The following is a 72,089-nucleotide window of genomic DNA, read 5'->3' as shown; positions in this document are numbered from 1 at the left end:
AAAACTCGAATAAACGCGAATGCACAATACATATTTAGGCTTTTCCAAATAACCCCAAATTTCATATGTGATCATATTATACCAATTTTGAGTTCCCCACAAAATTTCATAAGTTTTCAAGCATTTTAAGTATATTTCCCAAATAAACGCCCCAAATCGGTAATAAATTCGCCAAATATTCTCGTATGGTCGAAATATTACCAAATTTGGATAGGGACTCACTCATATGGTCCCATGATGTCCTTGCAAAATTTATAACCTAACATTATGCACATCACAGTCGAATCCTAAACAGCCCGTAATCGAGCAATTCGGCATTACCGTTGCGGGTTTCATCCGTTTTTCCCCTCTAATCAAGTTTCCGGGTTTGAGTGTTTCTATGTAATCTAGGTACAGGTACTATATCACAAAACAAACATGTTTCATCAATATGGAATCTTTGAAACTTAGGGTTTCGGCTAGGGTATTAAATCGAACTTTTGAACCGTAAAAACGTCGTTTAAACCCTTTAATCCGTGTTTATTGCCAAAAAAAGAATATGATTCTAATTCCTAACCATGTGTATGATCAAAATATGTTTTTGCACGATTTTTAGGAATTTTTCATGCTTAGGAATGATTTTTGGTAATCAAAATATGTTTATATGAATTTAAACATAATTAACAAGTTGAAAAACTTGATTAAAAGGAAGATTTACCTAGGTTTTAATCTTGGATGAAGAAGACAGATGATATTGTCCAGATTTTGTGGAAAATGATGTATTAAATATCTAGAAAAGCTTCTAAAGGAAGTTAACCAAAATAATAACAATCTAGGGGGTTGGCAGCCAGATCTTTATGCCCCCCCCCACCCTTGGGCTTTATTTGGTCCAATTTTATTGATTTTCTTGCTTGTACGTCAAAATTCCGAGTCCAAATTTATTTTGGGTTCGGTTTTCGGCGCAAAAAATATACTGGGTTCAACAAACAATGCGAAAACGAGTGTTTTTCGGCTATTTTTGTGTAAATTTATAAAAATATATTATTTGTTGGTTAAAATCAAACATATTTTCGCGGATCGCTTAAAACATTCCCACTAAGTGTTTTGTAAATCTTTTTCGGCTTAACGGATGATACAATGCTTGTTTTGTAACTATGTTTCGCGTTTAAATCCATAGCGGGTAGTTAAACGAGCATGTTTTCGTTTAACCGGTTTGCTATCGTACTAAGGCAATAACATTAATATGTTAGCTTATATTAAACGTATATCACTTATAGATGCCCCCCCCCGGGACATCTGGGTCATAACCAGACCTGTTCAGTTAATCGTTTGTTCGCTACGTAATTAACGTTTAATTGCTTAATCGGTAAATACGTACTGAGGTGTACCTGGTTTTGTATCAAATGTCACAAAATATTAACAAAGTTTATTGGTTTGGTTCATGGCCCGTTAGTGTGTCGGTTTATTAATTAAAGGTTTTAACTTCATGGTTATGTTATACCCGATTTTAACATATTCTTCGTTATATTTTTAGGTTGCATATTAATACTTTTTTCTTTCGGTTTGCTGGTTGAGTTTCACATGGATTTAATACGGATTAAAAGCTTAGAATAAATATGAAAACACAACAAATACGGGTTGCAGTACCTGCTACACTATAGGGTTTCACGAGTAGAATCGAGCTCTGATTCAAGACGATTCCACAAGCAGAAACAGAAATCTCAGGTTGTAATTCGTTATAGGTTCATTAGAAAATCAAGGGAATAAGGTTAGAGAATGGATTAAAAAACATTTGAATGGTGATTACCCGGTTTTCTTGGTGTTCCCGGGGCTGGTTCGTGAGTGCAGAGACAGGTTTAGGGCTATTGTTTTTTTTCTTATTATTGGGTTGGGTCGATTCTTCAAGCGGGAGCAGAGAGTTGCAAATTATTTGCAAATATGAAGAATGAGAATATTGATTAAGGAAATAGGGACAGGAGATGAAGTAATAAGAGGTTTCTTGGAATAATGGACATACAATTGATTTGGTTGGAGGACAGACTAATCAAACAGGAATAGGGTAGGGGTGGTGGTTCGATGGATTGCAATTGGGGAGTAGAGATTTGATCAGATTATTTGGATATTTGCAAGATATAATAATATCTTGTATTATTATTAGAATTTTGTTATTTTTATAAGCTTCTTCAATTACTTTATTTAGACTAGATAAGAGAGCCATAGGGTTATGAAATTTAGATAATATCTAGGGTGCCACATATTCTTTTTTTCCGGTTTTTGTTTCAGACAATAATATAATAAATCGTTTGATATCTTCGTTGAGAAAATTTGGATACCCGGTAAACTTAAATAAATATTATATGGTTTGTATAATTTTTGAAGTTATCGAGTTCGGGTTCGTTTCAATTAAACGAGTGTCGGTTTCGTTTGATTACTTTGGATCGAGCCCATGTTATAGATTAAGTTATTGTTATTAGACTTATCCGTTTCTCTATCGAGGTCTACATAATCACCGGGTCGAGCCCACCAGTTATCATAACGATGGTTCAGGCCAATCCCATTAATGTACAGTTCGCTTCAATTATTTGACTAACATGACACTCGATATCTACGATGATTTTTTTTTAAATTCTAGCCCTATTTTTGAGGTTGTTACACATTATATTCATGTGCAATCTATCACGCTTTGGCATGTACTACCACCTTTGGTAGGGGTGCGACAGTAGTACTATTTGGGTCTGACACTCCCTCATTTGGATTGGTCGTATAAGTGCTTCTAAGTGTACGCTATTTAAACGAGGCTTATTATGGTATGGAAAATTTGAAGCATATTGAGAGTCAAAAATTGCGACTGGACTTATCAGTATTAATGGTTTGTTTGCATATATGAATTAAAGATATGTTCTATTTGAACATACATACATATAGGGTGGCGTTATAATAAGAAGCGGAGTGTGTCTAAAAAGCGTAGCAAGAAATTTGGTGCGTTAGATTGGATGATCTAAGGGTCTCAATGGAAAGTGGGTTTTTTTGATGGTTTGTTTTATTTGAGTGGCAATAGAACTAGGGGTAAAAAAAAAGTCAGTATCATGATAATAACATGCAAGCCGTCAACTATTTCTTTATGGCAAGCCCTACTAATTTGCTATATCTATGTTTATTATTCTCTCTCTCAATTGTTTTAATTTGTAATGTAGGAGAGCCATTCGTAAGAATAATAACAAAACACAATCTTCATTAATATAAACTACAACACAATATAAATAAAGCCGTAAATTACAATATTTGGAAATGAAAGTTACAACTAATTTGACGTAAACAAGGAAATGAAATAAATGAAACAAGTAAAGCGGCGCTGAGGATTCGAGTTTAACACGGTTCCCTTAAAACAGATTGCAGGTCTCCTAAGAGAATCCGTCTATTTCTCAGGATACAACAGCCGAAGCAGTTAGTACTTCCGAGGAGGACCGAGCTCCCGAATTAAACTCGAAACTTCAAAGAAAGGAGTAGAAATAGAAACATGACAACCTTCATGAGTATTTATATTTTGATGTAAGTTGGTGATCTTGCAAAAGTGAGAGTATGTGTGCACTTGCAAGAATCATCTTGCTCATATATATAGTGAAAGGGGGCTCTTTAGTTGGACAAAAATTGATATTAAACGTCTTTAATGTATTTTATTAGTTTAATCAATTCAATCACAACTCCCAGCCTTTCTTATGATGCATTCAATAGTGATACTCAACAGTCACGTAATCGTTACTGACAAGTAGTGCATACTAGCGCGTGACCTGTACATGGACCAGCGGAACGTGCGTACCAACAACACAACACAAGCAGTGAATTCTGGACCGAGCCCAGTGCACCAGGTTAAAAACAAAAACGGTCAGCTTGCTGTAGGGTCGCGCGTGCGTGCATTTTTAAAGGATTCACATGACTGTTATCTCTAAAGGAATACATCAAGTGAGGAGTGCTCCTCCCTTATAAATCATTCAAGGTTTTGTCTCTCCACCAATGTGGGACAAGTTCCAACTTATTTCACTTTATTTGATAAAGTTGACAGCCTTAACATTCCAAACACCCAACTTCGTACATCGATATCTCATTCATCTTATGCCCGTTTTGAACAAGGTTTGGTTCGTTGCGAAGATCTCACAATATAGAACGCAAAAAAAATATTTAATAATTATATTAATCGCAGTTACATATATTTTAACTATGTCTAAAATGCGAAAAAACACATTTTTTTACTTAATGAAAAAACTCATTTTTTTCCTATTAATCAAAATTTTTCCAACAATACCCCACATTAATGGAGATCGATAACCGTTGAGTATTGCAAGATAGGTAACGTTAGCTTTGAGCCTTCCTTTGTGAAGCATACTTAGTCTCCTAGTGGCGAGTAGACGCGATGTCTTTGAACAAACCACCATTTGTGTAGACAATATCCTAGTCTGGTCAACCCCTCATTGTCGTGTCTGTTATGGTCATGGAATACTAGCTTGGTTCTGCGAGAGCTCTATGAATTACGCGCCCCACAATTACATTAGAAGCAACCCCACTTCTCTCTCACATAGGTGATTTTACACAAATAATTAAAATCCATATGCTTAACCTTGTCGATATCACTGATTTGTTATAGGAATGGACAAGGAAATATAAAACTCCCTTTTTTTGTTTGAGGTACTCTCCCAATGTGACCTTAGTTCATGCAGTTAGGTTGTCCTATTAAACCTAGATCTTGGGATCTCCAATCTCATAGGTTAGGTTTTCCTTTGCACTCACTTACTTCATGGGCTTTTGTAACACCGTGAAAATACCCCATCTAGTTTTGGGCCAAAAATGTCAAGATTAGAAGTTAAAGGGCTAAAAATGTCAAATCCAGAATTAGAAGGACTGAAAATGAAATTCTGCACCTTCGCGTATCGCGAAAATGCAAAGAAGGAACATCTACGTGTATCACGAAGATGCTGGCACATATTTCAACGTTATCCAGTGACGTGGTGACACGTGGCAGCCTGGGGTTGACATGCAGAATTGCGGCGCCAACTTAAGCAACTTTGCGTATCGCGAAGATGCACAAAAACAGGTATAAATAGGGCAGCCACGAGCTCAGTCGTTTTCATCCCATTTTCACACTTATCTCACACACATAACCTAGGGAGTCGTGCCAAGAGAGTTCTGGTGGTTCCAAGGCGGTTCTAGCAAAGAATCGGGTGTTGTTACGCTGCCGAACGAGCTGTTAATCTTGAAAACGAAGTGCAAGTCGAAGTGCTATTGATTTCTTAAGTTCTTAAGTCCCGTTGAGCCGTTTAAGGTAGGATTAAGGTTAAGTTACTTTACTAGTTACTTTAAATACATAAGATATAGCTTAGTTAAGGATATAGTCGTTAAACTGTAATTATTTTCCAAGTAATGTTTTATAAAGAAAAGACGTTGCTACGTGAAGTAATGTTATCAAAACTATTATTTTGACGGGCATGTAGTAACTGGAAGGGGGGTATCATTAGTAGACTCTTCTTGCCTAAGGAAAGCAATTCGTACAAATCCCAATCAACCGCGGGACACGTTTGTTTACCTGGAGAAGTTTGCCAACGTGATATCCTTTATTAGGCCAAAGCGTGATATTCCAAACGTCATATGTAAATTTAAAGTATTTTGATAAAACGACTATAACCATACTAAGGTTAGGTCATACTTAAGAGTCTGCTGATCAGACCCCGAGTCTGCTAAACTGAATCAGACTTCAAGTCTACTGATCAGACCTCGAGTCTGCTGAAACTGTAATAGACTTAAAGTCTGCTGAGTAATACCAACTAGGTACTTATGCATACCTATTATGAATATAGGTTAATAGCATACTGAAGCCAAGGAGGTTGATATTTTTGACTGATAATATAAGGTGAACACGTTAACCTTTTACTGTCTGAACTGATTTTACTCTTGTAATAGACTGATTGTTTATTACAAAGAGTCTGATAAATGTTTGCATGAGATTTAATCTCTAAAATCGTTACAATACAAAATAGAAAATAAAAAGCAACTCAGACCAAATACACATGTGTCTGGATCCAAGCATAACTGATAATTGGCATATAAAACCAAGTCACTCATAACCGGTTCTCCAACAGGGTTACATAGCCTAGGGGAAGGTTGTCTCTGAACAGGGGCTATGTACTCGGGGAACCTTTGAATTGTGTGTGTAGGGCAGTGGTACAAATCCTGGGAATGGACAGGCATTCCTGCTGAGATTGTGAACAGAAAACTATGTTTGTATTTAACGACTGTTATAAACTGTTTTATCGAGTCAACGTTTCACCAGCATATAGCTAACGTGTTTTTCCCACCCTTGTAGGTAATTAGATAATAATAGACAATATACAAGGATTGGAGTCATAGAAGATCGCTCGAGATGACTCGTTTTTGAATATTACAAATCCTTGTATTATTAATATCACGGTTTTGTAAAACTGAAACTTGGGTGCTTAATTCCCGAGCAGTTTTGATAATGCAAATTAATATTTTAATGTTTAAAGAGTTCCGCTAAAATAAACCCGCTACTCTGATATATTTACAAAACAGGTACCAACTGATAGTCACACTCCTAGGCCTTGGATTGGGGTGTGACAGGTTGGTATCAGAGCCATCGGTTTCAGCGAATTAGGTATTAAAATTAGTACATAAGCTTTAACCATTTATCTGATAAGTAGGGATAAGTTATGATTGGTAGTCTGCCTATCTCTAAGTTATTATATATGCAGATGTCTTACACTAACTACTACAGACAAAAACGTCGGGTCGCAAGGCGATCTAATCCTGCCCCCGATGCTGAGCCGTCTGACCGAGTTAGTATAAATTTTGGTCCTAGGTGGCCAACTGTTTCGGAAATTCCGACTGAACCGGTGCACGTGAACCCGGCTGATCTGAATATGATGAATCCAAACCAGCTACACCCTGTTGATCAAATCGATCCTTACTTGGCTTACGGAAGCCAACCAATTTATGCTCCGGGAAGTCCAGAAATGCCAATCGAAATATCTAGTGACACTTCCGAAAGTGTTCCAATGACCGGTACCCCGAACTATTATCCATATGATCTGGAAGTTCAAAGTAGAGTCAAACAAGAAACCAGTACTGAATCTTCGAGTTGGATGAACTGTCATTCCAACCAGAGTTTCTGGCATTTTGGATCACCCCCACCAGGTGCTCAAACTTTAGCTGAACCAAGTCGAAGATCGGTTTATTATTCTGATAATCCTAATTTTCCACCGTATCACGGACCTGTACCAACCATAGCTGAACAAGCAAACGAGATACGGAAAGAAATCCGCTTGATTGAAGAATTTTATACAACCAACCTTCCTGATGAGGAAATGCAGACCTATATAGCAAATCCTCACCTGTATCCGAGAGAAAACGCTTATCTTTTTCCTTCGGCATCCGTACCGGTAGAGTATCCCAACCCACCCAACTCGGTGATGGATGAATTAAGAAACGAAAGGATCAAGAAGAAAAAGATGGGTGATAAGATCATAAAAAAATGTGATAAGATGAAGAAGATGGTTAAGAAATGGGCCAAAGATTAGGATTATATAACTACTGTTGTTGTATTTCTATCTTTTGTAATATTATGAATAAAAGTTTGGGTGCTATGTTTTAAATTCGTATATTCATATGATTTACAGAATGTCTGAACAACGAGAAACTCGAGTCAGTCAAGGGAGTCAAGCTGACAAAGCGAAGACCCCTGAAAATAATAATTCACTTCCTGAAGAATATATTGGAGATATACGTGATATGATAAAAGAAACAGTTTACCCACTAATCAAGGAAGCTGTAACTCCTCTAATAAAGATGGTGCAAGACCACACGGTTAATTCTAAAAGTTTAGCCAAGTCAAAATCGGTAAAAAAAACGCAACCAAGCCATAGCGTATCAGTGCATTTAAAAAGAAAAGAAACTGAAAAGACAAAAGAAAAGAAACAAGAAGATTGTGAAAGTTCCACTGCTGAACACATTCTGAGCAAAACAAAAGGAGCAAAAGTTAGCGATGTACCTTCAAAGATTTTCAAGTATATATACCGAAAGAATTCTATGGGGATAAGGGCGCTATTGTTACTCTTCGTTGGCTCGAGGAAATGGAGTCAATAATTATTATCAGTAAGTGTACCGAAGAGGAGAGTATCCAGTACTCGTCCCAGATGTTTAAGGGAGAGGCACTGGAATGGTGTAATACGTTGATAGACGTGAAAGGAAGAAACAATTTGTATAATCTCAAATGGGAAACTTTTAAGGAACTGGTCAAACAAAGATTCTATCCTATCCACGAGGTTGATCAGATTCAAACAAAGCTTTGTAATCATAAGGTCATCGGCACTAATCTCAAGGAAGACAACACGATGTTCCTTGAATACTGTAAACTTGTACCGCATCTGGTTACACCGGAGTACAACAAAGTAACCAGATACATTTATGAGTTGCCAAAAGAAATTCGTGATCATGTAAGATCACACATGCCTGCTAGTATTGAATCTGCAATTGAATTAGCATGATATCTGATGGAAAGTATGATTCGAAATAAGGATGAAGAGAAAAAGATGGTGGTAGAAAGGAGGAGAGAGAATGATGGTAGACAGAAGTTTGGAAAAGGTATAGAAGGGTCAAGTGTGTTTAATCGACCGCTGTGAAAGAATTGTGGTAAAAAGAATGATGGTAGATGTTTGAAACCCACCCCCAAAGTTGATGTTTGCAAGTTTGATCCACATTCAACTTGCAACTTTTGTAAATGACCGGGACACAAGGAGGAGGATTGTAGGAAGAATTTAATCGTTTGTTTTGATTGTGGTGAGAAAGGGCACTTTAGTGCGGAATGCACTAAGAAGAAACTGACAGTTGGAGGCGCCAGTGGTAATGGTGCTAGGAATGAAGCCAAGAGGGGAAATGCCCATGCATTCATGCTTAACACTCAAAAGGCGGGAGAATTACCAGATGTGATTACTGGTACGTTTCTTATCAATAAAGTTTATGCTAAAGTATTGCTTGATTCAGGCGCAAATCAAAGTTTTATAGATTATAAATTCTGTGATTTACTAAATGAACCTCTAGCTAAATTAAGTAAGCAATATGAAGTAGAAACGGCTAATGGGTCATTAACCAAAATATCTGAGGTATTAAATAGTTATATTACCTTAGCCGGATATGAAATGCTAGTACAATTGTTACCAATTGAGTTAGCTGGATTTGATGTTATTTTAGGGATGGACTGGTTAGCCGTCAACCAAGCCCGAATACTATGTAACGAAAAGGCTATTGAAATTCTAACTCCAAATAAGAAAATGATTTGTATATCTGGTGATAAAGATTCTGGTAAAATAGGAATCATTTCAAAAATAAAGGCTAGTTATTGTTTGGGAAAAGGTTGCTTAGCATTCATGGGTTGTATAACCAAGGAGCCCGAGCCTAAGAAACTAGAAGAGGTCCCAATTATCGCCGAATTCAAGGATGTATTTCCTGATGAATTGCCTGGAATTCCGCCCAATCGAGAAGTTGAGTTTAGAATCGACCTAGTTTCGGGAACAGCTCCAATTGCTAAATCTCCTTATAGATTAGCACCAACTGAGATGAAGGAACTGAAAAGGCAGTTGGATGAGTTATTGGAAAAAGGATTCATACGACCAAGTTCTTCACCCTGGGGAACTCCAATATTGTTTGTTAAGAAGAAAGACGGATCAATGAGGATGTGTATTGATTACCGGGAATTGAATAAAGTCACGATCAAGAATCGATATCCGTTGCCAAGGATTAATGATCTATTCGATCAATTACAAGGAGCAAATTGTTTTTCAAAAATTGATCTAAGATCCGGGTATCTCAATTGAAGGTTCAAGAAGAAGATATATACTGCATTTAGAACCCGTTATGGACATTATGAGTTTACTGTTATGCCTTTCGGACTCACTAATGCTCCGGCATCATTTATGGATATGATGAACCGAATCTGCAAGCCTTATTTAGATAAGTTTGTTATTGTTTTCATTGAAGACATTCTTATCTATTCCAAAACAAAGGAGGATCATCAGACCAATCTAAGGATCATACTGGAAACATTAAGAAAGGAAAAGTTGTATGCTAAATTCTCTAAATGTGAGTTCTGGCTGCCTGAAGTCCAATTTCTTGGGCATATTGTTAATGAGAAGGGTATTCAAGTTGATCAAGTGAAGATTGAAGCTATTACCAAATGGGAGAAACCCAAAACTCCGACTCAAGTAAGAAAGTTTTCTGGGGTTAACTGGCTATTATCGAAGATTTATACAAAATTTCTCACGAATAGCGGTTCCATTGACATCATTGACCCGCAAATCTGTTAAATTTGAATGGGGATCGAAGCTAGAAGAGGCATTTGAAACTCTTAAACAGAAACTAACAAATGCACCTGTCTTAGCCTTGCCTGAAGGACAAGATGACTTCATTGTATATTCTGATGCTTCACATACAGGAATGGGATGCCTTTTGATGCAAAGGAAGAAGGTAATTGCATATGCCTCACGACAGTTAAAGATTCATGTAAAGAATTACACCATACATGATCTTGAACTTGGAGCTATAATTTTTGCGTTAAAGTTATGGCGACACTATTTATATGGTGTAAAATTTATCGTCAACACTGATCACAAAAGTCTGAAGCACATATTTGATCAGAAAGAATTGAACATGAGACAGAGGCGATGGATGGAGACATTGAATGATTATGATTGTGAGATAGTTTACCATGAAGGTAAAGCTAATGTGGTAGCTGATGCTTTAAGTAGAAAAGAGCACGAAAAGCCAAAAAGAGTATGAGCTTTGAGGTTAGAACTCAAAATTGATCTATTAATTGAAATCAAGGAAGCTCAGAAGTTGGCATTAGAAGAAAATAACATAAAGGTTGAAAAAGAAAATGTAACAATAGATCAATTAGTTAAGGGTGGTGACGACAATATACTCAGATTAGGGAAAAGAATCTGGATACCAATGGTAGGAAACTTGCGGGAGAAGATATTGGAAGAAGCTCACAAATCTAAGTTTATGATGCATCCGGAAAGTGATAAGATGTATCATAATCTCAAGGATGAGTATTGGTGGATCGGAATGAAGAAGGAGATTGCCTTGTATGTGGCTAAATGTCTGACATGTTCAAAGGTTAAAGCCGAGCATCAAAAGCCTCTGGGATTGTTAACACAACCCGAGATTCCGATATGGAAATGGGATATGATTACCATGGATTTTATTATGAAATTACCTAAGACGTCTCGACAAAATGATGCTGTCTGGGTCGTTGTTGATAGACTAACCAAATCAGCCCATTTCATTCCAATTCAAGAAACATATAGCATGGATAAATTGGCGCAACTATATGTGGAAAACATTGTATCATTGCATGGTGTGCCGTTGTCAATCATATCCGATAGAGATAATCGTTTCACTTCCAACTTCTGGAGAAGTTTTCAAAAAGCAATGGGTACGAGGTTAAATTTGAGTACTGCTTATCATCCACAGACAGATGGACAAAGTGACAGAACAATTCAAACATTGGAAGATATGCTTCGCGTTTGTGTTATAGATCTAGGTGGAAGCTGGGATACTCACCTAGCATTGATGGAATTCTCATATAATAATAGCTATCACACAAGCATACAAATGGCTCCATATGAAGCACTATACGGACGGAAATGTAGAACACCTGTATGTTGGTCTGAAATTGGTGATAATCAGTTATCAGGTCCCGAGATTGTTCAAAGAACAACTGACCAAGTAATACAAATCCGAGAAAGATTGAAAGCAGTACGTAACAGACAGAAGAGTTATGCTGATGTAAGACGAAAACCGTTAGAATTCAAAGAAGGAGACAAAGTGTTGCTCAAAGTATCACTTTGGAAAGGTGTGGTTCGTTTTGGAAAAAAAGGGAAGTTAAGTCCGCGTTTTGTTGGACAAAATTGTTGAAAGAATAGGTCCCGTAGCCTATCGACTTGAGTTACCTGAAGAAATGCAAGGAATTCATGACGTGTTTCATGTATCAAATCTATGAAAATTTTTAGCTGATGAAACACTTGCTATGCCACTAAAGGATGTACAAGTGAATGAGAAACTCAAATTTGTAGAAGAGCCGATACGGATTGAAGATAGTCAAACCAAGTTCCTAAAACATAAAAGACTGAAATTGGTAAAAGTAAGATGAAATTCGCAGCGTGGTCCGGAATTCACTTGGGAACTTGAATCCGAGATAAAGCGAAAATATCCACATCTGTTTACATAAATCTCGAGGATGAGATTTTCCTGAAGGTGGGGAGGATGTAACACCGTGAAAAATACCTCATCTAGTTTTGGGCTAAAAATGTCAAGATTAGAAGTTAAAGGGCTAAAAATGTCAAATCCAGAATTAGAAGGACTGAAAATGAAATTCTGCACCTTCGCGTATCGCGAAAATGCAAAGAAGGAACATCTTCGCGTATCGCGAAGATGCTGGCACATATTTCAACGTTATCCAGTGACATTGTGACACGTGGCAGCCTAGGGTTGACATGCAGAATTGCGGCGCCGACTTAAGCAACTTCGCATATCGCGAAGATGCTCATAGAAGATTGGAGTCAAAACTAACTAGATGATATACAAGGATTGGAGTCATAGAAGATCGCTCGAGATGGCTCGTTTTTGAATATTACAAATCCTTGTATTATTAATATCACGGTTTTGTAAAACTGAAACTCGGGTGCTTAATTCCCGAGTAGTTTTGATAATATAAATTAATATTTTAATATTTAAAGACTTCCCCTAAAATAAACCCGCTACTCTGATATATTTACAAAACAGATACCAATTGATGGTCACACTCCTAGGCCCTGGATTGGGGTGTGACAGCTTTAGTCCCGTTCCTCTTGACGACTTGTGAAATAACTCTTTGCTTAAGCCTTTCGTTAACGGGTCAGCATTGTTATCCTTTGACTTCACATAATCAAGCGTGATAACACCCTTTGAGAGTAGTTGTCGTATCGTGTTCGCTGTCACAATCGCTGATTGGCTGTCACAATGTATGCAAAGAGCCGACAAAGGCTTTAGCCATCTTGGAATATTATCCACAAATTGACGTAGCCACTCTGCCTTTTCTCCGGACTTATCCAAGGCAATAAACTCAGATTCCATCGTAGATATAGCTATAACAATTTACTTTGAAGACTTCCAAGCTATGGCCGCTCCTCCAAGTGTGAAAACATACCCACTTGTAGATTTGGAATCTTTTATATCTAATATCTAGTTTGCATCAGTGTATCCTTCTACCACTGTTGGATTGCGATTATAATGCAGTCCATAATCTCTTGTGTATCTCAAGTATCTTAGTACCCCCCCCTCCCCCGGTTATACTTTTCCAATATTCAGAAGTTGGATTGCTAATATATGTGCTTAATCTGCTAACAGCATAAGCCAAGTCGGGTCTAGTACAAGTCATAAGATACATTAGACTACCAATGATCCTTAAGTACCTTAATTGATCCACACCCTCTCCTCGATTTTTACATAATGTTGGGTGGTGTCAACCGTAGTATGAGCAACCCACATGTCCTCATAATTGAATTTCTCAAGTATCTTGTTCACATAATAAGGTTGACTTAAGACAATACAGTTTTGGGTTCTAGTGATAATTACTCCAATAATAGCAAAACTAGTCCTATATGTTTAAACATTTTTTTCAATTGATGTCCTTTAGAAAAAGAAATGACAAAAAACATACTTTATGTTTTAAATTCCTTTCATTGAATTTTTCTTTTAAATCTAATAATGTGCAATACAAAATAATGTATTAGTCATTTCACCATTTTTATTGAAATTTTACAAACAAAATAAAACACAGGCCCATCTCTATCTTTCCCCGTTGAACTTCATCCCCACAAATCTCCGGCTACCATCCTCCTCTTCTCTAGTCTCCGATGGTATTTCGGCACCCAAGCATCTAATTTTTATCAGGAAATTTGCAGACCACGACCTGCCTTTGTTGCGTCTCCTTCACCGACGACCGATTTCACCTCCCAATCTATTGTAGGGGCTATGAAGCCCTAGATAAGTTGTACACCGGTTGGTTACCACCCCTAAATAGATAGGTAAATTTTCTAAAATGGCTTGCAACTCGATTGGAGAAGACTTGTAAATCGAAATCGTTTCTGAAATAAATGCACCATATTATTTTCAGCAAACCGATAAAAGAAATAGTTTGTTGGTGGTGGTGTATTGAATTACCGGAAAAGAGATTGGAAAATCACTACCAGCTCTTACCTCTTTGTTCTCCCATTTTTTCGGCGATATTAATGGTGGGGAAGATGATGTTGGTACCCCGCGTAATTGACTAACCACTCACAAACCCTAATCAGATTTTGAACACCCAAATTCAATGTTCACGAAGCCCTAATTTTATTTGAACACGCAAAATTCAACGTTTGCGAAGCCCTAATTGGATTTCTAAAACCCAAATCTCACTGTTTTGGTCGCGCCTACGTTTCAGTCAAATTCAACGTTCCTCAAAATTGAAGAGACACTCGGTGATGGTCACAGATTCCTACTGCACAGTTGGATTTTTTCGACGATTGCTCTAACATAGGTGGGTGTTGGTGGTATAATAATAAAAATTAGGCTTCTGTGAAGAAAAAGAGGAAGTAGGAGGAGGTGGTGTTGTGATGGTAAGGCTCATATGTTGAGGGGTGGTGCGGTGGGAGAGGTGATGGTGGCAGGTGTTGGTGGTTCTCTAGTAGCAGGTGGTAGTGGTTATCCGTTGGGAGATGGTTGTGTGGGGCTGGGTTGTGATGGTGGATGAAGAGAGAGAAGGGAGAGGTTTAATATATTTGTGTTCATAGAAATAATATTATACATTTAAATATTCTTTAAATAAAATGATGAAATCACATGTGCTTTATACGTGATCATGTTAAGGACTTAACGTAAAAAGGATTTAAAACATGAAGTATGTTTTCTATCATTTCTTTTGCTAAAGGACGTCTATTGAAAAAAACGTTTAAACATAAAGAACTAGTTTTGCTATTCTATCAAAAATTAATATTTAAATTTGACCCAACTACAAATTTTGTCATTTAAAATAAGACGAATTACGGTTCGTGTCCATTTTTTAGTTTCCTTGCAGGCGGTGTACTTTAAACTTTTTTTTTCTACAAGTTTTGTCCTTTACGCTAACTGGGTTAGAAAAAGTCAGTTAAATCCCCTCACGTGAGGTGCATGTGAGGGCATATTGGTCTTTTTGCCTACCCTGCAACTTCTTCTTCTTCTTCTTCTTCTTCTTCATTTTGCAGATCTTTACCTTCCCCTCCTTTCTCTCTTATTTCTCTCTCTACGCCACCACCATCACCATACCACAACCACTCCGCCCATGGATATCCTCAAACACCATCATCACCGCCACCACAGCTCCAGCTCCGACCACTCCTATGACGCAGACGCCGCCACAGCTCTGCCACCAGCCACTCCGGCCATGAATTAAGATCTGCGATTTCGATTTTTCAGATCTTCGACCACCAACCACAGCTCCGTACACCGCCGCCACCAACCACTCCGGCCACCACCACAGCTCCGCCACCACCGCTCCATCTCCGTCACTGCTTATTCGCCACCACCACAGCTCCGCCACCACCGCTCCAGCTCCGACCACTCCTATGACGCCACTCGATTCCTTATTAATTTATTTTAAAAAGTAATAATGTCTGGCCCCACACGGCCGCTCTCATCCACCGTCACACCTCATTTTCCAATAGCCCACACTACACCCGGTCACCCTTCTTCCACTCGTATTTCAGTGTCTAAATATTATTAATATCATTATTATTGTGTGTCGGTCATTCCATTTCCGTCAACAAATGGCCATCTCCGGTAGCCTTCGGAGATCTCCGACTACCGCCGGTAACAATCGCCGTATTACATTCAACCTATTCGCATCTTCACTCTCCATTGCTGTCATCTTCTTCTTCACAGCCTCCTTCCTGTTCACCTCATCCTCTCACTCCGTAAGATCCTCTTCCATTATTATTATTATTATTATTCATATTTATTCAATTACACATTATTTTCTACTTATTAATAGTGTAATTAATAATGCATCAATTAATTGTGTTTATTGTAGAATCTAGATTTTAAATTAAGCGCCAACGCAGCTGGAACAGCCACTCGTAGATCTATACTTGCTTTGAAATCCGATCCGTTAAAACCTAGATTTGATCAGATCCGTAAGCAAGCAGATGATCACAGATCCTTGGCTCTAGCTTACTCCGCTTACGCGCGTAAACTGAAGCTCGAAAACTGGAGCGGTGGAGCGGTGGATGAGAGCGGCCGAGTGGACCACACAACTCGTGTCGGCGTCATAGGAGTGGTCGGAGCTGGAGCGGTGGTGGCGAATAAGCAGTGACGGAGATGGAGCGGTGGTGGCGGAGCTGTGGTGGTGGCCGGAGTGGTTGGTGGCGGCGGTGTACGGAGCTGTGGTTGGTGGTCGCAGATCTGAAAAATCGAAATCGCAGATCTTAATTCATGGCCGGAGTGGCTGGTGGCAGAGCTGTGGCGGTGTCTGCGTCATAGGAGTGGTCGGAGCTGGAGCTGTGGTGGCGGTGGTGATGGTGTTTGAGGATATCCATGGGCGGAGTGATTGTGGTATGGTGATGGTGGTGGCGTAGAGAGAGAGGGGAAGGTAAAGATCTGCAAAATGAAGAAGAAGAAGTTGCAGGGTAGGCAAAAAGACCAATATGCCCTCACATGCACCTCACGTGAGGGGATTTAACTGACTTTTTATAACCCAGTTAGCGTAAAGGACAAAACTTGTAGAAAAAAAAGTTTAAAGTACACCGCCTGCAAGGAAACTAAAAAAAGGACACGAACCGTAATTCGTCTTATTTTAAAGGACAAAATTTGTAATTGGGTCTTTAAATTTAATGAACTTTTTTATTAATTTTATGTCTTTTTTAATAAATGAATATAGATTAAATAAAAGGATCATTGAGAGATAAATGAAAGTTTTGGATGTTGGTTTGAAATCTGATATTACATGCTGAGGTGTTGGTTTGAAACAAGGAAGGCAGTTTACCAATGTGGATGCTCCTATAAACCATACTTCTATATCACATTTACCTTAAATTATTTCAAAAAGTAAAAGGGTAATTACATATATCTCTTCCCTAACTTCCCTTATTACATATATCCTCAATGCTAAATATTTAACTACATATTTCCCCTCTCTAAACAACACATATTGCGGGGGTGTTTGGCCTAGCTTATATTTTTTAGTTTATGCTTATATTTTAAAGTGGCTTATAGCTTATTTTCTATTATTTGATAAGCTTCTTTTAAGTGTTTGAATTAGCTTATATTCTACAAATTGATAATAAGTTGTTAAATCCACAATTCTTTAATTTGTTATAGTAATAGGTTGCTTCAATAATTATTAATCCACCATTATTTGAGAGCAAATGAGTAACTTACACCCTAACACAAAATAAGCTTTTTCAAATAAGCTAAAAAACCATCTTCAAATAAGCTTCTTCAAATTAGCTTATATAAGCTTATAAACATAAGCTTAAAAAGCTAAAACAAACACCAAACCAAGCTTATTTTGTAAAAAAAAAGCTAAAAAAAGTTATAAGCATGGTTAAATAAGCTAGGCCAAACACCCCGTACATATCTCCTCATTTCATTAAAATTAACTAAATAAATAATCATTTTACCCTTAATGAACTAATTTATATATACCCCCTTCTTAACAACGGCAATTACATGTTTCCTCAATTTAAACCCAAACCAAGTCGGTTTTAAGAGGAGCATGTCAAAACTAATAAATTTAACCGGAGTCGATTTTTTTTAATTGTTAGCAAATATAAAAAATATTTTTTATTTGAAATTAAAAGCATAGAGCTCTATGTTGAATAATCAGTACCAAGGGTGAGCAATTAGAAGCACAAATATAAATCCACATATGACGACGCAGAAGGTCAAAGATGACGACACGAGACCGACAAAAAAAAAAGCTGCTGGAAGCGTGAACGGTAGTCGTTCTATGTTGTGTTTCTCTTAAAAGTGAAGAACTTCTTAGGTTAGGTATTGTAAATTGATAAGGATAAAAAGGTAATCGGATGAAAAAAGAGGAAATATGTAATTAAGAATTTAACATTGGAGAAGTATGTGTAAAAATCTCAAAAAGTAATTAAGTGTTATTACTATGAGTCAAGTTATTTTATAAAGGAGGACTAAAATGAGAGGAATGCGAATGATTTGTGGCAAAAGAATATTTCCCTTGTCTTCCTCGTTCTAAAAAAATCATTATGTCTTTATATTTATTGCTACGTTTTTTTGTTTATTTTCGTTGTTCGTTGTGTCTTTTTTCCTTGACGTTATGTCGTTTTTTCTTAATATTGTGTTATACTACTTAACACTGTGTTATATTTTGCTTGGCAGTTGTTATATTTTGTAATCTATTGTGTCTTTTTTTCTCGACATTATATATTTTTTGTTTTTTTTACAAAAAGACGTGGATAACGTTTTAGTTTTTTTTTTCTTCTTTTACTTTTTTTGTTTTTGAGCTATGATTTTTTTAATCATTTTTCTTGGATTTTTTTTGTAGGGTTTTTACAAGGCTACAAGTATAAATCCTTCTTACAATTCTTATTTTTGTCTTATTTTGTATTTTTAATAGTTATTAATGCAACTTGAGAAAATAAATATATTGATACTTCCAAAGAAGGTTTTAGATTGCACGTTGTAGAGTAGGGGTGAGATTGGGATGGTACCGGTACCGATCCCAAAAATCCCGATCCTGAAATTCGGAAATTGTTGGTATCGGTACCGGTATTTCGTGAAAAATTCAGGAAATACCGGTACCGTACCATACCGATACCGAAAACTCAAAACTTGGTACTGATTCGGTACCGGTACCGGTACGGTAGTGGTACCAATCGGTACCCATACCGAAAACGCTCATCCCCATTGTATAGTAACAAGTGGAGCGCTAAAGGGCGCCACTCCCTCTTTCTCCTTTCTCGTTAACCTGTTAGCGCCCAAAGAGCTTCAAAGATGGGGTTCATTCCCATTAACAATCAATCACATCTTTTTTTTTTCATAACTAGTTAAATCTAGTTAGGTTACAACACATTTATTAAAGTGGGTTACTTAAAGCCTACTGTCTATAAGTGACAGTGGCGTAAACCGTTTTAACTAAATCATTATTGTTAACCCACACCACACATACTTGTAACAATAAACTTAGAAAGTTTGATGTTTGTCTTTGGGATGTGATCCTCATACACCATTCCCATATGCCTATACGGCCGTATAGGCTACACATGACTAACAAGGGAGACAAAAAAAACCAGCTTTTTTCAACATATACGACTGTATAGACCTATACGAGCCGTATAGGTGCTAAATGACTCGTATTGTTAGCTGACACACCATAAAACCTATACGATCGTATAAGGCTATACGACCGTATAGAAAACTTTTGCCAAATGTTTGGGGTGCACTTTTATTTTTATGTATGTGGATCAGATGTTTATCAGTATGTTTTGGCCAAATGTTTTCTTATTTGCTTAATCATTGATTGATTATTGTGTATAGACTATCATAAGATGTAACATAATGTAATCTTAAACGAATGTTCTCAGTTACAACTACAAATTATTTAGCCGAGTATGTATGTACTTAATACATTAAAATGTAAGATATTAACCGTATTAATATTTAAAATTGTGTTCAAAAAATTGTCTATATGCCCGTATAGGTCTATACAGCCATATTAATGTATAATATTTAAAATGTTTTAGAAAAATTATCTATACGCCCGTATAGCCCTATACGGCCTGTATAAGGCTATACGATGCACTATAAACAACGACCGACATGCTCCGACACAAGCTGACATGATTTAGGTGCTATACGACCGTATAGCCTATACGAGCCGTATAGAAAAAAAGTGGTGTGTGAGGATCCCAAATGGTGTGGAGGGATCCTAAGCCTTATCTTTATAAACGTAGAAAGAGTTAATAATGTGGAAATGCAACTATTTGTGGAAACGGTTTTGAGTTCTTTATAAGAGTAAAAAAAGCTAAATGGTTACTAGTTGAAAGTTGAAATAATTGCGGTCTCGTGAAGAAAAGTCCTCCAAGTGGCAAGTCTTATCGTGTACGACAAGCACACAGGGTGATAGCACAAGACAGATCAGATTTATTTTCCTTTCCCTGGTCGTGCTTTGTTTGTTCTCTCCACCTTGGAAGCCTGATATGCAAATTTACAAAATAGTCCCTAGAGTATTTTCTTAAAATGCGGTTTTACTCATTTAATTATATAAATTCCAGTTTCGGTCCTTGTTTTACTCATTTTAGGTCATGTTCGTTTCAAGGAGTTTGAAGGAATTCTAAGAAATGGGATTTTAAATCCCATGAATTGATATATTCGTTTCATTAAATGAAAGAATGAGAATGAAAACTAAATTCCATCAAATCCCATATTTCATGGGATTTTAAAATCCCACCTATTTTATAACGATTGTTATGGAAAATAAAATATTGTTTTATTAACCCTACTCACTAGGGGTGGCAAATGGGTTGGGTCGGAACGGGTTAGGGTTGGAATTGGTCAACTAAAAAAAGGATTGTTTTGGTTCGGTCGGAACGGGTTAGGGTCAAAAGATTCGGGTCAGAAAGGTCCGGGTCGGAATGGGTCAAGGTCGGAACGGGTCAAAACGGGTTTCGGGTCGTTTTTTTTTTGAAGAACGAGGACAAAGGCGGAAATATTTTATTTTGTTTACATTTTCGTTTTTGATTTATATTTTGAGTTATGATTTATTTATTTATTTTTTGATTTTTAAGGGTTTTTATTAACAATAAAAACCCTTACAAAAAAAAATTCAAAAAAATTAATAAAAAAATCATAACTCAAAATATAAATAAAAAACGAAAAATATAAAAAAACTAAAACGTTTTCTTCATTGTCATCGTTCTTAAAAAAGAAAAGAAAAAACCCGAGAATGAAGAAGATTCCAATTCCAATACATATTAGCCAACCAAATACATGATAGGGATTCTCAAACATTCAATTCCATTCCAATTCTAATTCCAATTCCAATTCCAATTCCAGTTCCAAATCCTTTAATAAAAATCCGTGAAACGAACACGCAATTATATAAGTTCCGATTTTGGTCCTTTCCGAAATTTTCGTTTGGGGTTGCCAAACATAGTTGGAGCTAAGCTCTTAATCATAGTGTTAAGAACAAACTAAATACGTGTGTTGATATACTTATAAACTCTTATGTGTTTAGTTTTAGTCTTTTAGAAAGATATTATTGCTTTAAGATAATATTTACAAACATTATAAATATTAATATTGATAAAGTTCAGTTACGCAAAAAAGAAAGTTACCTAACAATCAAGTTAGAGCTCAACGTAGTCAAAATGAATCTCTTTGATCATAATAGTAGAGGTAACATAACAAATACTTTGTGTGTTTAACCCATTTACGAAGTTTATTGCAACGTACCTATTTGTTGCTATCAAGGGGCTTGTAGCACAATGATATCAAAATGTTAATAAAGGTGTCTCTCCCAAGAGTTCATGTTTCATCGTGTACAAAATGTTGTACATTTATTGATGTGTGAGCATGTCGCTCAAACATAATTTATTGTTGGTGTTTAAAAGGTCATTAGTATCATTTTGTTATAATTAGATATATTTAATGCGAAAATGAAATTGTAATATGCATCAATAATAGTTAGAAGGTGTGTAGTACATACTTGTTCGAGAATCGAGACTAATAAGTCCAACCGCCAACAAACCCAAAGGTTCAAGGGGTTGTACGCCCTTGGTGAGGAACCTGGAGGAGTGTCCCATGTGTGTGTGTGTGTGGGGGGGGGGTGGTTCAGGGTTAGAGCCCATGGTGGAGTTCCCATTGTCCGGTCAATGACAAACACCTACAGTGAAAAAAATTCCGCTACTGCTTGTTTGAAAGCCAATGGAAGTTTCTTTGGCTTTGCATGATTTATGGTAGGTTGCATTAGAACTTATCGAAGTGGTAGCCGATCATCAGTGGTAGATAGAGATAAGTGGAAATTGGTTGCAACAATAACTATAATCATCAACAAGTAGATCGACATATGGCAACTAGGCATCAGTAGTAAGTACGAGTAGCAGCAACTACGATCAACAAGTATGCATCAATAGTAACTTAACCATCAACAGTAACGGAGTTACTACTCACAGGTCAATCACTAACAATAACACATTTACCACTAAAGGAGTTACAGACAATAGACTTTTTCCACGAATATAAGTTATTGCTGAGATAACAAAATAACCACTATCAATTTAATTGCTAACTAAACACGCTTTATCATGAACAGCTGCGTCGTTCACTTAAAAGTTGCTACCTAAAACATATTCTCGTTGTTATTGAGCTTTCTAAATTATCCAATTAAGTTGCGTACCCATAAAGTTACTTTAATTTGAAAGTGTATATATCGATCGAATACATAAAATAAAGGAACAAAAGTTAAAAATCAAAACCCAAAGGATAACAAGTGTATGTTTAGCAACTGTCAAGGGGCCTTCTTATTTATATGGTTGAGTCTGAGACTGAGTCTGAGTCTGAGTCTGAGTCTGCACCAGAACTGTTGTATTGTCTGTCTCCCTCGCACAAAACAAAACAGAGGAAGATTTGGCTCTCGATTCAACAAATTCATTCCGCTTCATCCGCCATTCCCATGTAATTTTCTTTCATCGTTTATCTCCACCGTCTTTTCAATTCGGTACGCATAATTAATCTCTCTCTCTCTCTTCCTAAATTTACCTACCAATTCTTTACTTTACTTTGCAATTTTGGATCTAATTTTCAATTCCGCATTCAATTTCCTGGATTCCTTCTCAATTATCGTTTATCTATTGTTCTCAGTTTTTAACATGTTACCGTTTAGGGTTAATTTATACTCAAATCTTGATGATTTAAAAACTTTTTTATGCAATTGCAGTGTATAGATCTATTATTATTATTTTAGGATGTGTTTATATTCTGCTAGTAGTTGTAATCAAAATAACTAGGCTTGTTTTTTGTAGCGTAATTACTAATAATAATAATAACAACTACTCTGGTTATTTGTTCGTGTTTAGTATGTTAATTTCATTTGTACCAGATCCCACCGCTAGTCGTATTATATAATTTTCTTCTGAATTTAGTGTATTTGCACTTGTAAATATAGATAGATTTGAGCATGTTGGGACCATAAGTTAAAATATCTAATACTGCAATTGACAACCAAACAATTAGGCTTTTTTGGTGGTCTAATTTGTTGTGCTACAAATGAATGCAAATTAGTACTATATAGCTGAGTAGCACTGCCAGGTGTCTTAAACTGATTGGCTTGTTACATGTTCATAGTAAATTAGCCTCAACTATTTTATGGTTGCAAATAGTGGGCATGCATCAGTTGAGGACCCCATATGGCCATATGTATGGTACAAACTACAAACAATTTAAGGATTGGTGCTTGCTTGGATATTAATTCTTTTCTTGATTTGTTTTTTCTTTTTCTTGTTTTTAAAGTTTTTATTTAATGATTTAATCCGTATGTATGACCGAGACTTCTTATATCTTATGTTACAGAAGAAATAAGCTCCGGTATTCAGTCGATGCATATATTCTATGAGTTTAATGTCACTATGATATTTCTGAATATATTAACCAATTTATACTAAGGCTGCAAGTGCAACGAGTGGGAGATCTTAAACGCGGTTAACTCAGTAAAGATGGAAGATTGCCAGACCCTAAACTCAGACACAAACAATGGATTAAAACACTATCCTTTGACCCCGTTAAGACTTTTAAGGGGTCTGGCATGTTTAGTGGTTTACCTGTCAACCGCCTTCATGTTTTTGGTTTATTTCAGTCCGGTTGCTGCAGTTTTTCCTCGGTTCTTTAGCATACATTACAGCAGAAAAGCTTCATCTTTTCTTTTTGGTATGTGGTTAGCTTTATGGCCGTTTTTATTCGAAAAGATTAATAAAACCAAAGTGGTCTTTTCTGGAGAAACGGTTCCCGAAAAGGAACGTGTTTTGCTTATTGCTAATCACAGAACTGAAGTCGATTGGATGTATCTTTGGGATCTTGCACTCAGAAAAGGTTCTTTAGGATGCATCAAGTATGTCCTCAAACGCAGCTTGATGAAACTACCAATATTCGGTTGGGGATTTCATATTTTTGAGTTTATTTCAGTGGAGAGAAAATGGGAGGTTGATGAAATTATTATGAGAAAAAGGCTCTCAAATTTTACCAACCCGTCGGACCCGTTATGGCTTGCTGTTTTTCCCGAAGGAACTGATTTCACGTAATTTCTTAACTTTTATATTTTTATAAACTGTTAAACTCATTTTATGACCTGTTTGATTTTTATATGCAGAGAACAAAAGTGCATAAAAAGCCAGCAATATGCTGCTGAAAATGGATTACCGATTTTAAAAAATGTGTTACTGCCCAAAACAAGAGGCTTTCATGCTTGTGTTGAAATATTAAGGGGTTCTCTTGATGCAGGTTACTCTCTGGCTCTCAGCATTGACTAAATATTATTCTATTTTGTATGCATAAAATAAAAATGACGAAAATATCATCATGTGCAAAGACTTGATAGAAAATTTTAACACTATTTCATGCGCATAAAATAAACGAAAATGCCATCATGTGCAAAGACTTGATAGAAAATTTTACCACTATTTCATGCGCATAAAATAAACGAAAATGCCATCATGTGCAAAGACTTAACAGAAAAAATTAACGCATGTTAATGGAAATGACGTAAAGCGTGACAAAATGTAAACATTAATTTTATGTTATTTACGTAGCTTATGGACAAAGGTGTAATTTACTCTAATACATATCATTCATTTTTGCTTATTTCAGTGTATGATGTGACAATTGCGTACAAGAACCGATGCCCGACATTCATGGACAATGTTTTTGGTGTGGAGCCTTCAGAAGTGCATGTTAATGTCAGACGAATATCTCTAGAAGAAATCCCAGTTTCAGAAACCGAGTGCAGCACTTGGTTGCTAAAAACATTCGAATTAAAAGATCAACTGCTTTCGGATTTCATAGCCCAAGGTTATTTTCCTAATGAAGGAACCGAAGGAGAGCTTTCAACAGTTAAATGTTTGGTAAATTGCATAATAGTAATAGCTATTACTTCTATATTCGCATATCTTGCGGTTTTCTCATCAGTTTGGTTCAAAGTGTACATTGTATTGTCGTGTGCATATCTTGCGTTTGCTACGGCTTTTAATTTCTGGCCGTCGCCGATTCATGAGTATGTGAAGGGGTTGTTACCTGGTAAAAAATCTTGTTAGGAAATAGGGAAGCAGGTAGAGTTTTGTTATCTGCTGCTAGAAAACTGTTTGAAGATGATTTTTGGTTTGTTAAAGAATAAATTCTTGTATAAGTGGTAAATGTACATTTTTTTTTCTTTTTTGTAATTGTAAACTGTGATGGATGAACATAAACTCATAAAGTTACAATTCAGTAATTTCTTTCTGCTCTATATACATATCTTGGGATTTTTTTTATAACTTGTTATGAAACAATAGAGAAAACGAAGATGACATGGAGAATTGTGTGTTGTTCTTAATGCGATTCAAAGTTTTCTAATTTAGGGGTGTGAATGTGTCTGTTTGATCGATTTAAGGCTCCAATTGAACACTGCGATTATCAAAATACCAGTCGGCTTTGGTTGAATCGTTTATTAACACTTCTGGTTTTGTTTGTTTATTTCGGTAAGTGAATTCAGAAAAAAAAAATCACTAGTTTGGAATCCATTGCCACTCCAGGAATATTCAAAGATAAAACCTTCTATATCTAGTTATAAAAATAACAACTACTACAGGATATACTAAAATTAATCTCACCAAAAATTAATCTCACCAAATAATTGATGTGAAAATCCTATAAAACAAGAATATATTAAAAATTAATATATGATTTTTTTTTTAAAAAAAGATATTATTTATAATGAAGAGCAATTTTATACTAAGAAATAAGCGGGTCTCACCAAACCCGGATAACTTTTAAACCGGGTTATAACATCTTATTTATTCGTGACACTATTTTATTATCAAACCCTAAGTATATTATTAACTTGCTTACAATAAATAAAATTAGAATTCAAAAAATATATAAATATTATAAACGAATAATGCAAAACAACCCCCGTAATACGGGGATAAATTAAATTAAAAATTAGTCTTACCAAATATTTGATATGAAAATCATATAAAATAGCGTATACTAAAAATTAATATCCGATTAAGAAACAATTTTATAGTAAAAGAAAATAAGAGGGTCATGGGTCACCAAATCCAGATAGCTTTTAAACGGGTTATAACATATATCATTTAGTTGTTAAGTCCTTTAATCATCAAACCCTAAGTATATTAAAACCTAATTTGTTTAATAGAAGTAGTTCAGAGAAGACCAAAGCTTAGAAAAATGTTTTCATGAAAGTTGGGTTGAAACAAAAACAGGTGAACAAGAAATGGTAATATTTTTCTTTCTAAAAGTAATATAAAATTAATATGCTATAATAAATATGAGTAATGTGGAACCTTGTTTTGGGTTTTGTAAAACACGAACCTAACCACAACCTCCTCTCTGTCTACACAAGCACACAATATTCGCGTGGTTCATCGGCTTCACCGTCGCCGGCTCCGATGGATATGATGATGCGTGTCGGCTTCTCTCTTGCTATCTTCTTCTTCTTCTTCTTCCTCTCAGGTGTGGTTAAAACTAATATTCATTACTCTCTTTCAATTTCATTAGATAGAATGTAGTAATTGCATCATAACTCTCTTCTTCATTACCGATAGCTTCCAACATTCTGATCGTTAATCAAACTCTATATGCTCCACCTATCGCTTCCTTCGATTTTTGATTCTCGTCGTAATTATTAGGTCTTTTAACGTCAATGCAGCCATTTAATTCCTTAATTATGTGTGCATTCTACTATCATTTACTGTATTTACGGTTATCAAGATAAGCGGAAATCGATTTTGCGATGAGATATATATAACTCTTAACAATGATCCAAAATATATATGTAGTGTTTGGATATATACAAACAACTTTTAACTTAAAGAAATAAAGTAATTATGCTAGCATCATACAGATTTGGAACTAGTTTAATTACTGCACTTCATTTTTGTACTGTAGTTCACACTCTATTTATTTGTACATTTAGTAGGTTAATTTTATTTGTATTGGATCCCACCACAATGTATGTATGTGTGATGTAATTACGAAATAATTTATGATCTGCAGGAGGTGAAGTATCAGCTACGGTGTTTACGTTACAAAACAGCTGTAGCTATACAGTTTGGCCAGGGACACTCAGTGGAAACTCCGGTCCTGTATTAGGCGAGGGCGGATTCTCATTATCGCCTGGTGCCTCTGTTCGGTTTATTGCCATGCCAGGCTGGTCAGGTCGGTTCTGGGCCCGAACCGGATGCACCTTTGATGAATTTGGAAACGGTAAGTGCATGACCGGCGATTGTGGCAGTACTCTTAAGTGCAATGGCGGTGGAGATCCACCAGTTTCACTAGCGGAGTTCACCATCGCTGGCGGCAATAGCAACACTAACAGTGATAAGGACTTTTATGATGTTAGCCTTGTGGACGGGTACAATGTCGGCATTGGCATAAAGCCAACGGGTGGGAATGGCGACTGCCAGTATGCAGGGTGCATAGCAGACCTAAACATTAACTGTCCAACGGAGCTGAGGGTTGTTGATGGTGGTGGCGCAGTGGTGGCTTGTAAAAGCGCGTGTGATGCGTTTAACGCGCCGGAGTTCTGCTGCACCGGGGATCATGCAATGCCAGCCACGTGTGCACCGACACAGTTCTCGGTTATGTTTAAAGCAGCTTGCCCGAGTGCTTACAGCTACGCGTATGATGATGCGTCGAGTACGTTCACGTGTTCCGGGGCGGATTACTTGATTACATTCTGTCCAACTGGGATTTGAGAAACTTAATTACCAAATTTTGATTACAAAATCACTGAGATTGATGATGAATTGATGGGTTAGAAATCAGATAACAAGCAAGTTTTAAAATTTTAAACCTCACTAAATTTCCTTCTTTTTTTGGGTTATTTTCTTCAACAAATTGCATGGCTTATCCTTTACAATTAACAAGATTACACCATGAAAACTTGAACTCAAGGACAAAAGGCTGTTCTATAATTTACAGTTATGAAGCTTCAAAACCATGACTCCATCTCACCTGAGCCCGTACATAGACCGGTGTCGCTAAAAAGTGTTTGATCTGAGCAATCTAGTGATGCACTGCAAGCAATATTATACGCTTGGCATGCTGAATGGCATACTCTTAATCTGTTGTTACCATCTTTCTCACACTTTTGTATCGATATCTGTTTCATTGCACGCGAGTTATGTAATTATATGCGATTTACAAGTACAAAAATAATGAAACCAGTATGGAAATATAGAATCTTACCCAACATGCGAGTCGTCTGGCTGCTTTATCACAGTTTCGGCCTATAATCATATTAAGAATCTTTCTAGCACTGTTTGGGTACAACCGGTGATAATTAGGCATCACCACAACATCCTCCACCTGCCTCAAGATGCTTGATTCACTCGGTGCACAATGTTGCCCGTCACCGTCATTAATTAACAGATCTTTGCAAATTGAAAGGTTATTAAGAACCAATGAACTGTTTCGACAGGTGTACCCCGCGTAGTCAGAGCATCTAAATTCACACACCCCGTTATCACACACTCCACCATGAAGGCTGCATTGTTCATCACAAACCGCTGCAAAAACCGTCCAAAGGTAATTGCTGAATTATGTGTTTTGAGAAAATGAGATTGCAAGGCTAAACACTTAAACTCACCAGTTGAGCAGTCAATCCCGGTGAACCCGTTTTTACATTCACAAACACCGTTCCTTAGGCACTTTCCATGTTCGTTACAGTTGCTAGGGCACGACCCTGAAAACAATAAACACCCGCCAAGAAACTTTAATGATATTATACTGAATATATAGCGTACAAAAACCGCGCAAAAGGATCTTACGTTTGCTACAATCATGGCCATCAAACCCAAGAAAGCAAACACACATTCCATCAATACAATCCCCATTCAAGTTGCATGAGTTGGGGCACTGATTGGATATGAGAACCGGGTTCACACCACAAAGTTCATGATACGGTGGGCAAATCAATTCGCCTGTGTTGCAAACCATTTACACAAATGGAAAAGCTTGAGAACAGAAGAAAGAAAACTGTAAAACTTCAATAACATTTTCCAACATATTACCGTTAAACCCGGGAAATTGAACGGGCCCACCAACCTCCGGGCAAGCTTTCCAAATGCCATCAACAGCAACCTGTAGAGTCATGTTGATGCACCTATGTTGGTAACAACCGTTTCCTTGTGCCATAGAACCTCTAACGAACCCATTACGTACTAATGAAGAGGCCATACACCTATATAAATTATCATTTAAAGTTACCACCATTTAGTTCTGTTTTATCAAACTTCACTGTATATTTGCTTGATATCTGCTAAGAAAACTAAATTTCAGTTTTTACCTCGAGTTACTCCCACGCACTTCACCTAACATTCTATCGGGCATCCGTGCACTGTTGGTGTCGACACATGAACCATCAGAATAAGCTACAAAATAGGTGCAATAATCAGCCAATGTCGATTGTCCGCCTGCATTGACCAAGAATCAGAAAGTCAACTTTTAGGATTAGACCCATTTAATAACATGACACGATTATACCTTTGTTAGCCTGAGGGAAATAACGGGCCCACTGAGGAAGGTCTCCACTATAATTTACAATTGGACAGTAACCCTCGGCCTCCCGATTATATGTACACCCTGAAAACTGCGTGGTATTGCAATGATATGCACCTTTCCATAAATTGCAACGGTTGGTCACAAATTCGGTCCCTTGATTTCGACCCCATTCAAGACGGTCTGCCATGCTGTAATTAGCTTCATACCAACCACTATCTTCTAATAAAGCTAATGTCATTTTTGAAATTACAGATCGTGTATCTACCGAACCCGTCATTATTTCATTCATCAAAAGTCTCTTCTCCCAGTGTGATCCTGTGCATATTATACGATTATGAAATTACTCATGAACCCGGATTTCTTTTTGTTAATATTTTCCTTTTTAATGAAATGGATACTTTAGCGAACCTGATGTCCCACGCCCTCCACCGTCTTCTAATTCTAGACCCGTGAAATTCTCAGAAAATGCCTAACATGAAGTTTTCAAATATTATGTTTTTTGTTGTTTAATTACTTTTAATCAAATAATTTTTTTTAAATAAAATGAAGGTAATATAATATGTACCCCGTAATGATGGCGTGAATGCATGATAACGCGTGGAAGAACTACACGAGTCACCACCCTCCCAAGTTTTTCATCCATGGTTTCTTTAGTGACCTATATAAACAAAAAAATATTAATAATGGTTAAAACTTAGCGCGATTAGCGCAATAAAGTTTCTTAATTTTATACATTGTTGCATCAATAACACAATGGCCAACCTGACTACGTCGTTGTTTTCTGTCGTCTCTAAAATGTGTGAAGGCGTGAGGGTCAAATCCAAGGACATGAATAACCTATAAAACATTTTAAAATGCTCAAATATTTTCAACATTCTTGTCAATTATTAAATAAATAGCAAAGATACTCACTTCATGTATAAGGGTAGCCGAAAGTAATGTTTCCGCTTCTGCTGTCAAGTGACGTGGCGCAACATTTACATGTCCTTTAAACAAACAAATAACAGATTACCAATACTTTCATCCATCTTTGAAACAACTAAAGGCATAAAATAATTAAATACCAGCAATCGCACGACCCCATTGATCACGTTCACATGCCACGGCCCACGCCAACGTGTTACCCGTCGTGGGCCTCGTAGTCACCAAAAGAACCAAATCCGCATCCGCAACGCCCTCTAGAAAAACACCAGGAAACAAAAGTCAATGATCAGACTGAAAAAAGTCAATAGATTGAGTAACAAGTTACCTTCAACGTATTGACGTGGAAGCTGAACACCGCCATCTTGTCCACAAGCAGAGTAACCACTTAACCTTAGGTTTCCTCTCACGCGCTCAACCGCCAGAGCTCGTTTAAACCATTCAGCCGTCTGCCCTACAGCCTGTTCACCACAATATATTAAAAGACATCAAAAATACAAAATTTATCATCAAAAGTTTAATAAAAACCTTGTGAAGCCGATGCCTTTTGTCATCCCCGGTTATATCATCCAACGTGCAGTTATACCAACAGTCACCAAATATTGGAGGATCGTTGTGCGGGTTACACGTGGGACCACCTGAATCATAACCTCCCGGAGGTTCACCTAGCTGCAAAAAAAATAATAATAATCATATTTGCTAATACAATTCAAGTAAAAAAGAATCAGGCTGTTATTATTATTATTATTATCATGATAAACTCACCTTAACTATATCTCCAACATTCCTACAATCTCTATCATGTGAATGACCGACAGCATCATAATTCAAATAAATTCTTATGGGCAACTTTGCATTCTTCAAAAAACTTGATTTTGAAGTTTGTAATAACTCTCTTCCCCTACGGTGAAGATCACCCGAGCTATGATAAACCTGCGGTGTAACCGAAAACACTTTGTTTCCCGGTCTTTTCCGTCTTTGTTCAATTATTTGATCATGAATGCACGAATGTGACTGAATAATTTCACCGCCGTTTTCCGGTCTTCGTGGGTGTAATGGACTATCTCCAAATTTCGCGTGACTGGTATCGAACAATACTAACACTAAAAGCACCTGTAACGCAAGAGTATAATAATTACTATGTAATTAACTAATTACTGTCATTTTATCATGTTTTCATCAAGATATGAAATTGGCTTCAATAATATATGATGTGACATTTAGTTAAAATATTTCTAAATCTTTACTAAATTAAGCTTTGAACACTAATCTTGTTGTACACAGATTCCTGATGATTGATGTTGATAATATGTCAAATTAAGTGAGACATTAGAACCCCAGAAACCCAAATTAACTCACACACACACACACACACACACACACACTGATTTAATTAATTGAATTCAAGACTCTGAAACAAGTTTCAATTTTTATGATTAATAGATGAAATTAACTAAATAAAAAGATGTAATTTGACCTGAATAATCAGTAGCTCAGTCCACAGTTTCCGTGTGAGGAAACAAATGCATCTGGAATTAATAATAACAAAATCGGAAGAACAAATCTTGAACTCCATGAATAGACGCCGGAAAACTCATCGGTTAATCAAATCTCCGGCGACCAGATCGGCGAAACCGCCATTAGAAAACCCAAAATTTGTGGGCATTAATTAGGAAATTGAAGAATTGGGTTTGTGGGTGTGAGCTGTTGTTATTAATATTTGATGATCAGTTGTAATTGAATTGAGATAATATACAAAATAAAGGGTGAATGCCGTTGTTGTACAGAGTGGACTTGTTCTTCGTCTTGAAAAACAGAATAATTACAAAACTTTCAATTAAATATTTTTTCAGAGAATTAATGTTTGTTTTGAGTGTGATTCGTAGACTGGGTTGATTGGTGATTTGGGGAAGAGGGATTTACAGGAAGCCTAACATGAACTAGAATATTACGCTCTGTTACCGACGGAGTTTCATTTAATTTAACAAGCGAAGGGAAAAGAAATTAAGGGACGGAAAGAAAAGTTGTGTTACCGAGTTTCATTAAAGGGAAGGAAAGAACAATAAGTGTGTTTTTGAATTTCATTAAATGAAAGAAAGCAAAGGAAAGGAAAGGAAAGGAAAGGAAAGGAAAGGAAAATAGTGGGTTTTATAGTGTTATTTCTTTCCTTCCATTTTGAAAGGAATTGAATGGATGGAAAGAAAAGGAAAATAAAAAGAAAGGAAATTAACAAAAATGTTTTCATTTCCTTTCTTTTCCTTCGTTAAGTGAGCTCGGGAACACAGCGTTAATGTAGAATATATGTTTTCTTTTCTTTAATGTTATTTATTTTGGGTGTATTAAATGCAACTTTATATTTTTGATGGATATATGTATACTTGGGTAAAACTAAAATAGAAATGGTTTCTTTGGTACAAAGTGTACTAATTTTGTCCTTCAACAAGCCAAAAAATAAAACCACCACCACTAAAACAACTCCAATGTTTCCAAGAAAAGTTCAATATCTTTTACCTATGTTTTATTCAAAAAAATCCAAGGACTTTAATTTTACCAATCATAACTAAATAGGTTCGTCTATAAACACGGGTTTATTTCTCGTCTTTCACAAATACCAAAATGCAGTAAGATAGCCCGTTTGAAATACCTTTGCATTTTTTTTTCAGAGAACTTAAGTGTCTTACACCATTGGAGATTACCTGGCAAGTTGCTTGAGCAAGAATGTATGCAACAAACATGTGTTTGGTAGTTTTATCAAGATCACCAGAGAAAGGACAAAACACCGATTACACAACGATATTGCTCCTTAGCAAAGAAACCAAGGTCGGTAACCTATCCAGTTGTGTGAAGATGTAATTGGGCCTAACATCATTTACCTTGATCAGCTCATCAGCCTTTCTTTTACACTCTTAACTAAGAACACCCAACCGTGTCTAACCTTCACATGCTCCAAGTCACACCCAATTCCATGTTTACCTATTGGCACAAGTTAGTGGGCTTCTCAACATATTTCATCATCATTTGTTAGAATCCTAGACTAGCCCTATTTACCACAGATCTCTCCTGACACTATAACCAATCGCTCCACCATTGTACAAAATTGGAAACCTTGTGTTTAGGGACTTATCCAATCCATCAATCTAACCAAAATATAGAGTTATTACCGCCTCTAACAACTCACATTTAACTGTTATTTAAATCGCCACCCGTCTTATCAAGAACACTTGAAATATTAAAGCTTTGCTTTCAATGCCTCATGACATAAATCTTTGCTTGAATAACCTGCCATAAGCATGACGAATGATAAATAAACCGAATAACCTTCTTTCACAGCCCTTCCTTCCTCATCAAGATTTTTCATGTTTAGAATGACTATGTGATAGAACCGGAAATAGACTTTAAAAAAAATGATAACGTTGCGTTATTTTTTTAAATAAAATAATATTCATACTTTTTTTTAAGTTATAAAAATCGATAAATTTATTACTTTTAATTAGGGTATAGTATTGCGATTTTCTCTTAAAACAACTTTCAAAAAAATTGTTATAAATGTCATGTAACTGGATGTGCATAGGTGTGTAATTATGTATATAAGGTTTGTGTAATTATATACACAAACCACACAATTTTTACCTGTTGAGTTGTTAATTTTAACGTTACATAAGTATATCATATCTTGTATTATCATGATGTGTAATAAACGTACACACATACCCCTCGCCTAGTTATATACATTCACGCAAAAAATCAATTTCCTACAAGAACTAGTATCTATATGCGTGCATATATATATTAGAAGAAATGAAAAGTAAGAATTATGATTGTTAAGTTGTGATTAAACTATTAATTGTTATTAACTATATTTTAAAATAAATAAATAAAACGATTTGGAATAACAAGTTTCATGAAATTCATGTCTTTGGGTTTAGTATCCAAATTCTAAATTAAAATCCTTAAATAAACTTATTTTACTTTTAACACTCCAATATTAAATCTTAAAAAATTTTAAGATGTTTGTTAAAAGTTAAAGACGAAAGTCGTAGAAACAGGTTTTCTTTTGAATATTTTTTACCCAAAATTCAGGAGAAAATAAGGTGTTCTTTTAGTTCAACAAATTTTGCTTTTTGAAGAAATAAAATCAATTGAATTTGCCTCTTTAATGGTCAATATATACGAAAATTGAGAAGACATCAAATTAAGCAAATGTCCTGAAAAATAAAACATCTTTTAATTATGGTAAAACCTTATAACTACATCTATATCTCTTTGTTTAACATCAATCATCATACCATTTTAGACCAAACGAAAGGGCCTGTCGTCTAGCAATATCAATATATCTGAAGTAGTTATAGATCGATTCATTGACATTGGTGTGGATTTAAGTAATTTAGTATCACTTTGTTTAATTATAATGTAAGATTAATTCTTATTTACTGTATTTGATATATCCCTGAGTTAAATGGAGGCCATGGTAATAATGAGTTGTGACTTGTGAACTTAAAAGCAGATAATCTTAATAATAGAGAAGGACGAGTGTATATGAACCAAAACTAATAATATCGCTTGTGTTCGTAGCATTCTCTCTTCATTTCCTTCTAATATACGACAAGACGAGATAGCGTATGAAAAAAATGTCACAAAGGAAAAAAATACGGGAAGAATGTTGGTGGCAAACGTAAAGTTATTGTCACGGACATGAGGGATATTGAAGTGATTTATTAGCTTTATTAGCCTTGTTGTATGAAGAGATCTACCTATACTGTTAAAACAAAATCATTTTTTCATGTCATTGAACTAGAGTAACCAACTAGGATGTCAACTAATACTATTACCATTTATAGAAATACCAATAAAGTTACAAATATAATTTTAATATTGTATTAAATAAGGTTTTAGATATTTATGAGTTATAAAATTTTATTTGTCATTATTTATATCTTATGAATTCATAAGGTAGGTTATTATATATATTATTTAATTTAATCTTTTTGTTGCATTTGTTTAATCATTAGTGTATTATACAGAATATATAGTATTTCATTAATAAAATGTTATTTCCTAAGAAATAATGACACATTGAATAGATTATTAAATTGTTGCGTATTAATTGTATTGAATGACATAAGCATTAAATTATATATGTTATTAACTAATTTGTTTGATTATATGCTTGATATTAGCCTTATAGGATATTCATATTTATACTTCAAAACTTTAGGGGTATGTTTGGTTGAAGGTAATGAAATGAATAGGGAAATAGAATGGGAGAAGGGATGGAATGGATAAGGGAATGAAATAGATCATTACATTACTTTGTCTTGTTTGGTTAACCTATAGGAATGAAATGAATTATTTTTATATTGTTTGGTATCCATAAAAATTATAAGAATGAAATAAAAATAATAAAAACACTCATATCTCAAAATAATTTTTTTTACCAAAATTAAAAAAACACTACATTGGCGCGACGGTGGTTGTGGTAGCTCCCGTGACGAAAATGGTGGTGGCGGCAGTGGTGGTGGCGGTCAGGCGGCAGGGGTGATGTTTGTGTTGGCGGTGGTGGCGGCGGCGGCGGTGGTGGGGGTGAGGGTGGGGGTGGTCAAGCGATGATAGCATTGGTAGTGATGTTGATGGTAGGGTGGCAGCAACGGTGGTGGCGGTCAGCTGGTGGTGGTCAGGAAGCGACAATGGTGGTGGCGGTGATGGCCAAGCGGAGGCGATGGCAGTGATTGTGATGGTTACCGCAACGATGGTTGCGACGACAGTGGTGGTGGTACGCTGGTTGTAAGGTGGTGGTGGTGGCGACGACGACGATGGTGGTAGCGCTGGTGGTAAGGTGGTGGTGGCGACGGTGTTGGCAGTGGCGGTCAGGTGGTGGTGGTGGTGGTGGCGATGGTATTGGTGGTGGTGGTTGTTAAGTGGTGGAGTTGTTGAGAAAATATAATGAAGGAGGAATGGAATGAAAAAAAAGGAGGTGTGAAGGAATAGTTTTGATGGAATGAAATTCCATGTGTAATTGATGATTCCATTCCATTGAGCAACCAAACATCACATTTTTCATTCCCACGTAATGAATCGTTCCATTCCCTATGTCATTGCTGCATACCAAACGATACCTAGATGTAATTGAAGTTTAATTTGCTTTTGCCCTGAAACATGAAATACAGATAATGAATGATAAAAGATCTGCGTTTGTTTCTTAAGTGTAAGATAATTATTATTAAGTACTTGAGTTAAATCTGCATATATATACTATGATTGACAAATAAATCTATAACTTATTAAATAATAATACCGTATCCTTATTAAATCTATTAAAATTTAAATAATGTCATAAGAGCATTCTCATTCAATCCCTTATATTATCTGATGAGTGTTTTTATAATTTAGAGAGTGATTCAGGATGTTGTGAGTGAATAATTTTTATATTTTAGAAAAAATAGTGATTTTTCTGTATATTTGAAAGGTTACTGTTCATCCCCTATAATTTTTTAACATATTTTTAAAGTGGTTGTGAACGAATGAAACAGAAAAGGGAATTATAAAAGGTATAAAAAGTATTATTTAATTGAAATAGGGAGAAAAAATAAAATGAGTTTTAGTGTAATTTTTAGTTTAACGATAGGGGGTAGGATGAGAATGACACAATACATTTTCATGCATGTCGTAAGTTTATGAATATTTTTAAACCTTTGGGGATGATGCAAGGGTGGCAAATCATTCACAAACTCCACTTGCATATTTATATAACTAGTTTTAGAATTCTGATACATGAGATGCTTAAAAGAAATATAATTAAGATATAAAAATTAAATAATTAAATTTAATAAAAAAAAACCTATACTTTATCAAATTAAATTGTTTTATAAGTTCAAATTATATTTTCTAATAAAATATTCATATGAATTCATGATATACTTTCACATGATTTCCTTATAATCAAGTAAAAATGCAACTATTGATTTTATAAATGGTAATTATATTTTTGATGGAATATTAAATTCTAACAAAAGATGATAAGATGTTTCATTATGAATGACACAAAAAAAAAGAAGAACATCTTATATAAAATTAATATGAATAAAGCACGTTTTTGTATTACAGTTTCAAAAGAGATTGATGAAAACTCATGAATTCATAAAGGTTGAATTAGTATTTGAGAAAAAAATTGTTATTCATTCATAATTTTTTCACATTATCATTTAGACCTATAAATGCCATTATGTAAATTGATTTAATAAAAAAATATATATATGATTTCATTAAAGATATAAATATTTTGATTGTATTGACATAAATGCCCGCATATTTTTAATCCATATAATTTAGATAATTATTTAGTTGATTAAATGATGTATTAATATATTTTGATTACGCTGATATATATATGTTTTCATTAAAAATATAAAATAGTTTGAGCGGAAAATTTATGCTAAGAATGAATCTCTAAGTGACATACTGACACGTGTCCCAGTTATTTTCTTTTATCAGAATAAGTAGATTCTTTTTATTTTGTTTATTCGTGTATTCATTTAACGCCAAATAGTTAGATCTTCAAAGCAGATGAGGTTTTGTTTCAAATTATTACAACTAGATATTTTTATTAATATTATATATAATAATTGAATTTTGTTAAGTACAGCCTAAAGTTTACTATAGAGGGAGGGTAGCAAAGTTACCCGCGGATCCCTTATCCGACTCGCGGATCGTCAAAGACATCCGCCACTCGCGGATCCATCAACTAACCCGCGGATAGCCAAAAGACATCCGCGCAAGGAACAAGTGGATTGGTGAAGCCATCCACAATCCAAAACACTTCATGGAACTTCGTCATAATCCGCGGACGGTCACGCGAGCATCCGCGGAAGGAATCCACAAATAACTCAAGGGATTCATCATACGCATGATCCCCACGTGATATGGAAGAGCAATTGTAACAAACTACTTCTAGAAAATTCCCTAAAAACCTCCTGATAGCGACATCGGCCAATGGAAAGAAGACACCTAGACACGTAATGGCTATCCCATGACGTGCACAGATAATGGCTACACCATAAACGGGTCCAGGATGTCACATCCAATAAAAGCCCGACACGTGTCCATTCAGGCAGAGGAGGAATAACTTGATAGTGACAACTCCACCAATCATCTTCCCTCCACCTTTGGCTATAAATACGAAGATCATATCTTTGAGGTATTCATTCACACTCTCAAGCCTTAAGCAATTACATACTGTGTCTTACTTTATGCCGATCAAAGTACGATACTTATTCTCACGCCGGAGGGTGGTTACTGGAAGACCCCCCACTATGTCCTTCCCGTAACAAGACTCAACGGTGTTCTGTTTTGCAGGCATCAGCTTGGATCTGTTCTCATCGCTTCATTATACCCATATCTGGGGAAATACTTGATCTGACTATCCAGTTCGATCTAGTGTTTCTTCATTGACGCAATCCGGTTTTAGCTAGATACACGGTTTTTTACGGTTTTTTCGATTCACTTTGATCTGAAGATGAGTCAGAACCAACAGCCATCTATTGCTCCTGCAAGACCCCGTCGTACTGAAATTCTGGATGAATCAGTCCATGAAGGACAGGTGTCGGAGGAACCTCGCCGGAGCACCAGAACTCCGGTCTTCGAAAACATGACTGGAGAAGTTCCAAGGTTTGAAGACTTTGCACCACGCAGGAACACCAGAACCCGGGTCCGGGAAAACTGGACCGGAGAGTTCTTGAGGCACAAAGTCACCGAGATCCAACGGACCACTCAAACCCGGCTTCGGAAGACGGGGCCGGAGAATTTCCCATATACGATGGGGATGAAACGAGAGCTTATCAGGCCAGATCTGGTAAAAGCATTCTCACCCTAGAAGAGTGGTACCAATAGGAGAAACATCGTCTGAAAGAGGAGTATGAGCGAAGAGTGAGACGAGATCAAGTCCAAGCCAGGACGCTGACGTATGACTCGCCATCTCCGCCTCTGCCACCAGTACGACGCACTCAAGATCTAGAGTTGGAAGACAACTCTCGATCAGCTGGTCGTTCACTGGCAAAGAGCTGCGAAAGAAGTTACCACACCCAGCGTACTCTATCCCACAGAACCCCACGGGATACTCGGCAGAGAGAAACGTTTCAAGAGGAAGATTATGCGAGTGATGGTAGTTGGGACTATGGTAGGGAAACCTCCAGGCGTCCCAAGCCGTTAGTCAAACATGTTGAGTACTTCGCGATGCGGAAGAAGACTTCACCAAGCCATATCGCCCCGCTGCGTTCTCGGAAAAGTCAAAGTTCATTCCGCGGATAGCAACCGCTCCTTTCCCAACCAACATCAAGATCCCGAGCAATTTGGAAAAATACAATGGGATGACTGATCCGAGGGATCACCTGTTGAACTTCACAGCAGTTGGTGGAGTAAGCGGATGGACCCTGCCTTATTGGTGTCATATGTTCGCATTGACACTAACAGGAGCAGCCAGAGAATGGTTTAAGAAACTACCGGACGGTCAAATTAGCAGCTGGGACGACCTGGTAGCGAAATTTCCGTAACACTTCAGTCAGCAGCGTAAACATATCAGAGATGCGTCGGAAATCCTGAGTGTTTTCCGACGAGATAACGAATCACTGGAAGACTTCATCACCAGGTTCAACAACGAGAGCTTGAATATTGGTGGAATCAGTGAAGACATGCTGCGGGGAGCGTTCCGAGTGAACGCAAGGAGCCTTGAGATGGTCAGATGTTTGACAGGCCAGGATGGCATGCCCCAGACTTGGGACGCGATCATGTCCGCGGCCAAAGTTTTCGCAGCTACAGAAAATTGTTAGGGCGAGAGGCGCCCAAACAACAAACAAGATCCGAGACACGGAACGCTCAGCCAAAAGAGAAGGGTTCAATATGGTTAAGGATTCAGCCCCCGGAAAGCTAACCCAAGCAGTTTGATGCCAGGTCACTGATCGGGCAGAAACAAAAAGATAGAACCGCGGGCAAATCCGATCGGCAGCATTGGACCCCCTTGAAGGAAACCCCGTCCGAAATCTTAACAACAGAAACATCGAATTAAGGAAACCTCAACCGCTGGTCAAGCGAGTAAACCTGAATCCGAACAAACATTGCATGTTCCACGAGGACATCGGACATGACACGAATGAGTGCACAAGCTTGAAAAATAAGATCGAGTCCGCTATCAAGTCTGGAAAACTTGATCATCTGCTCAAAAACGTGTGACAAGGTCCGCGGAAGAACGCAGCTCTCGCAGATAAAGGTCCCCCGAGAAAGCAGATAAAGGATTTGAATGTACACATGATCCAAGGGGGACCACCTCGGAAGTTCAAGCGGAGGGAAGCAGATGAAGATGTGGACAAATGAACCCGTAGTTTTTCCAAGAGTGAAAGGAGGGTCGTGCATGAAGCAACCTCTAATCGTCACGGCTTTGTTCGGTAACTATCGGTCTCAATATGTCTTCTTCGATACTGGAAGTACGTCTAACATAATATACGAACAGTGTTTTGAACAGCTAGATGAAGAAGACAAAGCCAAGTTGAAACCTGTGCACGCCCCAGTTTCCGGATTTGGGTACGAGGTTATGCACCCCAAGGGGGTCATAACATTCCCAGTCACGCTAAGTGACGGGATCCACTCAAGGACCGAGGATGTTGAGTTCCTAGTCCTACCCGCGAGATCCAAAAATGACATAATCTTAGGGCGGGAAGCAATTGGTGACTTCAACGCCAATCCTTCCACAGCACACGGCGCAGTGGGTGTTCCCACGCGAACAGGAGTAGCAATCATCCGAGTCAACAAACATTGCTACACAACAGAGTGATCGAAGCCTGCGAAGGTACCCAAGAAGGCACTGCGGACATAACCGGAAAAATGTGTTGTCAATCCGGAACATCCGTAACAAACCGGTACAATCGGGGCCACTATCTCAGAAACGGTGCGCATCTTTCTGAAACAGCTACTGATCAAGAACGCAGATATCTTCGCCTGGAAGCCTTCGGATATGACGGACGTCCCACGAGATATTTCAGAACATCGGCTGCGGGTTAACCCCACGTATACACCAATCGTTCAGAAAAAGAGGAGGATGGGTCCCGAACAAACAAAATCCATGAACGAGCAAGTGCAAAGATCTGTTGCACGCAGGGATCATTCGCTAGATTTAGTACCAAACTTGGGTCGCGAATCCGGTGATGGTCCCTAAAAGCAACAGCTCATGGCGGATGTGCATCGATTTTAAGGACCTGAACAAGGCGTGCCCCAAAGATTGGTACCCGCTTCCAGAGATTGACCTCAAAGTAGATGCAGTGGCACCCTTCAAATTCAAGTGTTTTCAAGATGCTTACAAGGGTTACCACCAGATACGCATGGCAGCCCGCGATGAAGATAAAACCGCTTTTCGAACTGACCAAGGCACGTTCTGTTACAAGTGATGCCATTCGGTTTACAAAACGCGGGAGCCACGTATCAGTGGTTGATGGACAACACTTTCCGAGGTCAAATCGGGAAAAACCTGGAGGTGTACATGGATGATCTGGTCATCAAGAGTGTGGAGGAAGATCAAATGCTTCGGGACATCGAAGACGTTTTCTCCACACTCAGGAAAATAAACATGAAACTTAACCCTTCGAAATGTTCTTTCGGCATGGAAGAAGGAAAGTTCCTAGGAGTGATTGTCACCGGGGAGGGATTCAAAGCAAACCCGAAGAAGGTACAGGCCTTCGCCCGGATGCCCTCCCCGTCTTCACTAAAAGAGGTCCAAACGTTGAATGGAAGATTAGCGGCTCTAAATCGATTTCTGGTAAATCATGAAGCTAAATCTTACCCATTCGTGTCAATGTTACGAAATTGCCTGAAAAAAACACATTTCAAATGGACACCGGAAGCAGAAACAGCGTTCCTGGAAGTGAAAAAATGCCTCATGGATCTTCCAACATTGATTGTACCTCGATAAGGGGAACAACTTGTATTATACTTATCCGCTTCAGATATTGCAATTGGTGCAGTTCTCCTAACAGATCGCAAAGCCATCCAAACGCCGATATACTATGTCAGCTGAAAGCTAGCAGATGCCGAAACCCGGTACTCAATGCTTGAAAAACTTGTGCTGGCACTAGTTTATGTGGCACAAAGGTTAAAGAGGTACTTCCAAGGTCACCCAATACAAGTTTTGACAGACTACAAGCTGAAAAACGTATTGGCCAAACCTGAAATATCCGGGAAATTAGCCCAATGGGCAATCGAACTAGGCGAACACTCCACTAAGTACAAGCCTAGACCCGCGATCAAAGACCAGGTCTTGGCAGACTTTGTCACAGAAGTACCCACAGGCAAGGTCCAGGAATGCCTGCTTGAACAACAATCCCCGATCCCTTCCGATGAAAGTTAACAATGGACTCTGTTTACGGATGGAGCATCAAATGGGGAGGGATCAGGCGCGGGTTTGAAATTAATTAACCCAGACGGCCAAGAGTTCACCTATGCCATCAAGTTGAACTTCAAAAGTACGAACAATGAAGCTGAGTACGAGGCATTCTTGGCCGGACTACGGATTGCGAAGAAGCTCGGTGTAAAATTTTTAGAGGCTCGGGTCGATTCTATGCTTATTGCAGGACAGGTCTCAGGGACTTATGAAGCAAAGAACGATATCATGGCCTCATATCTGTCCCAAGCCAAGGACCTTATGAAACAATTCACTTCATGTAAAGTAGTGCACATTAAGAGAAGTGAGAATCGACCCGCGGATGCCTTGAGCAAATTGGCGTCCACCAGCTTCGAACACATGGGCAGAGACGTTAGGATCGAGATCCTAGACGCTCCGTCCGTTCCTCAGCGACAAGTTCTGGTCATCCAGACTGGCGCAATGTCGTGGATGGAACCAATCAGGGCTTGCTTGTCCTCCATCATCCTCCCGGAAGATAAGGCAGAGGCTCGAAAGATCCGCCATAAGGTGTTATGGTATCAAGTACATGATGGGGTCCTGTTCAGAAAGTCATTCCTTGGCCCACTGCTCAGGTGTGTAGACAAGGAAAAATCTAACTACGTGATACGAGAAATCCACGAAGGCATATGTGGCTTGCACGCGGGCCCAAGGATGGTCGTAGCAAAGATAATGAACGCCGTGTATTATTGGCCAGGAATGCACACGGATGCAGTCAAGGAAATCCGGAAATGCGACGCCTGTCAGAGGTATGCGCCCCAAACCTGGAGACCAAAAAACCACCTGGTGCCAATAACCTCAGCATGGGCCTTCCAGAAGTGGGCCATCAATATCATGGGACCATTCATAGAGGCGCCAGGACGGGTCAAATTCTTGCTCATAGCAATTGATTACTTCACCAAGTGGGTAGAAGCTAAACCACTTGCTCACATCACAGCAGCAAACGTCAAAAAATTCCTTTGGGAATACATAATCTGCCGCTTTGGTCTTCCACAGACGATAGTAAGCGACAACGGCACCCAGTTTGCTGACAAAACTCTGCAAGAATGGTTGTCGGAGCTCCACATAAATCAAGTGTTCACATCGGTAGCCCATCCGCAAGCCAATGGGTAGGTGGAGCGGGCAAACAGGAGTATCAAAGAAGGCATAAAAGCACGGTTGGGAACCAAACGAACGGGATGGGTGGATGAAATGCCCCATGTTCTATGGGCGCGTCGAACTAGCAAGAAAACAAGCAACTCAGAAACCCCATTCAGTTTGACTTACGGGACGGAAGCAATGATCCCGGCCGAAGTCGGTGTCCCATCCGCACCAATGCTTTTAACCACCGACAATGAAAAAGAGCTCCGATTTAACCTGGATCTCTTAGAAGAAAGAAGAGAGTTGGCCGCTATACACGAAAGCAAATACAAGAGCCAACTCCAAAAATACTATGATGCGCGGGTAAAAGTATGCGAATTCCACAAGGGGGATTATGTCTTCCGGAACAACGAAGCATCAAATGCCGAATTGCCAGGAAAATTAGCCCCCACATGGCAAGGTCCCTACGAAGTGGACGAAATTCTAGGGAAGGGCGCCTACAAGTTAAAAAAGTTAGATGGTACCCCCATACCCAGAACTTGGAACCATCGCGCAATTACGAAGATGTTATATTTAGTTTGTGATTTCCTTCTAGGCCTGCGTGCCTCATTATCGGCCTGCGTGCCTAGTATTTTGGTCTGCACACCAGATCGCGTTACTTTGAAATAATGATAGTTGAGTGATTATCTTTTAGAATTTCTTAGAATTTTAATTCCTGTACGGATAGGCCTGCGTGCCAATACTTATACTAATACTATATTTCGGATACATGACAGATTTAGCTCACACATATTTATATCGCACCATACAAGACAAAATGTAAAATCCAAAGTCATATATACAACCGAAAAAGGGATTACAGGAATATATATACAAAAAAAAGTGTATATACAACTACTACTCTTCACGACGGTAGTTGCAGAGTTGCTGAACGCCGTCCGCTGCTTCAGCAAAACCTTCGATAGCATCCTGGATGGGAAAATGCAAATTATCAAAAGCATCCATCTGGGCATCGTACTTTCCATCCACATCCACCCCGTGAAGGTCAAAATCTTCAATGGAGCGACCTTCCTGAGCAAAAGTTATCCCATCCTGGAAACCTGCCTTGCACCCCGAATCACTTAATGCACATAGAAGATCAGCAAGGCAATTTCCTAACTCATCTCCTCTATGAACACGAGAGATAACCTACGAAAACAATTCAAGAATCAGCAAAACGAAGTCACAAGCCATGAGAAAGATGGAGGAACCCATACCTTGGGAAAACCTTCCCGTATCAACCAGGCACGGTCGGAGGAAGCCTCCTCAGCACTTAACTTCAAAGAGCCCTGCTCACCAACGTACTTGGTGTTTTCCTTGATCAGATCTTCAATTAATTGATCCTTTTCAGCAGCGGCAGCGCGAAGAGTACTGATAACTTCCTCCTGAGATGCAAGGCGAGCCTCAATATCACTCTTGGCTTCTTCTGCCTTAGCAAGTTCAGCCTCACGAGCACGGGTCAAAACGCGGGCGGCCTCGAGTGCAGCATTTTGTCGCCGACACGCCTCTTCCCAATCCTTGGCAACAGCAGCTTGCCGCTCCCTCTCTTGTTCAAGAGCCCGTTTAGAATCTCTCAACTTCCACCTTTCGGTGTTAGCCTTTCCCTTTCTACCCGAAGCTCTTCCAACAGGTTCTCTTGAGAACCCCAGTTGTGCCCCATGAAGTTCCAGTCCCGGTACATCTCCTGGGTTGTGGAAACCAGGTTGGCCAAATGATATATATACGAATTGCCGACAGATACCCGGGACCGGTTCCGCTGGTACTCACGCTCTGCAGGAGGCACGCCCTCGTGAAGGAAATCAAAACACACTTCTCCGTCAGAAAACCGCGAGGAAGGAGTCAGATTCCATTCAGGGACATGCCGAGCGACACCGCTCTGCGTAATACGGACCCCCTCCCCCCCCCCCCCCCCCGCGGATTCATGGGGAGGTGGAGGAGGTACCACCACTCGCTAGGAAGGCTCCTCAGCTTCATGAGCAGGAGGCGAAGGCGGCAACTCCAACCTCTGGACACCAGAGGTGGTCAAACCTTCCTTGTACCACCCCTTACCTGCAGCAGACTGCCGACTAAGGTCACCCTTAGTGGGGGGAGAGTCCAAGAGTATAACAGGGGCTGCACAAAAATAAACTGCCAAATAAGCAACCAAACAATAAACACAAATCTACAAGTATATGAGATACCTTTAGTACGGACCGCAACGTGGTCACAAAGACGGACCCTCTTCGCTTTCGGAGGAGGAGGGAGAGGAAGATTCATTCCCTGCTTTTCACCAGCCACCTCCATCGGAGCACGGCTGGACGACGTTTCCTTTCTCTTGCGACCAAAGGCTGTACCATAAAACATTCAGTAACTGACGAGAATACGCAAAAAACTATCATTGGTTGTATCAAAGCCAAATTACCTGTCGCGAACATACCTCAGAGACTACAGGCTCCAGACGGGTTTGTTCAGGAAACAAAAAACTATCTTTGGTCTTGTCAAGGATAGGGAGCTCTTTCTTGTCACGGGCAGCAATGTGCATGACCCTAGGCACACCCGCCATAAGAACAGACAGAAGAAGACCTTCAGCTGCATAATAAACCAAAATTAGAAACCAGAATAAGCTCAGGAAGATCGATAAATCTACTTACATCCATCCGGCTTCCGGAAATATGGCACATCGTCCGGATAAGGCCATAGGCGACTCATCCCAGCCCTCACAAGAGCAGATTCAGGGATGGAACGCATAGGAGTGGGGTATGGAACAATTGTTGATACCACCCATGCCTTTCCAGACGATCAACGAATGGCAAGGCAAGCAATGGCTGATCCATTGAATGCCAGTACATGGGCGACGGGATCACGTCCTCCCGTATCCAGAAAAATTTCCTGGCCCAGTGTGGGTCCAGGAGTGGCGTGTCCACAGCAATAGCCTTCTGGTTAGTTGGAAGGCAAACGTAACGGCCACCCCTACCATGCAAGCGGTAGAACACGCCGAACTTATCAATAGTAGGCACAATGCCATGTGCCCGGCAGCAGAACTCAAAATGACGCATGCGCATCATCGCCGAAGCATGAAGCTGCAAAATATGAATCATATTCCCAGTTATCCGCTTACCCAGAAACTGGGTAACCAGAAATCGGAGATTCCCGGAGCTGAAATACTCGGCGAACACGGCCATCTTCCCCACTAGAGACTGGCTCGCCATAGAACCATTTCCGGCTCCCATTCTGGAGCTATACCATAAGCATTGACGACGTCTTAGAAACCCTTGACGTCCCAATCAATGGTCACAGAATCGATGGTCTGATAATCAGGTCTCGCTAACGCCATATACTTGGCTAAGAATCGATTACAACGAGCTATGGTCGCCGGAGAAGAAAACAAATAAGACTTTCTGGTTTGAATAGGAAGAATCCCTCAAAAATTCCGGCAAGATTATCTCAGTTGTTCGAATTCAAAGTAAGAAGATAAAGATGATATTGGCAGATATAAATAGTGGTAGCATTTAATACATGGAAAAGCGCAACGTAACTGGCTAATAATCAGATTGTGACACGTCAGGCGGAAAAACCAAAAGTCAAAAATTTAAAATCCCAAGGTACGGCGCGAACCAGCTGTCAAAACTTTTTCTGCGCATGACAGACCTGTCACATCTATCAAAATTCAGATATAATTGGCGAACTACTAGTTCTACAGTAACCAGACTAACTAAATGCTTTGGCTGCCACGTTAGACATTATTGGAATACAAGTTACAAAAAAGAACAAGAAAAGGACAAGTCACAACTGAAGGCGGACTGCTCATTGACTGGGAAATCATCAACGATCCGAGTAACCCTCTCGATAAACACAAAAGTTCAACACAAGTAGAAAATATAGTCCATTTCATTTCATATGTACAAGATTACAAAACAAGAAAAGAAATACATCGATAAATCTACACTATCACTCTATTCGTCGCGGGTGGCCTCCTTATCAGCCTCTGTGAGCAGCTTATTTACATGGAGGCGCAACTCACCAACAGCAGTGGGCTCGTGACGGTTCTTCTCTATATACTTCAGGATGTCAAAGGAAAGAGTATCAAAGGATTCCATCCGCGCGTCATACTCCTTTTGACAGTCCTAACCTTGAAGCTCAAATTTTGTAGGCGGACATCCCTCGTGAGCCATGGTGTATCCCTCCTGGAAGCCAGCTTGGCGACCCACCCGCGACGAGCTGACCAATAAGTCAGCCAAGCAATCCCCAAGCTCAGGACCTTCCTTGATGAGCCTGACAATCTGGTTCAGGTAAAGGTCAGCATAATATTCTCATAAGACAAAAGTAATCAAAGTGTTTACCTTGGGGATGCCGAATTTCATAAGCCAATGCCGTTCATCCGAGGCATTGGTGAAGGCCGCCTCCAGATCTTCCTTCTCTTTGGAAACGGAAGCAAGGAGATCATCCTTTTCCTTCACCTCCGCCGCAAGCCTCCGGACATCCTCATCCCGGGCGGCGACAAACTTGACCTAAGCGGCTATCCGCTCCTCCAGACGCTTGTAGTTCTCCTGGGCAGCCAGGAGGGCAGCTTCATTCTTCCTGGCCTCCGCCTGGGCGGCATCCCTCGCCGCTTCGGCTTTGACCATGCGCTGAACGGCGCGCTCAAGGTCGGTTTGACCGACCACCCAACCCTTAAATACCTCACGGATAGTCAACAACATATTAGCCAAATGATAGCTAAGTGATTGAGCCAAGCTAGCCTGAGTTTGGGAGTGTATCCTGTCACACTCAGATGGCGGGAGGCAGTGCTCAAAGAACTCTTGGCACACACGCGGATCGGTAAAGCGCCTCGGGACCAAGGTTCCATGAGGGGCGAAATACGGAGTCCCCTTGATTAGAGGACTCCTCCCCTTCACTCGTGGAAACTAGAGGGGTTACAGATGTATCTTTTGGAGGCACAACCTTCGTTTCCACCACTATCTCAGGTGGCGGCATATGGACATCCTCGGGAGGCACATCCTCGTAAACCTTCTACAGAACCTCCAGAGGCGGAGAAAGCGGATGCGGTGCAACGACAGCTGTTGATCCAGAAAATAAAGTTAAAACACGTCTACACAAAAACAAGGATAAAACTTCCAAGTACCTGAAGGCTGTCGGACAATAGTCCTCTTCTTGACCCGGTCCTGGAGCCGGGTCAGCTTGATCTTCTTTAGAGGTGGTCCCTCACCTCCAACTTTGGAAGCCTCCCCACCGACGGGATCATCGGCGTTCCTGGGTGCCTCCCTGCCAGCGGGATCATCAGCACCCCTAGAGGCCTCCCCGCCAGCGGGATCATCGGCAGTCTTGGAAGTCTCCCTGTTAGCAGGATCCTCATTCATATTAGCCTCCCCGCCAGCGGGTTCATCGGCATCAGAATCCTTGTTCAGGCCAGATACACCGGCGATATCCGACCTCTTCCTGCGGCGGACAAGATCTGCAATAGCATGCAACACGCCAGCATGAAAACTTTCCGGAGTACTTGGCGGGGAACCCACACTAGTTGAATCCTCACTAGAGGATTCATCACAAGAAGAAAGGACTATTGTCCCGTCCAGATGCATAACGCTAAGAGGTTTAGGGTTAAGAATGTACACACCTTGAGCCACCGCGGAATCAGTGACCACCGGCTCTGATGTGTTGTAAAACACACGTATTTTCCGCACGTTTTATCTACGTATTATATTATATTTTATATGTTTTAACTCGTTTTAGATAGGTTTTACATACATTTATTAATCTTGTAGGTTTTGGGTGAAAGAAAGAAGAAAACCGGGACTTTTCGAGCATTCTACGAGCTTTTTTACGCATACAAGTTCAAGACAAAGCTCAAGGCCTGACCCGTATGCATCATGGAGGCCCAAGACTATATTATATTAGAACATAAAAAAAATAAGAAAAAAAACCCTAGGCCAGCAACCTGCCAATCGGAAGTTTCAGCAAGAAAAAAAAAGAGAAAAAGTTTTGTGGAGCTAGGGTTTGGACTTGTGGTGGCTAGGGAAGGAAGAAGACACAAGAATCAAGCCCCGGGATTGTTTACCATCTGTTTTTATAGCCAAGGAGCAGCCATAAACATCCAATATCCTTGCATCTTTTTCATTGTTCATATACCTTGAATTACTTGTTCAATTACTTAGTAGTTTTGCAATTACTTGGGATATTGACTTGTTATTGATTAGTATTGATTATTGAATGCTTGAATTTATGTTTGAGATGAGTTTATTGATGTGTTTATTAATTGTTCATGGCTGTCCAAAGATGATTATTGGCTAAACTTGTTAGTTCTACCTAGGAATGATGATTCTTGTTAGTGTTTGATGAGCTTGTTGGATTGTTTGATTGATAGACTTGAATTGCTATTGTAAAGTTTGATTTAGACATGAAATAGGTTGTGTTTAGTGGCTGGAAATTTTGGTGATTCATTGCATAAACCCCGTGTGTTGATTGATTAGTTTTGTATTGATTGATTGGTGCATTGTTTGATTCTAGACTTTGTGTTTAGGGTTTGTTTGCGGTAGGTACAACCGTAGGGTTTTGTTGCGTGATTATTTGGATTAAGTACAGCGGTTAAACACCTTCTTTGAGACCAAGAGGTGATAGGAAGTTAGGGTTGTCTCATTGCCTTTGCATGCTAGAATAAGGATTGCGCGAGAGCGAGTTCGTTTCTAGTCAGGTTTAGGTGTTTTGAGTAACTAGTTGATCTATTTTAGTTTAAGTTGAATTGTTCCTCTATCCTTGGTTGTGTAGTATTCATTGCCATTAGGGTCGAGTGTTTGTGAGACCGAGAGGTGATCCTTCATTAGAACACGTTAGCAATTGTTTCCCGGTTTGGTCGTTTTAGCCGATTTTGAGTAGTTAGGGTTTGTTGTGTGAGACCGAGAGGTAATCCAGTAAGCCCGAGCGATCCTTAGTCGTGTCATCTTTAGGGACCGGTGTCTATATATCATTCAATCCATTAGCTTGTTAGGCCTACAATTTGATTCAGACCTAGGTAGACGTTTTTCTCCATTCCTAAGTTAACACAGTTAGTTTTCCGTTAAGTTTTCTATTTTTGGTAAGTTTTGTCGGTCAGTCTAGTTAGTTCAGTTAAGTATTTAAAAATCAAAAATCAATATAATTATTATTCTAAGGTAGGTCTTTTCTAGGGTTAGTGATCTTTAGCGTTCTGACGTGTCCACGTGTTCGATACTCGGGCTTCCTAAGTCTATACTACTTGCGATCGGTACACTTGCCGGTTGTGTGTGGTTTTAGGATTTTTGTTTTATATTTAAATCTTAGTTGTGAGGGTCAATTTTATAGGGTTATTAGATACACATCAGGCTCTGTGCGGCCACGGGTGGGAAAAAAGAAATTCCCCTTGAAGTGATCAAGAACAGGCTCTTGATACGCCTCCAGGGACATCCTGAACATATTTCCCATGACGGTGGGAATAAGAACCTCAAACAATGAACACTCCCCTGTAAAAAAAGAAACCAAACATAAGAAAGGCATAAAAAACGCACTAACAGGTACAGTAGAAAGGAAACTTAAGTCCGTCATCCCGGGAGAAGTATGGCTGCTCCGCAGGGTATGGCCAAAGACGGCTCATCCCCACCTGGACCAACGCGGACTCAGGGATCAGAGCCATCGGAGTAGGAGTCCGCGTCAACTCCTGGAATCATTCCTGACCCTCAGTGTCAGCAGCGGGAAGGGAGAACTTGGTGGTCAGCGAGCGGCGGGTCATAGCTAGCAGAATAACGTCCGCATTGACCCACAAAAATTTGTTTTTCCATTCGTGAGCGCTCCTCGGAGACTCAGTCCCTATCGCCTTCCCCTGGACGGCGAAGCTAAACCAGCTGCCACGGGTCTGAATCTTGTAGACCGCAAGAAAGCGATCTACAGTGGGTTCCATCGCTAGAGCCCTACAACAGAATTCGAAGTGTCGGAGCCTCATTACTCCGAACGGATGCAACAGGGAAACATGAATCCCTGTAGTAACCAAGAAATCACCGAAAAACCTGGTGATAGGCAACCGGAAATTGCCTATGGTGAACGACTCACTGTACAAGGCAATCTTCCTGGCCGGCGACTGATCAGCCGTAGAACCAGGCGAAGGAAGCTCTGTCCCCCACTCCGGTGCCAACCCATAAAGGTTGACAATATCTTGGAAGTCAGCAACCTTCCAATTGATACATATGTTTTCACCAGCCCCTTCGAGGAATCTTTCTTGGCTTCTTTAGCCCGACCCCCTTTCTTGCCACCAGCCATGGTTGATTAGAAAAGGAAAAAAGAGGTCGGAGGAAGAAAATGAACAGAGAGAAGATGGATAGGCTCAGAGAAAATTTTTGCAAGTAAATCGGAAAGTGAAACGGCCTCCCCTATATATACACATCGTAATTAATGCGAAGAGAGGGAGACAGTTCAACCCCAGCAGACAACCAACCAAGTGGCGACACGTTAGGCGGGAACCGTAAAAAACAATATGATTTTAAACATTCTACCTAAAATCTCGTGCACCAACCTCGAGCACCACTCCTGACACGATTCAGACAGGAGACGTCACATTGCAGACGCCTAAACAGTACCCTAGTTCAAAAGCAGCAGGAATCCTAAGGACTGGTAGTTGCAACCCGCGACAAAAGACAAAAGTCCATAATTCCACCCGCGACATCGACTCACGGAAGCAACAATGGACTGGGGAGACTTATAGAGGGAGGGTAGCAAAGCTACCCGCGAATCCCTTATCCGACTCGAGGATCGTCAAAGACATCCGCCACCCGCGGATCCATCAAACAACCCGCGGATCGCCAAAAGACATCCGCGCAAGAAACAAGTGGCTATAAATACGAAGATCATAACTTCGAGGTATTCATTCACACTTTCAAGCCTTAAGCAATTACATACTGTGTATTACTTTATTCCGATCAAAGTAAGATACTTATTCTCACGCCGGAGGGTGGTTACGGAAATACCCCCCACTCTGTCCTTTCCGTAACAAGACTCAACGGTGTTCTGTTTTGCAGGCATCAGCTTGGATATGTTCTCATTGCTTCAGTATACCCACATGTGGGGAAATACCCGATCAGACTATCCAGTTCGATCTAGTGTTTCTTCATTTACTAGTAAACATGCAGCCTAAAAACGATTTTGCACTAATTTTTTTTTTTTGTATATAAAAGAGTAACTCGGTTATATTGGTCACACAAGTTGTTGCTCATGCATAATTAGTGCGAACTGTTTAGAAACGCCGATAGCATTTGCTGCTAATAGCATAAGTTGCTAATGATCACAATTAGTAGTAATGACATATATGTTGTTAATCATAGTTGTTGATATGCCAGTCTATTAACAGTCGATTCCTACTAATGCTACGCTACTACTATCCCTTAGCTCTGTCTCTTGGACCATGCCAAGAGGGTGGTACCCCGACATAGTGGCGGACTCAGGATTTTTACCAATTGGATCCCAATTATTTCGGTTTACAAAATTTTCGGGTCGGTTGTTATTTAGTTCGGGTCGGGTCGAGACGAGGAACATAATAAAACACGGAAATGTAGTGTCATTGGAAACGAGTAACTAGAAAGAATCTATATTAAAAACTAGATAGAACATAGCCTTTTAATTCATTTTTATTCATACCCGGAAAACACAAACGTAAGCTTATATATATAATCTTACATACAAAACCAAAATATGAAAAACTAGCTCTAACACAAATAAATGATTAGTTATAATATACATAAACAAGATAAATAATAAAAGAATATGTAAAACCCACATTGCCATTATATATGCTACATGATTATAATTGCTACATGGGAGAAACTAATGAAAGGCACAAATACCCTAATTAAATAACTAATATTGATTAGGATATGAAAAAAAAAAAATTTTAAAAACAACAAAAAAGCATGGTGAGACTTGAACCTACAACTTCTTAAATGAATAACAAGGGATTTTCCGCTAGACCAATTCAATATTAATGATATGAGTTACAAGTATTAAATTTTATGGGGTCCTTACAAAATTTAATATACCGTCTCTAAGTAATTTTAAAAAACATTGGTGTCCCGAGACCCCGACCCGACCTATGTGGGTCTGCCCCTACGGCCTGACATAGGGCCCCCTTTGACATAGTTATTTGTTGGTGTTGGCATAAGAATATACAAAACGAGGTGATGGTTAGTGGAGTACTTTGATATTTGTAAGAGTAGAAGAAAAAAATGTTTTTAGAGATTGAAGTGACGAAGATGTGGTGAAACGATGATGTATGGGGTGGAGGTTGTGGTTATTAAATCAACAATAGTTGCTTTCGGTGGTGACGATGTTGACACTTGTCAATTAATTCTCTCGAATGTATCAAAAGGAAACCATAACGACTAAATATGTGGCAAAAAGAAAAGCCATACCTTAAATAGTGATTTTGTTGGAGATGTACCACATCGGTGCTAACATTTTATCACCGGATTAGAAATGACGCATCTTGAATTTATTTATTCTAGTGAAATTAATGATTTTGGTATAATGCCCGTGTGAACTGATGGTGAAATAACTAAAATTTATCCATGTGCAAGTGTGCAACGCAAGTACATGCTTGTAACGACCATATATTAACAACATTTGCTGAAGGGTCTCAATCCACAAGAAAAACAGTAAAAATATAGACGTACAATTCTTTACAAGCCAAATAAAAATGTAATTTTTACTAATAATATGGTTTACTCAAAAATAAAAGAAATGGAGCACGGTATAAACGATTAAGACCATACAAAAGTCATTTATGACATATATTATACAAAAAATCTTAAAACATAAAAAATCAGTCTTTTTTTAAACGACGATTTTCTTTTTTGTTAGGCCACTGCACTCCTTAAATTTGGAAAGCCCCGTTGCCTCACTTCGGCCAGATTATGTTATCTTAATCGAGCTCATACTGACTTTCAGAGTTTAGTTTGGGAGTTTCACCAGAAAATCATGCCGTCGGCTGCCACTCACACACATAGACATACATATAATTTTACATGGTTTTTGAAACCAAGGATGTTATCAGAAGCAACATTTTTATTCACTAATAATAGATGTAAGATAGTATGTAAGATGTGTCTATATCCCACAATTGGCAAACTCTACTTATAGTATTAGTATCGACAGGATATATTCATAAAACCGTTTTTTGCAAATTTAAAAATTATTAACGGATATCGTACACAACTTTTCTTTGTTGGGTGGATATCATTAACTAGTGGATGGTAGATCAACAAGAATAAGACACTTGGAGATATTTAAGTGACATGTGTCAATGTGTTTGTGAGAGGATGTGTACGTTTTAGAAAATGTCTTCATTGATCGAATAAAGTCATTGTTGTAGTTTTCATTAAATCTTTTTGTTTGTTTTCTTTTTAGTACTAGAAAAAGAAAAATAATAAAGACATTTAGGTGGCCTTTCAAAATCCACCAATAAATATAACCAAACATGGTACCCAATGTAGCAACCAATAACGAATTTTTCTTTCTATTATTTATATAATATTGTTGTGACGTTACCAGGAGTATTTCCAACAGGTTCTTTATAGTATTGTGAGTGGATTCTTTATATTACACTATTATATAAAGTAGTTGTAAGTAGAAAAGATAGATAAACTTTTATTAATAAGTAAATTTAGAGAAACATTATTCATCCTTTATAATTTTTTAATATTTTTTAAAAATGACTATGAGTGTAGGTAGAGAGAAAATGTTATTATAAAAATATTATTATTAGAGAAAAAATGTAGTGTTTTTTATGTAATTATATTTATATGGATAGAGATGCTACTAAAGATAATGAGAAAAATACATAAAAATATTATGTAATTGAAAAAAATGAGAGAAAATGTTTTTTAATATAATTGTAGAGATAGAGATGCTACTAGGAATGCTAATACTGAAATAGTATTTTCAAAGTTTAGTTAAATAAAAGCAAGTGAAGAAACACTCGTATAACCTTTGGTAGGCTTAGCTTAATGTCTCACCCAAGATTGGATTAACACCGAATCTGACCCCAGGTGGGCTTAGATTGGTATTTTCCGGTGAAGATAACTATTTCGGTCGCCGATGGCTGTCAACCTGCACCACAGAATACCATGAGCTCGTTACGAGAAGGGGAATAGGGGGGTCTTCTCGTAACCATCCTCCGGCGTGAGAATCAGTATGGTGAGTATTGGATATGCTTAAGGAGAATTAGAGAAAATCAAATCCTTTTACCATTGTTCCACACCTTGTATTTATGTACAATATAAATCGCTTTATGGTTGGTACATCAAACATCGAAGTGGGAGGGTCCGACGGAACATACCTGCGCGCTTCTATACTATGCCATGGTTGGACTAAATGATGGTTATCATTCCCCTGGTTCTACAACTCTGGTCGGCAGAGTGTGACGTTATTTCATACTTGTTATCATTTACGCTATAGTTGGTATGTTACATCAGACATATGAATCAAGCAAAGTTTTCATATTATATGTATTCTTTTTAAACTTATGAAATCTCACCAACTTAAATGATGACAAAAATCTATTACTTTCAATGTGCAATGTGGTACAAGTTGATACGATGAAGTGCAATGACATGAAAACTAGATCAGCATTAGGTTTTATTTAAATGAATAATTGTTGTTTCATTCCGATGTAATGATATTTGTTTTATTATTGAACATTTGTGTACTTGTGAATTTATGAAATAAAATAAATATATTGTCATTATTAATAGTGTTATAAGCTTATAAGTGATCTGTACGTTGCACCCAGGCGTATTACGCTTAAAGTCGGGGTGCTACAGATTGGTATCAGAGCCGTAACTATAAGATAGGTGGTTAAACGTTACGAGATTATTATTTATACATAAAACAATCTTGTGGCTTAAGAAAATGTGAGGAGCAATCAGAGAGCCTTTAAAGGTTCGTTTATGAAGTAATGATAAACGAACCAGATCAGCATTAGGTTTTATTTAAATGAATAATTGTTGTTTCATTCCGATGTAATGATATTTGCTTTATTATTGAACAATTTGTGTACTTGTGAATTTATGGAATAAAATAAATATATTGTCATTATTAATAGTGTTACAAGCTTATGAGTGATCTGTACGTTGCACCCGGGCGTAATACGCTTAAGCCGGGGTGCTACGGATTTGTATCAGAGCTGTAACTATAAGATAGGTGGTTAAACGTTACGAGATTATTATTTATAAATAAAACAATATTGTGGCTTGAGAAAATGTGAGGAGCAATCAGAGAGCTTTTAAAGGTTCGTTTATGAAGTTAATGGATTAATAAATTATTAAAAGTGTATTTTCTTATTTGTGATTAAAAAATACAACAAAAAAATGATTAAGTCTACCTTTAAATTTTGGCATCAATATCATAAAAATTTAAAACAATGAATTAATTTTGATTTATCATATTAAGGAGAAATTATAGAAGTTAATTAAGTTAAAGGTGATTTAATTTAATTTTGAATTATTTTATTAAAAAGGAATTTTGAGGTTGCATGCTATTTATGAAAAGAATTATTTAATTTAATTTAGAATTATTTTGTTAGAGAGAAATTATAAGAATGAATATTATTTATGGAAAGAAGTATTGTTTTAATATAGATACTAGGATAATAGCCCGTGTTACACACGGGTGGAAAACATTTCAACAAACAATATAAAATATAAACTACGCATTCAGTCAACACAAATATTTGACATAAGTTTTTTACCCTCAGATGTTACAAAAAATGTTAAACTATGTCTATAACATAAAAAGAAAATACTTTATAAATAAACAATGCAATGAATAAAAAATAATATAACATAAATGAACCATTAGACCTGAAAAAAAAAATAAAAAACACATATTAGTAAAAGATTTTGTAATATTAATTGAAAACTAAGTTTACAAATACATACCAGCTTTAAACTGTATCACATTAAGTTTCCGAAAATCTCTTTGTAAACAGCTTTATTTATTTATTTTTTAAATATTCTTAATTGTTCTAAAGAATGTTTTTTTCTTTTTTCTTTTAAAGTGTTTTTTATAAATAATTTTCAAAGATATCTATATTTTTATAGCATTTTTCATGTCATTTCTTAATAAATAAATAAATAAAACTTAAAGAACATTCAGTTTGATCACCATTCACCGGCTCTTCTTCTTTCCTCGAGGGTAAATTAAATCATTGACAAGTTGGTTATTAATTGGAATAAATAGACTTAATCATGGAGTTAATTGCATTAATTTGAATAAATAGATTTAATTGTATAATTAATTGAATTAAATTGGAATGCTGATTTTAATTTAGTGGATTAAAAATAATTGTGAATATGTGAAAATTATTGATATGAAAATGTGATTACATGGAATCTTATGTTGATAGGATAGAATAAGGACATGTAGAGAAAATCATTTGCTTTAATATATTAGTAAGATTCAGAAAGTTAAATCAGGGATCTAATAAAAATTTAAAACAATGAATTAATTTTGATTTATTATATTAAGAAGAAATTATAGAAGTTAAATAAGTTAAAGATGATTTAATTTAATTTTGAATTATTTTATTAAAAAGGAATTTTGAGGTTGCATTTATTTAATTTAATTTAGAAGTATTTTGTTAGAGAGAAATTATAAGAATGAATATTATTTATAGAAAGAAGTATTGTTTTAATATAGATACTAGGATAATAGCCCGTGTTACACACGGGTGGAAAACATTTCAACAAACAATATAAAATATAAACTACGCATTCAGTCAACACAAATATTTGACATAAGTTTTTTACCCTCAGATGTTACAAAAGATGTTAAACTATGTCTATAACATAAAAAGAAAATACTTTATAAATAAACAATGCAATGAATAAAAATAATATAACATAAATGAACCATTAGACCTGAAAAAAAAAATAAAAACACATATTAGTAAAAGATTTTGTAATATTAATTAAAAACTAAGTTTACAAATACATACCAGCTTTAAACTGTATCACATTAAGTTTCCGAAAATCTCTTTGTAAACAGCTTTATTTAATTTTTTTTAAATGTTCCTAATTGTTCTAAAGAACATTTTTTCTTTTAAAGTGTTTTTTATAAATAATTTTCAGAGATATCTATATTTTTATAGCATTTTTCATGTCATTTCTTAATAAATAAATAAATAAAACTTAAAGAACTTTCGGTTTAATCACTATTCATCGACTCTTCTTCTTTCCCCAAGAGTAAATTAAATCATTGACAATGTGGTTATTAATTGGAATAAATAGACTTAATCATGGAGTTAATTGTATTAATTTGAATAAATAGATTTAATTGTAGAATTAATTGAATTAAATTAGAATGCTGATTTTAATTTAGTGGATTAAAAATAATTGTGAATATGTGAAAATTATTGATATGAAAATGTGATTACAGGAAATCCTATGTGAATAGGCTAGAATAAGGACATGTAGAGAGAATCATCTTGTTTTAATATATTAGTAAGATTATGGAAAGAAGTATTGTTTTAATATAGATATAGATAATTATTTTACTTTAAACCAAATCTCACATTTATCATGAAATTTTATCAAATTTTCACTCTTTAATAAACAACTTTTAATGGATTAATAAATTATTAAACTTCTGTCTTTGTTTATAATTATTTGCTTTAAACTACAATCTCACACTTATCATGAAATTTTATCAAATTTTCACTCTTTGTTAAACAACTCTTTTAGTCTTTATTCAAATTATTTGAGAATTGAATTTAGTTACAATTAACGACGTTTACACGATTTGGTTTGGTTATTTGCACGAGTTTAATTTTATTAATACCCTACTTAATTAGACTCGTCAAATTTATCGTTAGAAATCATCTATTGATCTCTATTAAAAATTACCCAACGTTTACATTATTTTTATAAATAAATAAAAGTACTGAAGCAGAATTGCATATTAACTATTAAATGATTTGCAATGATATAAGATTTTTAATACTGAAATAAAACTAAAGTGTGATATGAATCTTAGAAAAAACAACTACCCTACACATATCTACCACAATTATTGTGCAGTCTGTTCAAGGTCTACCATGTTCATGGAAGTAGCGATATGATCGGTATCGTACCGGTATCGCTACCGATATCGAAACTCTCGGTTTTGAAAATCATAAATTCTTGGTACCGGTACCGGTACGATACCGATATTAAAGGTAAAAGTTTAGAAAATACCGGTACCGTACCGGTTTCGAAACTCAAAACTTTGGTACCGATTCGGAACCAAATCGGTACCGATTTTGGTATTGGTACCGGTACCGAATTTGCTCATCCCTACATGGATGTCATATTAATTGGTGATTACTTTTTTTTTAGAACGATCAACCAAAAATTTATTAGAAAACTAGCAAGGTGTTAAGCCACCGATAACACAAAGACAAGAACATCCAACAAAGAATCTATTGTTCATGCCACCATCAAGTACACGTGACACATCTGAAAAACAAATTACAACCAAAACCCACCTCATTCCTCCCACAATAACCCATTTCGCCTCGATCTACTCTTAATCCATAGGAAGCCAAGAACTTTTATTTCTTCAATCAAGCTTTGAAGGTGAACCGGTTCCCCTGATGGACTATTGCATTCCTCTTCTTCCAAATACACCATAGCGTTATCAAACAAACCGCGTGAAACGCTTTTGTCTTATCTTTAGGAAGCGCTGAGTATCTATATAGCTTAACTAAATCCCAGACACTAAAAGCATAAATTAAAGGCACCTTGCACCATTGGGATATCAAGCACCATGTCACTTGCGCCATTTCACATGATATAAAAGCATGTTCCACATATTCATCCTCCCTATTACACATCGAACATACCTGCGAACTTACCGGAATGTTCCTTTTTACCAGGGCATCTAATGTCGGCAATCGATTGAGCATAGCCCTTCATGCAACGAATCCAGCCCTTTTCGAAATCCAGTTAATTGGTGATTACTAATTTCCTTCAACTAGTTTTGTTGTAAATTATTGTTTCTACAAATAAAAAGTGTTTATAAGAACATTTAGTGTAACTAGTCTTCTTTGTTTCTTTCTTTCTTTTATAAATATATTTTATTAATTAAAGTTCATTTTCGTTCTTATGATTTAGCAAATAATACGAATTTAGTCCAAAAAGTTTATTTTTTGCATATGAACCCTCCACGTTTCTCAATTCTTGCCAATTACATCCAAATCACTAACCTCGTTAAATTTAATCGTTAAGTCAGGGGTAGACATGTGTTTTCACTATTTCTTTATTATATGAGTAAAGTGCCAAAATCGTCCCTGAGGTTTGGTCATATTTGTGAATTCGTCCAACAATATTTTTTTTCGCAAGTAGACCCTCGATTTTTCCCAACCGTTGCCATTTCGTCCAAATTGTTAACTCGGTCTAAATTCAACATTAACTTATGGGTGATACTGTCCTTTTACATGTTTGTTTACATTATTATTATTATTATTATTATTATTATTATTATTATTATTATTATTATTATGTGTTTGTTCGATGACATATATAACACTTCACGATTCTTATGTTTGAATACAATATAGTATGCGTTTTTTTATTCTTCTTTCTTTTTAGTCATACAAGGGGTTTAGCTCAGCGTAATAATAATAACCAGGGCCGGATTTGGGCCTGTGCAGGTTGTGCAGCCGCACAGGGCCCAAACCCGAAAGAGGCTCATAATAATTTTAACCAGCAGCCTAGTTATGTGACTCTCTCTTGTTTAGGCATGGCCAAAATAACAAACTTCAGGCCCAAACAATTTGAAATAAATAAAACAATTAGAAAATCATAAGAAAGTCAGTCACGGTGGTTTTGGCAGAACAAGAGAACTAGGGCCGAGGGTGTGACGGCGTGACACGACGACCTGGCCTTATTAGTTTCGCGATTCCGGCACCAGTAGACTTCGTCCGAACCCAGCGACTTCCGTGAGACGGTGAGTGTAAAAGAGGTTCTTATTTCCCCAATCTCCATTGTGATTTTGTATTTCCATGAGATAGGGCAGTGCCAACAGACGCTATTATTATATTTAGTATAACAACTATACCTAAGTTGAATACACACATTTTTAGTCAATATTGTTTACTATATTTTTATTCATATATGCTGTTTGTATATAAATTTAAGTTAACTGCTATGAATAGGCTCGTTTGCTAGCTTGGATCGTTAAAAACCTCTAAATGACCCGAGTTTTTTTGAACTTGAGAGCTCGAGCCGAGCCTTAGAAAAATTCCTTTTACTTATCGAGCATGAGCTCAAGTCTGATGCAGTTATGCTCGTCAAGCCTGATTGGAAGCAAATTTATGCTCGTCAAGCCTAATGCAATTTTATGTTTCATATTTTGTGGACTTCTGCACTAAATTCAATTACTTAAGAAAATAAAACAAATAACATACCACCCTTTTTAACAGGCTTGTTTATATGTAACAAACCTTTACTTTAACCCTTAAACATGGGTTTTTTCTCATTCTGGATTCCAATTATTTGAAATTGAAGCAAACTTTGATTTCGTTTAGAGCCGATTACGATGTATTATTCTGAAATTGTTTCTTGGAAGTTGAAAGTATTTGATTAGGTTTATCCGTTTATAATTGCACTTGAATATATGCTTGATTATTTGAAATTTTAGCTTAACATTTTTGTATGTTTTTCAAAATATGCCTCCTAAACATTTATTCGTTTTCTCAACTTATTCAGAAAGTTGAAAATATTTGTTTTGTTTAATGTTAGTATGTTATGATTCTTACCGTTCTATTGTTGGTTATATATATATATATATACACACACAAAGTTTACATGAGGGCCCATATTTTTAGTCGCACCGGGTCTAAGAAAGTCGACGCACTCTCGGAGCCGGCCCTGATAATAACAATGTAAATAAATATGTAAAAGGACAGTAACACCCCTGAGTTAACGTTGAATTTAAACCGAGTTAACAAATTGGACGAAATGGCAACAGTTGGGAAACATCGAGGGTCTATTTGCGAAAAAAAATATTTTTGGACGAAATTCGCAAATGTGACCAAACTTCAGGGACGATTTTGACACTGTACTCATGTAGTAAAGAAATAGTGAAAAGATATGTTTGCCCCTGAGTTAACGATTCAATTTAACGGAGTTAGTGATTTGGATGTAATTGGCAAGAATTGGGAAACTTGGATGGTCTATATGCAAAAAATTAAACTTTTGGACTAAATTCGCATTATTTGCCAAACCACAAGGACGAAATGGCACTTTACTCTATCAATTATTTTTAAAACAATTTAATACTAATTATTTGTAAATAATTACTTATCATCCGAAATACCAACCCAATGACGTGTTAAAACCGTTTAAGAGACCAAAGATACTTTCTTTTTTTAAAACAACTCCATTCTCATAATTCATATTAGAATGTTCAAGAAAAGAGAATAAACAAAAACCGTGTCTTGTTTTTTTACTAATGATTACAAGGTATTTAAGAAAAATAAAATTAAGTCTATAAATAAATAGCATAATAACTTAAAAATGCATATGCAATGATGGAAGCAATTGATTGGCCAGAAAATAATAATAAAAAAAAACATATTAAAATCAAACTGAATATCAATTTTGCGTCTTAACGCCTTATAAATGAGTAAACGACTCACGCTTGCGCCACTAATAGCCTCCCCATGGACAGCAAAGTGTACCATGGCCGTGGGTCTGACTGGTTGGGTGCGAGTGTGCGACTCACGGCCACTCACACCATATATAGCAAAGATTATTCAAAAACATTATTGAGATTTGCAAAGGATATTTAAAAACTGACATGACATTATGCGTTAGTTATGTGAAGAAACTTAAGAATATACGGGGTACGATCATAGATATGTGCGGTTGTAGTCTTGTAGATGGTCTGATGGAGAGTAGAAAATGCTTATACGCATGCCGTTCAAGAAAAAGTCTTTTTAATTAGGATTAGGCGACAACTAACTAACCAATTAAGCAGCTGGCACTTGTAGCATATTTGGATTTCAGTTGGTCACGAGTCGGGCTTGATGAGAAGGGCCTACTAACCACGGGCCACGAACACTGCCAAAGGACTTGACGGGCCAAAAATATACTATCAGGTATTCAGGGCACACATCAATGATCAATCTTCATAACTTTATAGGTGTACAAATCGGGTTTTTCTAATACCTGGGCTCGGGTATGATCGGGTATTGAGAGAAACCGGGTAGGGTTTGTGTACATGTATTGAGGAGAAAAACTTAGCCATATGTACCCGGGTAGGGTATGATCGGATTCGGGTATAACCGGGTATGCGTCCGGGTATTAATACCCTGGTTTTGAATTTGCAATTTTTTTATACAAATTTAATTTCGTCTAAAAATTCAAATTGCTTTGTAAGTTTAAAAAAATAATTAAAATGCATTACGAAAACCTTAAGTTCACTCAATTACAAATTATTTATTTTATAATATGCATTAAAAAGCATAAATATAAAAGTTGTGAAGTAAACATAAAAAAATACTTTAAAAATTCATGTATTATATCGGCCTATCGGGTATTAAAAAGTTGGTATCGGGTATAGGGTATAATCGGGTATAGGGTATAATCGGGTATAGGGTATGACCGATCCAGGGTATTTGCGGTTATAAATCGGGTTCAGGAATTGAGATCAAAATGAGTACCCTATCCATACCCTACGGGTATGGTCAGTTCTGGTTTCAGGTATAGAATACCCGGGTATAAAAAAACTAGTTCCAGGTAGGGGTTTCTTTTGCATCTCTAGTTCATTGCATGCAAGTATGCAACTATGCAAGACAGCAATGCTCACCATATCAAAGATTTTAATCATCTTTAGGTTTTAGACTTTTAGTACAAACCAAGATTTTTTTAAAATTGACAAATTTGAAAAAACCAAACCAGTTCGGCTATCGGTTTGATAAATAACCTTCATCCAAACCGGCTGAGCCAATAGAGTGATGTGTTATTTGGAGAATTGGAGGCAGTTATTTAGTAAACATTGAAAGTGAGTTAAAATAATAATAAATGAAGGGCAGAGAAACAATGGCAATGCCTTCCTCGCATTCAAAAGCCAAAAAATGGCAATGTTGTAGCAGGTTTTTTAAGATGGGCTCCACATATATCTACAACCAAACCCTTGAAACAAAGAGCCAGACAGACGCAACGATCGAACACCATTTTTACAAGGACACAGATGACCTTAAACAAGTATCTGTTAGTCAAAGTCTAGTCAAAGTCAATAACAAAAGATATCTATCCCTTTTCATTCCTGCACTCTAAAACATCCATCCATCCATCATTTGCATACCATCTTCAGCTTCTTCGCAGCTTGCGCAAACCCCACAATCACCTGCAACTCGTCCATCGTCTAAAAACAACACATTTTCCCCATTAGCCTTTTCTTTAAACAACAAATAATAATAGAACGTAACCCGAAAATATGATTAATATCCGTTATACCTGTGACATGAAATGCCTTTGAACAATGTCAACAAGCTGCTCCTTTGACGGGTTAGGCATCGCACCCGCCTACAAATCACACAAACATTAATATATATGGTATATATTATATACATATGCTTAGCATACCCTATAACTTTGAATATTATAATACTACTCACAAGATTAAAGTGACGCCAATATCTTCGCAGGGCAGCCATCTCTAGTTTGCTCAAATCAACCTTCTATGAACACAAATGACGCGTAAACATGTAAAAAAAGCATAAAAATGATAACTTTTTTCTCCTTGGAACGAATAAAGTTTGCATACCACGGACCCACGAGAAGTGGTAAAAGAGGACTTAGGTTGTGAGTCACACGATAGAGACCGGCTAACAGTCTTATTATGGGACGACCCGGTCGTTGATTTATGGGAGCGGTGCCTTGATCGATGCGACTTTTGAGTATCATCAGATGCTGAAAACATGGACTACACAATTATTTTCTGGAAATGGTGGGTCCGCTTTAATGGAATGCATAATAGAGTTTCTAGCAGTAGTTAAAAGAATCAAGTACTACCATGTGGCTAAGGTATCCAATGTAAAAATTATGCAAAGATTCATCAATATCAAACTTATGATGTAAAAAAAGACACTTTTGCCATTGGGAATTTATGATATTCACAGTTTTGCCTCCCTTTGAGGTTTGATCTTTACTTTGTAATTAAACTATTATTAATTTATCATACAAACAGAAACTTCTTAGACAGCTAAGCTTAAATAATAATTTGAGTAGACTTTGAAAATGCCACTAACCGAGATCAGGCGCGAACCAGTGACCGTTTTCATGACCATTTTCAAACTCGAGATCATCATCATCTTCGTTACCAGTAGGAGGTTCAAGCACACTTAACGCGTTCCTTTGCAACTTCACCTCTATGCCATTAGTGAGCACCTAACATTTGATTAACAAAATTATAATATTAAGTATAACAACAAAAACTACAAGATTTCGGAGATGCTACGGATACACTAACAGAAAGTGCTAAAAAAGCATGCGTATGTATAGACCGGCGTACAAAATCAACACTTTCTTTTGGAATTTTATACTCAACCAAAAAGATAACAAATTTACCGGAATAAAGCAAAATATAGCACCCAAAGTGTATGTCTAAAAGCACAAAAGGTGTAAAATGCATGTCTTGAGGCACAATAGGTGTGAATATTAATCAATTTTTGTTCAATTACAGCTAATTGTTACAATCTTTTTATAACAATTTTTTATGTATTACTAATGTTGGCTTCAAAACACTGGATAGAAAAATTGTCTAACCAATTTAGGATTAAACGTACGGAAAAAAAAAGATGTTCATAGAACATAATCATAAACAACAAAGAACCCTAATTTTCAACATTAAATAATTACATAAATCCACAAAATCCCAATTCCAGATCATATGCAAGATACCCAAAATGCCAATAGAAGTATAGAAGTCAATAACATAATATTATTTAATTAACACCAATCTTCAAAATAAATCAAAACCCACATCTAAAAATTAGTTAAAAACTTAAAATCCTTAGATCCATTGATTTGAAAGTTAAAACCCACTTTCAAAATCAATTTTTTCAAAAGAAAAAAAAAATCAAAATTTGAATTAATCAAATTAAAAGTAGTAATAATAATAATAATTACCAGCCAATGCCATCCTCCTAGACCGACAGCCTTCTTGACGACACCTTGTAACCCAACAAGCACCGACTTCGTACGGTTGTTTCCGGTCACAACAACCTTAGTGTGACGTGGCAGTACGGACAACTCTTCCTCACTACTGTCTCCACCGCCACCGCAGCTCGGAAACTGACCAGAATTAGAAAACCCACCACCACCACCAACATTACTATCATTATTATTAACATAACCCTCCATTAGCATTATCCGTACACACGATCGGAATTAATATTAATAATAATTACCGATGGGAAATTGGTGGCATTTGGAGTGAACTAATAATAATAATGACAAAATTTGAGGTTTAAGTTTCAGAGAGAGAGAGAGAGAGAGAGAGTGAGTGTGTGTGTAAGTGTGTGTTGAATTAATTCTCGTTTTCTTTTTTGTTCTTCTTCTGAATCCCGACGAGGTGGGATGGACGAATGAGAAGGCGACACGTGTGAGGCGAGATGGGTGGTTTTACGGTGGCGTGGAGCAATAATGCAATACCACTTACCGGTTTTCATGGTTTGTGTGTAGTATTTGCTTTTGACTCTTTGACTACTGTTGGTATACACTATAAAGGCAACGTAGTGGGGTCGCTTTGTAATTACTATACTACCCTTTTGGAGAAATAAATGTACTTTTATTGGAAATTGATTTTTGTAAATTTATATGCCCGTTTATGGTATTTTAGAAGAGCTTGAACAGTATTTTAGTTGGTGTTTGTTTTTCACACAAGCTCTTTTTAAACTTTTTTTTTTTTGTCTTCTTATATCATGTGCAAATGTTTTAGTATGTGAAGAAACACTAACCGGACCCCGGGCAGATTACTGATAACCTGGGGGTTAGATAGATGTTTCCCACGAGGGGTGAGACCCTGAGGAGATGGTTCTTCTGATAACCTGCAAAACAGACACCGTGAGCTTGTCACTGAGAAGGGGGGGGTTCCTCCTTGTGACCACCCTCCGGCGTGAGAATCAGACTAGATTGCTCTTTAAATATAAGTGTATATTAAGAGATTGCTAGAGCAGATATCAGGTATAATATGATGATACAAGATAAGATATGATGGTCATACCATTTGTGGTATTTATAGCCGAATGTAGGTTTCCAAGGAGGTGTGGCCGGCTGCAACAGTGTTCCTGTTCCACCAACAGTGGCCTACGCACGTGCCCTGCTGGTAGTTGGTGGGTAGGCAGCGGCTGATAGTGACATAGTACAGGAGCATGCTGCTCGCCATACTGTTGTCAATAAGCTGTCGTATCTTTAGTCAGATCTTTTTCCCATACCTCGTCAGGTACAGTACAGAAGATCTTCCCGTATCGTACGGACTGGCTTATTTGGGCGGGAGTATTCCCCCTCCCGCCCTTGTGCGGGATTGTTCCCGGCTTTGCTCATTCCCTCAGGTGACACTGAGTGATTGAGAGCTAAGTGCCTTGTGCGTGTAGCCTTGCTGCGCGGGTGGCCTTCCCTGATGGCTTGTATCCGAAGCTGCGGGAACAGGCGGAGTCCTTCACCATCGGGAGGCATTTCCTGCGGGACCAGCTTGCGTACTGCGCGTAAGGACGTCACGTCTCTGAGCATGGTTGGTCCTGCGGATCCAGTTGGTTTCTGCGCAGACATCCCTCTTCAAGGTGAGTCTTGCGGGTCCAACTGGGCTCTGCTGGGACCTACCTCTTCAAGTCCCCCCAGTCCAATGTTCTTCTCATGAGTGTTTAATAAAGTGAGGTGAACTTTTGGACTTAAGCAAAGGGTTTTGAAAAGGGTTTTTTAAGGTTTTCCATGGGGATTCTTCCCGCGGAAGTCCTTGTCACTTGCAGAAATTTCCCGAGTTTCCTGCTTGGTCTTTGGGTATGATGCGGGTAGGTCTCTAACCTCCTCGCAAGTCAGGAGCGTTGAGTTCCACTTGTGTGGATTCTCCGTGAGGTTTTGGTAGTTTTGAACATAGTGATCAATTATGTTAAAACCACCAATTCCATCCTGGAGCTTCAAACAACGCAGTTCTCGACGTTCCCGCTATGCGGGGATGTTATTTCCGTTTCCGCAAGCATTGCCCAGAAGATCCTTCTTGGTTTCAATTCCCAGCGGAGCGCTAGGTATGTGAAGGGTTTTGCCTTAACACTGTACCAGCGCTCGTCTTACGGTTACTTTACTTCCAAGGTATTCCTGGCGTCAATTCCCTGCGGGTGCTAGGTATGTGAAGGGTTTTGCCTTTACACTGTACCCGCACCCGTCTTATAGTTACTTGGTTGCCGAGGTATACTTGGCTTCAATTCCCTACGGGTGCTAGGTATGTGAAGGGTTTTGCCTTAACACTGTACCCGCATCCGTCTTACGGTTACTTGTTCGCCAAGGTAAGGGGTATTTTCCCGCTTACTTTTTAATCTTTTTGAATTTTGAATTTTGAAATTCGAAGAGTTGGTGGAAGGATAAGAACAGTCCAAAACTCTGAAACGTCGTGCGACGGTTTCTTCTGACTGTGTCAGATCGTGCAGGAAGTTATGGTGACGTGACAGTACATGGTCATTCCAGACGCTTTTTCAGGCGCGTGGGCGCGTTTTTTCGGGCGCGTGGCCGCGACATTAATGGTATGCGTCCTGTCAACAGCTGTTGCCAGCTTGCTTTTTGCCACGTGTCATAGTTTCATTACACCTTCATTTTCTCTCTCATCCGCATTAATTTCATCGCATTAATTGCGATTAGTATATAAAGGGGTAGAGGGCTCTTTGTAATCCACACTCACTATTCTCTTCATCTTTTAAGCGATTTCCGGCGAATACTCCCCTTTTCAGGCAAGCATTCTCCCGAAATCGTTTTCTTCTTTCCTTCACAAGATGTCGTCTCGAGATATTGAATCCACAGCCGATGACAAGAGTACTGCTGGCGAGTGCCAGTGTGCTCTGCCTGGCGATCTGTACCGGTATGTCGTCAGGAAGTTCATGCTTGAGTCTCTCGAGCCTGAGTTTCCTGAACCCCATCATACTGTGTACGATGCCCCCAGAGGCAAGATCGGGGTATATGCTGCATTCTTTGTGTATGGGAATCTTAGGTTCCCATTGACAAAGTTTGTTTACCGTGTCCTCGAGAGGCACGGTGTTCATCTGACCGAGTTGCACCCGATGGCGATCGCGAAGATTCGCCACTTCGAGTGGGTGTGCCGGATTTTGGGTGTTGAGCCCTACGTTGACCGCCTGATGACCTTCTACACTTGGAGGTGAATCCAGGGGTGGTACACGTTGACAACCCGGATAAAGGGTTTGAAGATTTGCGCGACCGAGCGCAGTCTTCGCGCGTGGAAGCGGGAGTTCTTCTTCATCTCCGCTCGCGCCATCCCCCTTGCCATGAAGTTCAAGAACGGGCAAGCACTTCCCAGCCTTCACGCCTCCAGCTACCAGGAGGCGGAATGGTTTGCGAAGATATCTCGGGTCCAATCTCCGGTTTACCGGTTTGCGGAGTCTGGGATGGTGATGCTGGGGATGAGCCGGGTGTGGAAGGAGGCTGATGCGCGCAAGATTCCGATCGTCCTCGAATACGGTTCGAACTCTGTTTCTTACGGTATGCTTTGTCTCTTATTGTTGATTCTGAATTACTTCTAACTTTTTTCCTGTTTATTTCAGAGGTGTCACACCCGGCCCTGAAACGGCGGAAACAGCCGGGCGCGCGCGAGTGGGGATTGATACTTAAGCACGGGCCATTGCAAACATTTAAGATAAGATTTTCATTGCGCATGAAATGTTTAACACAAATACATTACATTGATTAAAGATTACATAAAAACATCCAAGTATAAAAACTGTTGAAGATTTCCACGCCATATCCCCTTGCGCGGCGAGAACAATCACGCGCATCGAAGGGATAGAACTAAAATCTTCCAAAAAGCTAGTTTTAGATGTTCAGCGTGAGGTGCTCTAAGTGTGACTCCATGCGCTACCTAGTTATCTCCTGAAAGACACGTAAAACATTTGAATCAGTATAAACTGAGTGAGTTCACAAGTTTTAGTAACTTGATAAATCGTATTACATCATAATTGTGATAAAAATCATTCTAAAACATAATTCTGATAGCATCATTGTAACACATGCTTGGTAAAACATAGTTCTATCAATATATACTGATAAAATCGTTCCGCGGGTTACGCGCGAACATTTCTGGGAACTGTGCTCGTCTGTGTAAGTGGCGCTGCCACTACGAGCGAAATAAGTAATACCGTCCCGCGGGTTGCGCGTGGACATTTCTGAAAAAGCCGTGCTCGTCTGTGTAAGTGGCGCTGCCACTACGAGCGAATAATACTGTAATACCGTCCCGCGGGTTACGCGCGGACGTTGTGCCGGAAAACAAGGCGCTCGTCTGTGTAAGAGGAGCGACCTCTACGAGCGGGCTCAAACCCATAGTACTGCCCCATGACCATACTAGGCACTCGTCTGCGTAAGGGGTGCGACCCCTACGAGTGGGCGGATCAAACCAGCAGTCCCTACCCTTAGAGTTCCAATGGTAAAGTGATCACTTACTCGAGTTCTGGCGCACATACATCGTAAATCATAGATAACCGTTTGCATTGCTCATCATGAAACATAATTTAAACACATAATCGCTTGCATAGCTTGTAAGTATACCATGA

At 38.0% G+C, this 72,089-nt stretch overlaps 5 protein-coding genes across 5 annotated transcripts; 3 read left to right on the top strand and 2 right to left on the bottom strand.

The window, feature by feature from the left end:
* Positions 1–23,741: 23,741 nt before the first annotated feature.
* LOC143547887 (putative 1-acyl-sn-glycerol-3-phosphate acyltransferase 4) lies at positions 23,742–25,518 on the top strand. Its single transcript, XM_077039193.1, has 3 exons — positions 23,742–24,352; positions 24,425–24,555; positions 24,922–25,518. Exons 1-3 carry the CDS (start codon positions 23,775–23,777, stop codon positions 25,362–25,364), a joined length of 1,152 nt encoding a protein of 383 aa, XP_076895308.1. The 5' UTR covers positions 23,742–23,774; the 3' UTR covers positions 25,365–25,518.
* A 1,202-nt stretch (positions 25,519–26,720) lies between these two features.
* Positions 26,721–28,076, top strand: LOC143547904 (pathogenesis-related thaumatin-like protein 3.5). Its single transcript, XM_077039207.1, has 2 exons — positions 26,721–26,784; positions 27,328–28,076. Exons 1-2 carry the CDS (start codon positions 26,721–26,723, stop codon positions 28,026–28,028), a joined length of 765 nt encoding a protein of 254 aa, XP_076895322.1. The 3' UTR covers positions 28,029–28,076.
* Positions 28,077–28,126: 50 nt separating this feature from the next.
* Positions 28,127–32,475, bottom strand: LOC143547903 (uncharacterized). Its single transcript, XM_077039206.1, has 16 exons — positions 32,234–32,475; positions 31,522–31,869; positions 31,285–31,425; positions 31,085–31,217; positions 30,900–31,013; positions 30,748–30,821; positions 30,598–30,672; positions 30,401–30,493; positions 30,244–30,304; positions 29,818–30,150; positions 29,621–29,747; positions 29,346–29,515; positions 29,103–29,255; positions 28,922–29,017; positions 28,522–28,841; positions 28,127–28,435 (listed from the first exon to the last, which is right to left on the bottom strand). The coding sequence occupies exons 1-16, from the start codon at positions 32,330–32,332 to the stop codon at positions 28,265–28,267; spliced, it is 2,508 nt and encodes an 835-aa protein (XP_076895321.1). The 5' UTR covers positions 32,333–32,475; the 3' UTR covers positions 28,127–28,264.
* A 10,363-nt stretch (positions 32,476–42,838) lies between these two features.
* Positions 42,839–44,302, top strand: LOC143547895 (uncharacterized). Its single transcript, XM_077039199.1, has 2 exons — positions 42,839–43,079; positions 43,164–44,302. Exons 1-2 carry the CDS (start codon positions 42,839–42,841, stop codon positions 44,300–44,302), a joined length of 1,380 nt encoding a protein of 459 aa, XP_076895314.1.
* Positions 44,303–65,354: 21,052 nt separating this feature from the next.
* Positions 65,355–67,701, bottom strand: LOC143547886 (uncharacterized). Its single transcript, XM_077039192.1, has 6 exons — positions 67,453–67,701; positions 66,573–66,711; positions 66,089–66,234; positions 65,940–66,002; positions 65,779–65,847; positions 65,355–65,686 (listed from the first exon to the last, which is right to left on the bottom strand). Exons 1-6 carry the CDS (start codon positions 67,690–67,692, stop codon positions 65,615–65,617), a joined length of 729 nt encoding a protein of 242 aa, XP_076895307.1. The 5' UTR covers positions 67,693–67,701; the 3' UTR covers positions 65,355–65,614.
* Positions 67,702–72,089: the final 4,388 nt, after the last annotated feature.

The sequence above is a fragment of the Bidens hawaiensis genome, unplaced genomic scaffold (genome assembly GCF_021521415.1).
Source record: "Bidens hawaiensis isolate Kalapana, Puna unplaced genomic scaffold, B.hawaiensis_p1.1 tig00014849_1, whole genome shotgun sequence".
Classification (NCBI taxonomy): domain Eukaryota; kingdom Viridiplantae; phylum Streptophyta; class Magnoliopsida; order Asterales; family Asteraceae; genus Bidens; species Bidens hawaiensis.
Note: the sequence above shows the minus strand (reverse complement) of the source record. Positions and strands in the feature narration are given on the sequence as shown.

Excerpts from the sequence above, each read along its gene's own strand:
- LOC143547887 (XM_077039193.1), top strand. The coding sequence starts at position 23,775 with ATGGAAGATTGCCAGACCCTAAACTCAGACACAAACAATGGATTAAAA. Across the intron at positions 24,353-24,424 it reads CCCGAAGGAACTGATTTCAC|AGAACAAAAGTGCATAAAAA; the intron begins GTAATTTCTTAA and ends TTTTATATGCAG. Across the intron at positions 24,556-24,921 it reads AAGGGGTTCTCTTGATGCAG|TGTATGATGTGACAATTGCG; the intron begins GTTACTCTCTGG and ends TGCTTATTTCAG.
- LOC143547904 (XM_077039207.1), top strand. The coding sequence starts at position 26,721 with ATGGATATGATGATGCGTGTCGGCTTCTCTCTTGCTATCTTCTTCTTC. Across the intron at positions 26,785-27,327 it reads CTTCTTCTTCTTCCTCTCAG|GAGGTGAAGTATCAGCTACG; the intron begins GTGTGGTTAAAA and ends TATGATCTGCAG.
- LOC143547903 (XM_077039206.1), bottom strand. The coding sequence starts at position 32,332 with ATGGAGTTCAAGATTTGTTCTTCCGATTTTGTTATTATTAATTCCAGA. Across the intron at positions 30,673-30,747 it reads CGGCTACCCTTATACATGAA|GTTATTCATGTCCTTGGATT; the intron begins GTGAGTATCTTT and ends AATGTTTTATAG. Across the intron at positions 29,748-29,817 it reads TTTCCCTCAGGCTAACAAAG|GCGGACAATCGACATTGGCT; the intron begins GTATAATCGTGT and ends TGGTCAATGCAG.
- LOC143547895 (XM_077039199.1), top strand. The coding sequence starts at position 42,839 with ATGCTTGAAAAACTTGTGCTGGCACTAGTTTATGTGGCACAAAGGTTA. Across the intron at positions 43,080-43,163 it reads TGTCACAGAAGTACCCACAG|CATCAAATGGGGAGGGATCA; the intron begins GCAAGGTCCAGG and ends TTACGGATGGAG.
- LOC143547886 (XM_077039192.1), bottom strand. The coding sequence starts at position 67,692 with ATGCTAATGGAGGGTTATGTTAATAATAATGATAGTAATGTTGGTGGT. Across the intron at positions 66,003-66,088 it reads CCACTTCTCGTGGGTCCGTG|AAGGTTGATTTGAGCAAACT; the intron begins GTATGCAAACTT and ends TTGTGTTCATAG. Across the intron at positions 65,687-65,778 it reads AAAGGCATTTCATGTCACAG|ACGATGGACGAGTTGCAGGT; the intron begins GTATAACGGATA and ends TGTTGTTTTTAG.